This window comes from Phascolarctos cinereus, unplaced genomic scaffold (genome assembly GCF_003287225.1).
Source record: "Phascolarctos cinereus isolate Bilbo 61053 unplaced genomic scaffold, phaCin_HiC Scaffold_726;HRSCAF=1367, whole genome shotgun sequence".
NCBI lineage: Eukaryota > Metazoa > Chordata > Mammalia > Diprotodontia > Phascolarctidae > Phascolarctos > Phascolarctos cinereus.
In genome coordinates, this window is record NW_027556098.1 from 378,361,046 (window position 1) to 378,432,157 (window position 71,112).

Consider the following 71,112-nt stretch of genomic DNA (forward strand, 5'->3'; position numbering starts at 1 on the left):
CATTTTGTGGTTCTCAAATCCTTTGGGGATTCAAAATGATGGTCCATGGGGGTAGCACTAAAAATTCTTTAATGGTGCCTTAAGCAGTAAATAATTGCAGAGTATTACGAGTAGTATATTAAATTACCCTAAGGGTTCACAATATATGTTTTTTTTGTTGTTGAAAGGGGTTTAAGAAAAAAATAGTTGGGAACTGCTGATCTACCCTTTATTTTCCAAATGAAGAAACTGAGGCCCAGAGACCTCAAGGGGATTGCCCAACATCACACAGCAAGTTTAGAGCAGAACAAGGACTGGAATACTGTCTCCCGGACTCCAACTTAAGTGCCTTTTTCCACTGCACTGAAAGCAAAGGAAGGACGTAATTAGGTCACCAGAGGAATGATTCAGAGAAGGGAGAGATCGATGTAGGCCAGAACAATCAGAGAAGGTTTTATGGGAGGGCCAAAGGGTAATTGTCATCCCGTTATGGTATTTATTAAGTTCTCTCACCCCAGCTCCATACTGGAAGCAGCACCTTGGGTCTTTCTCAAAAAAGCTTCTGTCCCTCCCATCCATGACCTCACTACCTTATGAAGGAGTACGATTTCCATTTGATAGAGGGAGAAATAGGAGGCTCAGAGGAGGGGAGTCATCTGGTCAAGGTCACACAGTGAGGTGAAGCCTCACTCAGATCCTATGGCTTCCTCTTCCTCTCATTAGCCAGATAGCCACAGACCTGTTGGTTCCCTTATCCCTCTTCTACTATGCAACTCTGGGCCTTTCCCAGAGCAGAGAACACCCCTTAGAACACAAAAGGTCAGAGCTGGAAGAGGCCACAGAACAGAGAATATCAGAGCAGAGAATGCTCCTTAGAACGAACAATAAATATCAGACCTAGAAGGGCCATTTAGAAACCTTAGGGCTTACCAATCGTTAATCAATATGCATTTATTAAGCACCTCTGTCTAGCCAGGCACTACTAGCCTACCCCCTAATTTACAGATGAGGAAACCAAGGCCAGAACTCTGATCTCCGGACTTCCTCCTCGGGGCCCTTTGAGCCTGTCACTCGGGTCCCTCCGCTGTTCAATCACAGGATCACAGAATGAGGGTTGGAAAATCTTTGAAACTATCTAGGAGAGGGATTCCTAATTTGTAGTCTATGCATTTCCTCGGGAATAAATTGGGAAGGGGGGTGTCATGAATTTATTTTTTAAAAAATATTTTGATAGCTGTGTTTTCAATATTAATGATTTCCCTTGTAACCTCTGTATTTTATCATCTAGATTTGAAAACCTTATTCCGAGAAGGGAACCATAGGCTTCTCCCCAGACCAGGTCCATGACACAAAAAAGCATTAGAGCCCCTGATATAGTCCAACTCCCCATTTCACAAAGAAGGAAAATAAAGCCCTGGGAAGGGAAATGACTTGCCTGAGGCCCCAGAGGGAATAAGTGAGAAAGCTGGGATTTGAACCGAGGCCCTTGTAATTGAAACCGAGTGTCCCCTTCCATTACAGCGTGAGAAAATGGGGAAAGTCGGACTGCAGACCCTAGAAAAGGAGGGCTTAGCGCGGTCCCTGCTTGGATCCAAGTGCCCCGTACCCAGAGCACCCAGAAGAGTAGGCAGTTCGCCCCGTGCTCCCCCTGGCCCAGGCGGGGACTGGCTCCGGGACTCGCAGGGCCCAGAGTCGTGTATTGGAGTAGCTGTCTCACAGCCCCCTGGGGCCTCGGGCTGGGGCTTCGCTGTCCCAGAGCTGGCCTGGGGAGCAGGAAAGGGAAGCAGCGGCGAAGGGCGCCGCGGACCGTCCGGGTCTGGCTTCCAGGCCCGGGCCGCGCTGACCCCCGGGCCCACAGGGAGGCCGGGCGCAGAGGGAGCAGGGAGCGTGCCCAGCCCCGGGCCGGCCCGCCCCCCGGGGGGGTGTCCCGGGCCGCTGGGCCCGCCCAGGTAACCCCATCCTCGGCCCGCCTCCGGCCCGCCCCCCCGCCCGCCTCTCCGCTCCCTCCTGCGCCGCATCTCAGGACTCTGGGGCTGCGCTGACAGTCGGCTCGGCGCGGAGCCGGGCAGCGGGCGCAGCAGCCTCCGGGCAGCCCGCAGCGCAGCGCAGCGGCGCAGAGACCAGGGAGCGCCCCCGCCGGCCCCCGCCCGCCTGCTCGCCGGCCCCGGCCCGGCCCGGCCGGCCCCGCCCCGCCCGCCGCACCGCCCCCTGCCCTGCCCTGCCCTGCCCTCCTCTCCCCGCCCGGCGCGGGCCCCGGCCCGGCCCCGGCTCTGGCTCCCGGACTCGGACTCGGAGCCCGCGGGCTGCCCACCTGCAGCCCCGACGGGAGGGTCCCAGCGCGGCAGCTGCCCGGGCCGGGGGCCGGCGGCACGATGAGTCCGCGCTCCTGCCTGCGCTCCCTGCGCCTGCTGGTCTTCGCCGTCTTCTCGGCCGCCGCCAGCAACTGGCTGTAAGTGGGGCTGGGGGAGAGCAGGGCTCGGGAGGGCAGAGCAGGGCAGGGAGGGCAGGGCAGGGACCGGCGGGCGCGGGGTGGTGCCAGGCGGCTAAGGGCACTGGGCACGGGGGACTAGGGACCTGGGGGGCCAGGGACCTGGGCTGCCCGCACTGCGCCGAGCAGGTGTTCTTCGGACCGCCTCCCGTTTGCCCCCTGCCATGGAATAAGAGCCCCCAGAGTGCACCTCTGTCCTTCGGGGCCGCTGTCGGCCTGGGCAGCCCCGAGCCAGTGAGGAGACGGAGCCAGAGCCGGAGCCGGGGGAGCGCGGGTAGAGTGAGTGGGAGATGGCAGCTGGGGCTGGGAGAAGGGGTTCCTGTCCGGGGCAGATGGGCGCAGCTCTCCTGACTGCCCCCGCCTCCTACTCCGCGGGCGCTACTGCCTCCCTCGCCCCGGGTCCCCTGCCCTTCCCCTCTCCGGCTGGGGCTCGGCTGGCTCGGCTCTGACAGGTCTGTTGTGAAAGTCAATTACTGAGAAAGGCTCAGGGATTTAATAGCAGGTTAATCCCAAGAAGAGTCCCCGGGAGCTGCCTGTGCTCGGGTTGAGGTGCCGCCGCCGGCAGCCCGCGGGAGAGCTGGCGTGTAGGGACCTGTTTGTGCCCGGAGGGGCCGGAGGGGGGGGGGCGCGCGGTGAGAGGAGCCGGGCCGGGGCCGGTGTGGTTTCTTAATGGCGGGTGAGATGTTGCTGACCTGGGTTTGGTCCTGAATCCCTTTCCCCAAGGAAGAACACGGCCTGGGCTGAATGAAAGAAGAATCTCTCCACCCAATACCCGCCCCCTCCCACCCCCGCCCCAGCTCCCAAGCTTGTAGCTGGGACAGTGGCCTTCAGGGGTCCCTGAGCGAACTTAGCTCTCCCTACCCAGGCTCTATGTGTAGGGGTGCTATGATCCCCGGAGGGTCACGGAAGCCTGGAATGGGAGGGGGTGTTGGAGCCGGTCTGGGGAAAGAGGCCAGTGCAAGGAGAGGAGGGGGTGAGTCCTTCCTCCTCTCCCTCCACCCTGGCATCTGCCCCCCTCCCATTTCCCCCAGATGCAGCAGCACCTGCGAGCATAATCCAGTCCTGTTTTATTTCGCTGCCCAGGGAGCCTAGACCCCAATATTGATCCGAGGACTAAAGGGGGGATATAACCAACAGTGTAGCCTGGGGTTTCCATGGAGACCGAGGAGAGAGGAAAAAAATTTTCTCTCTGCATGAAGACTGGAGAACAAACGTCTCCCATGAGTTTGCCTTAAGTGTCCACTGGCTGTTGCTATGAGGTCATTGTGGCCTGCCGGGCCTGCTGGGAAGGAGCTGTGTTCAGTTGGGGTCAGAGCCACCGGGGAGTTTGGGGACTGAGGTGATGTGGAACTTTCCCAGCTGCTCAGGAGACCCACTTGGGGCAGAGCCTGGGGGAGGCTGCAAGTGGCTGGTAGACAGTTTTGTTTTTCTTGGATTCCTAATTTGATTAACACTTCGGGAGCTGCCCTGTACTGCTTACACAAACCCAGGCCAGCGCCATACACCCCCCCCCCCAGCTGGGTGGGAACTGGATAGCAAACCTCTGAAGCTGGAGGAGGAGACCCCCAGGATTGAGCCTTGGGTGGGGACTGCCAGGGACAGTGCCTGAAGAGCCCTAGGCCTGTCACCTTGTAAGCAAAGTTCTGGCCTCCCCGGTAGAGAGTTGGGGTCCCAGGGGTCAGAAGCCTAAGCTCTGTCTGAGTCAGGGCTGTTTGTTTGTGTTGGGCATCTCGTCAGGGAGCCGAGTGCTACATGCAGCCCCGCCAGCTGGGGTGGGGGCTCTCCTACCACCCGGATAGTGGAGAGTGAAGTACATGGCATTTCTACAAGGCTTTACAATTCAGGAGGCACTTATCCACAGATGATACGATCTCCAAGGTCCTTTCCAGTTTTCAGTCCTGTGATCCCTCTAACCCTGGTGGCCAGACAACTATAAATCCTTATCTTCCTATTTTACAAATGAGAAAACTAAGGCTTAGAGGAAGGAAAGTGACTTATCCCAGGTGACATAGTCAAGTGACAGTCAGGAACCAACCCAAAGTTTTTCTGAAGCTGAGGCAGGGTTCTTTCCACTGCCACTGAATATTGATTTCCATTCTGGCTGGGAATGGTGATCCTTTGGGGATACTGAGGGTACTACGATACCACACATACACACATATCACAAACATGCACCAGCCCTGCCCCACCCCCAAGCAGGAGAAGCCCCTTCCCACTTCCCAGCCACATCACAACTGCTCAGTGGGTGCCCATGCAGTTCAGGGGGGAACTTCAACAGTCCAATTTTTATATTATGGGAGCAGGGAGCAGCCGAAGAGGCAGAGGTTGGCAAACCTGTCCTCTGGAGCCAACAGGTGGGTCAGGTCGTGGGGCAGCAGATCCTGGGGATAGCCTCACCGGCGCCCCTTCAACCACCAAAGGCCAACGGAAGGTTTCTGAGGCTACACTGCCCCGAGCATTGGCATCTCAGCTCCTGGCCAGGTTCCAAGATGAGGCCAATCAACAGGCATTCCACATGTTTCAGAGAATCCAGGGGGACTAGATCCTCCAAGTTGGAAAGGACCTCAAAGGGCATCTAGTCCAATCCCAAACAGATAAATGCTTATTAAACTGAATTGCTGATCATCTCCCATGTGTCCAGAGCTAGGCTAAAAACACACAGCACAGCCCCACCCCCAGTAGGAAATAGAAAAAAAAATAGCAATAACAGTTCACATTTCTATAACATCCAAGTTCACAAAGCACTTTTATAAACAGAATGTCCTAAATGCAGTTTTAAGGTATTAGAACTTTTGACTGCACTAAGACTTTGGGGGACACCTTGTACATTATCCGATTTCAACTTCCAAAAAGTTGCTGGGGTAGGTACTATGGGTATTATTAGCCCCTCTTTTATAGTGACCATTAAGCAGTTTGCCCAGCATGGTACACTGAAAAAAAGCACATTACTGGGGAGGTAGAGAACCCAGGTTCAAATCCCCACTGTGATACGGACTACCTGTGTGACCTTGAGCAAGTCACTTGACCTCCTCTGGCCTGAGTTTCCTCATCAATCAATAAGCATTTATTTAAGAACCTGCTAGGTGCCAGGTGCTGGGGATGAAAAAATAAAACAATCCCCGCTGTCCAAGAGCTGAGGCTAATGTTGAAAACAAAGGGATTGTGCTAGCTGGGCTCTGAGGTCCTTTCCACTGTAGACCTCTGATCCCTAGATGCAATCTTGGGATCCATCTCACAGGGCTACTAACGTTGAAGCCAGGCGCCGGAGCTAATTTATCCTATTTATTCCCTAATGTATCCTCTTGGTGATGCTGCCCCTCGCCTCCTGCATTAGACAGCTCTCTGCTTGAGAGGCCTGACCACTTTAAGAAGCTTGTCATCCACTTGGAAGGCAAGACTGACTTATGAAATAGCTAGCGGATGATAAGGCAGTGCAGCACATTAGAAAGGAGGCTAGATTTGTCATCAGGGACCTGAGTTCAAATTCAGATTCTGTTACTTAATGTCTGTGTCAGGCAGTCAGTTGATAAATATTTGTGAAGCACCTACTATGTGCCAGTCTAAGTGCTGGGGATACAAAGAGAGGCAAAAGCCAGTCCTTGCCCTCAAGGAGCTCACAGAATGATGGAGGAGACGATGTGGGAACAAGATAAATTGAACATAACATCTGAGGATAGGTGCTAGTATTAAGGTACCCCCATATTAAGAAGCTGGGAGGCAGAAGAACTGTGTGAGAATGGGGTTCTGGGCATGGGGGACAGCCAGTGAAATCTCCTTGAGAGAACAGGGCTCATCCTGACTATAGATACACAGGGAGTGTGCGGTTCCACTTTCCAGACATGGTGACCTGTTTTAGTCTAGCTTGAGCCACAGAGATGGGATCTCAGCACCCTTCTGGAAAGCTCAAGCCATCGGCGAGGGGACTCTATCAGTCCTTGAGGGAATGAGGGTCTCCTCCCAGCTCGGCCACTCACTAGCTATTGGACCTCTGACAAATGGTTTGCCATAGCTAATGACCATGCACCTGGACTGTTCTGAGGATCAACTAAGCCAGTGGCTACAAAGTGCTTTGAAAAACTGAAACCACTATACAACTGGGGGGTGGGGGGAGGGAGCGGGAATGAGGAGGGAAGGAATTATTGTGTTCCTGAGAAAGAGAAAGGAACAGTTGAGTAGAAAGGAGGAAGGCACAGTGGAGTCAGGAAGACCTGAGTTCATATCTAGCCTCAGAGATTTACTAGCAATATGACCCTGGGCAAGTCACTTAACCCCTGCCTGCCTCAGTTTCCTCAACTGTAAAATGGGGATAATAATAGCACACCTACCTACTTTCCAGGCTTGTTGTAAGAATCGAATGAGGTAATACTTGTAAAGCACTAAGCATAGTGCCTGGCACATGGTAGCCCCTTAATAGATGCTAATTCCCTTCCCTACCCACGGACAGATCCTCAGGATGGGCCAAGGCAAGGCACTATTCCTGACCTTGAAGGGCACTTATTCAAAGGACTGAAGCACTTTTCAAATGGCTTCATCCTTCCTAAAGGGGCAGCAGAGAGAGCCCTGGAATCAGATTCCAGAAGCCTTAGGTTCATAGGACCCTTGATCGAGAGCTGGAAGAGACCTAGTCCAACCGCCTTATTTTACAGATGAAGAAGCTGAGGCTTATGGAGTGACCTGCCCAGGGTCACATAGGCAGAAAGTAGCAGAATAGATTCACAATCAGATCCCCCAACCACCCAACCCAGTTTTCTTTCCACTGTTGCCTTGAGTTTCAACCCTACCACTTAATAGCTGTGTGGCCTCAGACAAATGAATTCACCTCTCTGAGCCGCACTTTTAGGCTTAAAATGAACTGGAGAAGGAAACAGCAAACCACTCCAGTATCTTTTTCAAGAAAACCTCAAAGGGAGTGACACAACTAAAAAATGACTGAACAACAATAAAATACCCCATGGTAGGAGGGGTTGGGAGAGCAGGGAAGGGCAAAAATAGCAGCCTCCCTACATGGATGTCCTGAAGATCATCATACTAGAGCACTATGGACTGGGAGTCGATGTGCAGATGCGGCTCCCTGTCATCACAGAACGTCAGTGCTCCCAGAGAGTGGCTGAGTGGCCGCACTCAGCAGTGATTGCCTTGAGACCTTTCTTTTTTGTCTTTGCAAGAGCAGTTTGTAGCACATAGTAGGTGCTCATTGAGTGAATGAATGAATGGAGAACATGTACTCACGGAGGAATAGGCATGAACTAGCCTGGGAGTCAAAAGCCCTGGGTTCTCATATTGCATCTGCTACTTGCTATCTGAATAGCCCTGGACAAGTCATTGCTTCTTCGCAAGTCCATTGCCTCCTCCTTCATGAAAGTTTCTGAGAGGCAGGTTTGGGCTTAATGTCAGGAAAGCCTTACTAGAACTTTCAGCTGTCCAGGAATGGAATGGACCACCTCAGGAGAGGGTGAGCTCCCTATCCCTGGAGATATTCAAGCAAAGATTGAAGGATCACTTGTTGGGGATTTTGTGGAAGGGATTCCCATTCAGGTCTGGATCAGACCCAAGGGATGGTCGCTTAGATCCCTTCCAATTCTGAGGTTCAGGGGTGGGGAGGCAGGAGCTCTTTTCTCTATAGTCTTATAATCTTATACTCTGGCTGGTAAGAGTCTTGGACCAAAGGAAGGTGAGGAAGAGAATAGGGGTGTCCTGGCTTTCTCCCTGGCCCAGCTTTGTAAGCACTTGCTCTGTCCAGACAGGATCATGGGATAGGCACCTAGGATTTGGGAAGTTCCCCCTTTTGCCTGTTTCTCTATATTCTGCATTATTATGATAACTCAATCATTATCATAATAACTGACATTTACATAGCACTTTAAGGTATGCAAATTACTTTACCCACATCATCTCATCGAAGTCTCGAGATGACTTTCTAAGGTAGGTGCTCTTATCGCCATTTTACAGGTAAGGAAATGGAGGCTCAGATTTGCCCAAGGTCACATAGCTAATAGTGCTAGTGGCAAGTCTTCCTGAGCACCAATTCCAGCAGGGGGTACTCTATGCTAGGACACACTGCCTCTCCTCTAAAGAGCTAGATCTGGAAGGGAACTTAGGGGTCTTCCAGTTCATCCTCTTCATTCTAAAGAAGACCACCCTGGAGCCCAGAGATGGGGAAGGGACGTGGGATGAGGCCGGGCAGAAGAGAGCAGGTGGCAGACTGGGGATTCGAAGCCTGTCCTCTCTTTTCTCACCACACCTCACAGACAAGTAATCTTCCTCCAGGCTGGAGAGAGCAGGGGAGACCCCACCTGGCCTCCAGAAGACACCCCAGGGTGACAGCTTGGCACTAACAACAGTGCTGCCTGGGCCTTGGCAGGTGTGCCCAGGCGTGTCTCAGGGCACACAGTGTTCAATGCCCAGCCCTCTGGGAGGGGGGTGGTTATCCCCATTCTGACTGATTCCCCAGATGTGTGTGTATGTGTGTGTGTGTGTGTGTGTGTGTGTATGTCCCAAGACCAAGTTCAAGTATGTCTGCTCCCTGGGGCATGTCAGAAGGGCACAGGCTTCAACTGGGTGTAATTCCCCAAACATGGGTGTGGTGTGCTGTGCCGTGCCACTGTGAACTCTGACGAGCCAAGCCTGCAGCTCCATTCCATGTGCAGGGTGGATCTAGAGGGCATGCATCAGTCTGAGGACAGGTGTGCACTGCAGAGCTCGCTCACTCACAAGGGAGGGTGTGCCCCACTGCCTCTGTGAAGCCACCCCCTGGGAGGGGTCTCCCCACTTCTCCCAAGTCCTGTCTCAGCTTCTTTGTGCTATACCCTGCTCTCACAGAATCACAGATTTCAAGTTGGGAGGAATCTGAGAAACCAGGTCATTTTGTAGATGTAGAAAATGAGATCAGGATTTGAACCCACATCCTCTGAATTCAAGTCCATCTTATTTTCCATTTTGCTACAGAGCTTTGCATTGAAGTTACATGCATACAATATTGGACCTTAAACTCCTTGAGCAGAGTGTATTCAGTAAAAATTGGATGAAAAACTGAATGAATGAATGAATGAATGAATGAATGAATGAATGAATGATATTTGACTCTAGGAACAGGGAGCTTCGAGTTAAATTTTAGAGCTAACATCTATGTTGTTGCATCTCATAAAATCATAACATTTAGAGCTAGAAGGACACTGGAGGTCAACCCCAAAGCAGATAGAGAAAGTAAAGGCCAGAAGGATTAAGTGATTGAACCTTCAGCAGCTCCCTATTGCCTCTAAGATAAGTTACAAACTCCTCACCTTGGCACCCAAAGCCATTCCCAGTCTGGCACTATGCTGCTGTTCAAGATTTACTTTCCATTGGGGCAGCTAGATGGCACAGTGGATAGAGCACCGGCCCTGGATTCAGGAAGACCTGAAATCAAATCCGGCCCCAGATACATAACACTCACTAGCTGTGTGACCTTGGGCAAGTCACTTAACCCCATTGCCTAGCCAAAAAAAATGATTTACTTTCCATTGCTTGCCTTCATGCACTCCAGGGCCCGGTCAGACTGGGCTGCTTACTGGTCCCTGAACTCAAGGTTCCACCTCCCATCTCCAAGCCTCTGCATAGCTGTGCTCCACACTTGGAATGCACTTCCTCCAGCACCTCCTTTTCTCAGAATCCCTAGTATTTACTTAGCTGAACTATATCTTCCTCCCACCCCTACCTACCTACACACATGCACGCATGCATGCACACACGCAGAATATAAACTCCAAAGATAAAGACTCTGCTTCCATTTGCCTTTGTATGCCTACTAGTGGCACTTAGTATCACGTAGCACAGAGGGAACACAATCGAGTGGGTATCAGATCTGGCTGGCAAACTCAGCTCCCCCGACTCTACAATCCAGGCTGCACGAGCTGGTACCCTCTCTGAGGACCCGGGTCTGGGCTCGGGTTGGGTTCGGTCCTTGTCCCTTCTCCTAGGTTTGGGCTCAGGTCTCTGTAGCCCAGAATCTGGGCTGGTGTAGTCATGTGCACAGCTATGTGTCTAGAAGGTGCGTGCATGCATGCATGGTGAACCTGGCTCTCACCCCAGGCTGTAGCCCTCAGAGCCAGGCCAGATGCCCTCTCTCCCTCTGCTTCTCAGAGGCCTAAAGATCAGGGCATTCCAGAAGGGTTTGCTCAGGCACCCCCATGACCCAGCTGCTGTCTGCTCCTTTTTGATTTTTCTCTGGGGCTCCTGGATTAGCAGCTGAGTGGCTCAGCCAGCGTCTGACAAGAAGGGGCTCCCCAAACCTGTCAAAACTCGCCCAACTCCCGGCCCTCCGGCTCTGTTTGGAAAGTGTCATGCTCACACCAAACTCTCCTCTCAGACTCCTCAGACAAGGCCCTGAAGCAATCCACACAGCCAGTTTGGCTTAAGGGAGACTGTGGGGAGTGGGAGACTAGGGCCGATACCCACCACTCCTCCTTAAGCTTAGCTCTAAAAGGAGCCGTACTGCCTAGGTACTATGTTCTAGGACTATGAAAGACTACTGCCACAAGGGAAGTCGAGTCCCAGCACAGCTACTGACCTTGGACAAGTCACTGCCCCTTCTTCAGACCTTAATCCCACCTTTGTCATATAATGGCAATGAATTAGACCATCTCTAGGCTTCCTCCCAGCTCTGACAGTCCACGTCCTAAGAGCCCTCCCAGTTCTGACATCCTGTGTCCTAAGGGCTCTCCCAGCTCTGACATTCTATGTTCTAAGGCCCCTCCCAGCTCTGACAGTCCATGTCCTAAGAGCCCTCCCAGTTCTGACATCCTGTGTTCTAAGGGCCCTCCCAGCTCTGACATCCTGTATTCTAAGGGCCCTCCCAGCTGTGACATCCTGTATTCTAAGGGCCCTCCCAGCTCTGACATCCTGTGTTCTAAGAGTCCTCCCAGCTCTGACATCCTGTGTTCTAAGGGCCCTCCCAGCTCTGACATGCTGTGTTCTAAGGGCCCTCCCAGCTGTGACATGCTGTATTCTAAGGGCCCTCCCAGCTGTGACATGCTGTATTCTAAGGTCCCTCCCATCCCTGACATCCTGTGTTCTAAGGGCCCTCCCATCCCTGACATCCTGTGTTCTAAGGGCCCTCCCAGCTCTCACATTCTGTGTCCCAAGGGCCCTCCTGGCTCAGACATTCTAAGCTCTCACATCCTAAGGTCCTTTCCGCATCTGCATCTTATGACCCTCCATTTCAGATACTGAAACCAAAAGGCTGTTTGTGAAATCCACTCCCTCAACAGACTCCAAAGCTTTCAACCCAGCTGGAAAGTGACCCTGTGACCCGGCTGGGTCTGTCTCCAGATTTCCCCATGGGGACTGCCAGGTTTTATCTCTGCGTCCCAAATCTCATCCTCTGTGACTTAGCCAAGCGCAGAAGGAGGCTGCTCCCTGCAGTGACCCCCAGCAGCCGCATTCCCTGAGCCTCTCTCCCTCCCACCCCCCACCCCACCTTCCTTCCAGGCACACTTTACACCAAGCCATTGCAAAAGAAAGTCCAAGCCAGGCGAGAACTCTGGGTCTGAGGGAACCGGGCTGAGCAGAGGCCAGGAGAGAGAGGAAAGGAAGGATGTCCTTCCCAGAAGGGAGAGAACCTATTCTGAGAAAAGCATTCCATCTGCAGAGAGAGCAGGAACCCGCTACTGAGAAAGAAAGGGGAGATCTGATTCCTGGGGGTCCCCTGGTGGTTTGGGTTGCTGCTGCTCTGAGATTACTCCCTTGGGCAGTTCAGTAAGAGTAGAAAGAGCACCAGACTTTGGGTCAGGAAAGAGCTGGGTGTGAATCCTGGCTCTAATACTTACTAAACTATATAACCTTAGAAGGGCAACTAGGGGGCACCATAGTGCACAGAGTGCTAGCCTGGAGTCAGGAAGAGTCGGGTTCCTGAGTTCAAACCTTGGCCTCAGACACTTCCTAGCTGTGTGACCCTGGGCAAGTCACATCACCCTGTTTGCCTCAGTTTCCTCATCTGTAAAATGAGCTGGAGAAGGAAATGGCAAACTACTCCAGTATCTTTGCCAAGAAAACCCTAAATGGGGTCACAAAGAGTCTGAAACAACTGAGCAACAATAAAAACTGGGTTGGGGAGGTGGGGAAGGGAAGAGGAGGAATTACTTGGCTTCTCCCTTTGAATCCCTGCTCCTTTCCGGTCTCATTGAAAGCCTTGCCTGGAGCAGCAGAGACTTTTTATTCCTAGCACATCTATCTCAAATGAGTTAATATTCGTAAAGCACATAGCGATGTGCCTAGCATACAGCAGGTACTTAATAATGTTTGTCCCCCTCCCATTTCCCCATATTACCTCCTCCAGCATCCCTTGGTTCCCCATAATAATAATAGTTCCCATTTCTAAAGCCCTTTAAGATCTAGGAAACATTTTACTCCTAACAGCCCTATAATGCATGTACTGTAACTATTCCCATATCAGGTGATCCAAACATAAAATGTAATTTTTTTAAATAGACAAAAACAAAAAGGAGATACTTTTCAGATCAACAGTTAAGGGGAAAATTCTAAACCAAGCATGGAAGAGAAATGAACATTCAAAAAAAACCAGACAATTTCAATTACATAAAATGTCAATGAATTTTACAGAAACAAAATCTAGAATAAGAAGAAAAATTATCAAGAAGGCAAAAAACATTATATCATCATATATCTCAGATAAAAGTCTGATGCCCAAGATATAGAGGGAATTGGCATAAATATATGAATGTAATATCAAAGAGCCATCCCCAACGGATATGTAGTAAAAGACATAAACAAAGTTTTCCAAAGGAGTGTCAACAATCATATAGAAAAATTCTCCAACTCCCAACTAAAGAGAGGTTTCACCCTACACCCATCATGTTAGCATAGGTGAAAAAATCAAGATTGAAACAGTCAGCAATGGAGAGGCTGACAACGACCCTAATATATGGTTAGTTAGGTTCTGAATTCTTCCAACCATTCTGTAAAACATTTTGGAATTGTCAGGGCAGGGGCAAGGCCACCAAACTGCTTCCATCCTTGACTTAGTGTTCGTACTACTGAACACGTACTCCAAGGAGATCAATTATCATATGCAATTATCATCACTCCCTTCTTGACCAAGAAGGAAACTGAGACTCAGAAAAAATGAAATGTCTTGCCCACCGGTGGGCAGTCAGGAAGTACAGTATCTGAGTCAGGACTCAGCCTGAAAGTGTCTGACTCTATATCTGTCATTCTTTACACTGTATTTCTGCCTCTCCATGATATGGGGCTGGGGAGAATCTGAATTATGAGGAACTAGGATTCTGGGGTGCAGTCCTTCATTCTGTGAACACACTGGGTATTTCTAAGGGAAGGCAACAGGATGGATTGTCTGTAGGGGGTGGGGGGGGTGGCTATGGCAAAGATGTATCTGAGAGATTTTCTTTTGACCAAGAGGAGACGGTCCAACCTTTCAAATCAGCTGCCCTGGAGCCCTCTGTACACCAATATGATTGTTCACTTTTCCTACAGATGAGCTGAAGATCGCCCTCTTGGTCCCCTCCTGTCCCAAGGACAGGATCCTTAGGAATTCACTGGGAAATCCTGGTGGGGTGAGGGGAGGTGGGAGCGTTGAGGAATCCAGCCTGGACTAGATAGGAATCTCCCCTAAAATGGAGCAAGTTGTTGGGTAAACTATGCACACCCAGTACCCTGATCCTGAGATAACCATTACCAAAACACCTGGTCCCCCCTCCTTCCCTCCAGGCCCGGGCTCCCGTGGTGCAGGCAGCGCCCCCAGCATGGGCCCAGGAGCGTCCAGCACCCGAGGAAGGGACGCTGCCAGTACTGGGGATTCCCCAACAGCCTTGGGCATTGCTGCAGCCAGCCCCCCCCCCCCAGGGCCTTGCCAGTTCCCCTGAGAGCAAGAATCCAGAGAAATGCCCTTTCACCAATATTCGGATGCAGGGGAGGGGCAGAAAAGAGCCCCGGGAACTTGGTTGGGGAGGTAGGGCCCACAGGAAGTAGCTAGCATTTATATGCCTTAACATTTGCAAAACACTTTCCATACATTATCTTGTTTGGTGGGTGGGAAAAGCAGTGGTGGTTGGGGCAAAATACCTCCTAGTTCCTGGGACACTTCCTAGCTCCGAATGCCTGACCCCTACCCCGCTTTTTCTCTCTGAGGGTCAAGCTCCCTCCTTTTCATGTTAGACCCCAGCTGCCTTACCCTGGGAGGTAGGTGCTGTCATTATATTATCTCTGTTTTATAGATGAGAAAACCAAGGCTATGAAAGGTTAAGTGAGTTACCCAGGGTCACAGAGTTATTAGAGGGTCTCAGGCAAGATTTGAATACAAGTCTTCCTGACTCCAGGTCCAATGCTCTATCTGCTGTTTGACCTAACTACCTAGAAACAGAAACCGGAGAAGCTGAAATTCTCAGATAGGGCTGGGGAGCAGGGCCATCAGGATAGGAAATGGGGAGGACTAGATTCCCCAAAGATAAGGGAGCAGGGGCTGGGCCCTGAAGGCTGGAAGATGTGAGGAGCCGGGCCACCCAGACAGAAAGTGGGGGGATGGACTCTCAGAAATAAGATGGGGGAGGGGAGGACTGGGCCCTCAGAACAGGAAACTGGGGGACTGAGCCATTAGGCAGAAAAGGGTGAATGGACTCCCAGAGATAAGATGTGAGGGAGCTGGGCCAGGAGGGCAGACAGAGGCCGCTGGTGTTCAGAGACACAGCCAGAAGACTCGGTGTCCTATCCCTGCTCTGACCCTTACTAGTGGTGTGACCTTGGACAAGTCACCCCTCCCTGAGCCTCATCTTCTCCCTCAGTGAAATGGGTCTTATAATAATTATACACCCACTACCCAGAGGTGTTATAGGGAAAAGTGCTCGGCTGTAGGAAGAGAGGTGGACCTTTACAGATGGGAAGTGGGAAAATAGGCCCTCGGAGACAGGAAGTGGGGGGAGGGTGCCTGAACACTCAGGATGGGAAGCAGAGAATAAGGCTTTCGAGACAGGTCACTAGACTTAGAGTCTGTAAAACCTGGGTTCAAATCCTGCCTCAGATACCCCTAAGCCATTTCTTCACCTTTCTAGGTCTCAATTTCCTCATCTATAAAATGAGAAGGTTGGACCATGACCCCCAAGGTCCCTCCTATCCCTGAATCTCTGATCCTCAGGAGAAATAAGAAGGGGGGGGCAGCTAGGTAGAGCAGTAGATAGAGCTCTGACCTTGGAGTCAGGAGGACCTGAGTTCAAATCCAGCCTCAGACACTTGACACTTGACACTTACTAGCTGTATACCCTGAGCAAGTCACTTAACCCCCATTCCCTCAAAAACAAATGTTTCAGAAATAAGAAAGAGTAGGAGATGGGGTTCTAAGCCTTCTGGACAGGAACTGCATGGCCAGACACTCAGAGAAAGGAAACTGGCACCTTAGCACGAAGAGTACAGGGCTTGACTCTCAAACAGGAATGGGGTGGAGGCAGAGCTTTCTGAGCCAGGATGTGGAGGGAAGTGGGTTTCCCAGGGATGGGGATGGTATGTTACCCCAACAACCACTCAACTTTCCCATGAATCAGGCTCTAGGGACACAAATGCCCTCATGGTGACTAAGGCGGCCACAGCTAGGTCAGCACTTGGCTCTCTCCAGCCAGAATAGCCCAATGGGGCATTCCATCCCCTTCCCACCCACCCCGTCTGCAGGTCTGGCGATCAACAAGGAAGTACCAAGGGGAAAAGGATGAGAAAGAAGCAACACCTACCTGCGTGGTGCCAAACCCTTCCATTTCCCCTGGCCCAAACCAGTGCCCAGCCCTGTCAACTCTGCTACAAAACCTTGGCCCTCACCACAAACCCTGAGTCTAGGGACTGTCCCACCATCCCCTCCAGTTTTCACCTGGGGTTAAAAAAAAAACAGCCCACAGATGACTAAAGAGGCCCCAAGGCCTCTTCTCAATGAAACCGTTAAGCTCCTGGTCCACAAAAAGATGACTGTTGTGCAAGAGGATGTAATGAGACGAGACCTGAACTGGGAACTCAGGGACCTGGGTTCAAGTCCTGGCTCTGACAAGACTGGAGGCAAAATGTTGATGGCCATGAGCACAGAAGTAATAACTGAAACTGTGGGACAGGTCCAGTTCATCAAAGGAAAGACTGTAATTGAATTAGATTCAATAAGCATATATTGAGTTCCTGTTACACACAGGGCACTGTGCTAGATACTAGAGATAAAAAGGCAAAAAACAAATAGTCTTTGCCCTCAAGAAGCTTACATTCTAGTGAGGAAAAGCAACACATCAGAGAATAAGTGAAAACAAAATATATACCAAGGACTCTGGAAAGGGAAGGGCCCTAGCGACAGGGATGGGGTGTTCGAAAGACCCTCTTATCCTTTGAATTGAGTGTTGAAAGAAGCTAGGAAATCTAAGGGAAAGGAGCGAAGGAGGCCATTCTGGACATGGGGAACAGTGCTGAGGTAGGAGATGCCTCATACAAGGAACAACGGCAGCTTGGTCTGGCCAGAACACAGAGTGTGTGAAGCTTGTTCAGAGCCTGGTGCCAGACTGTGAAGGCCTCTGAAGGACAAACCAAGGACACTGTCTTATTCCGGAGGCAATGGAGAGCTACTGAAAGTTCTTGAGCAGGGGAGTAACAAGGTCGGACGGTGTGCTTTCGAAAGATCAGTTTAACAGCTGTTTGGTGATTGTATATTGAGAAGGGGAGGCTGGAGGTAGGAAAACCAACTAAGAAGGACTGCTTCTGTAATCCAAGCAAGAGATGATGAAAGAAGGCGATGGATTGAAGAGGTGGTGTGCAAGCAGAACCAGTAATAATGGTCAGTAGGAGTTGAGGGAGAATGAAGAGTCAAGGTGTACCCAACCTAGGTGACCGGAAGGAGGGTGGTTCCCTCGACAGAAACAGGGAAGTTGGCAGGAAATATGGGCTTAAGGGAAAAGAGAACGAGCTCTGTTTTGGATGAGTTCGACATGCTTTTGGGACGTCCAAGTGGAAGCAGTTTGAGATGAGAGGCTAAGGCTGGGAGTCACGCTGGTCATGATGGAGACGTCAGTGGGACTCATGGGAGCTGATGAGCTCACCAAGAAAGAGAAGAGGGCCCAGGATAGAGAGCCTTTGGGCGTAGGGGACACGGAGGAGAACTGCCAAGCAACAACCCAAGAGGTAGGAAGAGAGCCTTGTCATTAAAACCAAGGGCAGGAAAGGCTGTCCAGCAAGATGGCGGCCAGGGCAGGGGAAGGCAGGAGAGGGCGGTCACACGGGGTCAGATGCTTCAGAGAGGTCAAGAAGGATGAGCGCTGACCAAAGGCCATTAGCCTCCACAATGAAGACATAACTGGTGGCCTTGGAAGGATCGGTTTCAATGGAGTGGTGGGGGATCCATAATGGCAAGAATAGGGCAGGAGGTAAGAAATAGAAGCAAGGAACGTAGACGGAATTCTTCTCGGAGTTTGGCTGTGAAAAGAAGAGGTATGAGATGAAAGCTCGAAGGGATGGTAAAGGCAGGGGAAGGGGGGTTTTAAGGATCGGGAGACCTGGGCGTATTTATAGGCAGAGGGGAAGAAGAGAATGGCTAAAGAGGGACTGGGAATGAGAGGAAGAAAGGGGATGGCCCGAGGGGACCCGAGAGAGAGAAGAGCAGAAAGATGGGCTGCTGTCCCGGCTACAATGAGAAGCCAAGTTTCCAGGAGGGAGGCACTAGTTCCCTTCCGCTCTCCCCTGGTCTGGCCCTGTCTGGATTGTTTTGTTTGGTTATAAACATCATCTTTTAGGAATGATTGAGAAAAGTTGGACAGTATCCAGAAGGATGACCCAAAGGAGAACACAGAGAGCGTGTCACATGAGAATCAGTTGAAAGAACTGGGGATTTTTAACTTGAAGAAGTTTTGGGGGAACATGATTGATATTTTCCAGTACCTGAGGGACCACCATATGGAATAATCGTAGCTACCATGTATATAGCACTTTACATACATCCCCTCATTTGATCCTCACAACCCTGTGAGGTAAGGACTATTATTATTTCCATTTTAGAGATAAGGAAACTGAGGCACAGAGGCTATCAATGACAGGGCCAGCTCCAATTTGCTGTAGCAGGATCAGAGATTTTGGAGCCGCAATGGACCTTTGAGGCCATCTAGTATGACTCCCCTCTTTACAGACGAGGAAACTGAGGCTCAGAGAAACTCCAAGACCAACCCCCGCCTTTCTCCTTGGCTACAGAAATAGGAGTAGTGGGTGGAAACTGTAAGAAGTAGATTCTTGCTTGAAATGAGACCCAGCCCAACAGAGCTATCCCCCCAAAGAAAGGGGCTGGTGGGTTCTCTCTCACTCAAGGTCTCCAAGCAGACTCGCTGACCACTCGTCCAGGATTTTGAGGAGGGGGCTCTCAGACCAGCTTGATGGCTCTGAGATACTTGGGGTTGATTTCTGTGCTCTTAGACTCACTGGCCTCAGGCAGCAGAAGGGACCTCTGAGGTCATCCTGTCCAACCCATCCTTCTAGGCAGCCAGGTGGCACAGGGGATCAAGTGCTGGACCTTGGAATTGGGAAGACCCGAGTTCAAATCCAGCACCAGACAACTTTCTAGCAAAGTGACCCTGTGCGCGTTAATTAATGTCTGCTGCCTCAATTGCCTCATCTGTAAAATGGGGATGATAATGGCACCTATCTCCCAAAACTGTTGTGAGGATCAAACTTTAAAGTGTCATATCAACATTAGCTGTAATTATTACTAATACTCGAATTTCCCATCTCACAGGGTGTTGTAAGGAAATCTCCATGTAAGCTGTAAAGCATGGTAGAAATAACTCAATTCTAAAAATCTGGGATTCTGTCAGTACTTCCCCCCACCAACAAAGATCACAGATCATAACCCCACTTCAACCCCCCCATGCCTCAGTATCACAGATCACAACCTTCCCCCTTGACTGTGTGCCTCATGGTATTGAGGGATTTGGGAGTCAGAAGACAGGGGTTCAAACCCCTACTCCGGCTTAGACAAGTCCCTTAACTCCCCTGAGCCTCAGTTTCCCTCTCTGTGAAATGGGAATTACAACATTCACATGAACCATCTCCCACGGTTGTTGCCAGGGAAAGTGTTTTGTAAAGTCTAAAGTGTTATGAAAAGGGGAGCTGTGATTGTTCTCCTATGTGAGTCATTTTTACCAAAATAAACTAATCCCTAATGGCCAGCCTTCTGGTGATGGGTCTCCACCCTTGCCTGGCTGGTCCTTCCTCACCAGGTGTAATCAAAGACTTTCCAGACAGGGGTAGGACCTGTCGGGACTCGCGCTCCATCGACATTGTCTTTGAAAACCCACAATCAGAGGTGGGAAGGCCCTTTGAGATCACCTAGACCAGGGGTGGGGAACATGGGGCCATTTTACAACTGAGGACACTGAGGCCCAGAGAGGATCGCTTTGTCCAAAGTCACACCATCGTAAGGGCCAGAACAGGGATGTGAACTTATTTCATATTGCCTTTAGATCTACAAAGGAATGTTGTCTTCTGTGATCTGTGGTGAGATTCAAACTCAGGGCTTCTAACTCTAAAACCAGGGTGCTTTCCATGGTGAAGCATTAGAAGTGGCTAATATGGCTCTCATAATATTAGCCTATAGTCACAAAATTTCAGAGTTGGAAAGGACCTCACCGACCAGCCTACCCAACCCAGGATTTTTCAGAAAAAAAAAAATTCTTCTCTCCAGCACCCCCAAGGAGTGGTCAGCAAGGCTCCACTTAGAGACACACACAAGGGAAAGCCACCCTGTCCCAAGGCAGCCTCTTCTATTCTTACATAGTCCTCATTGTTAGAAAGTTTTTCCCAACACTGAGCCTACATTGGCAGGAAGTTGGGGGGGAGGGGCGAGCAGACCTGTGATTTTTATTAGCATATGGAATTCCCAGAGAGGGAATTTCTCCTACCAGGGCACATTGGCACCTGCTCTACACCACAGACTTCAGGGAACTTGACTGGCCCAGGGTCATATAGTGAGAGGCAGGATTTGAACTCAGGTCTTCCATTTCCTTCTCCAGCTCATTTTATAGATAAGGAAACCAAGGTAAACAGAGTGAAGTGATTTGCCCAGAGTCTCACAGCTTGTAAGTGTCTGAAGCAAGATTTGAACTCAGGAGGATGAGTCTTCCTGATTCCAGGCCTGGCACTCTATCCACTGTGCCACCTAGCTGCTATTATATTGTACTGTATTATATCGTTTCATTTCATATCATATATATCATATCATGTCATGTCATGTTATATTACATCAGATGTGAGGTTCATTGATCCTCACAACCCTGGGAGGTAAATGCTATTATGATCCCCATTGGACAGATAAGAAAACTGAGGCAGACAGCAGTTAAGGGCACTTACACAGCCGGTACTTCCATGGTAGAGGAATTCAGATACATTTCTTCACTTGATGCTCAGAGCAACCCAGTGGGGTAAGTGCTATCGGCCCCATTTTACAGGTGAGACATCTAAGGCTTAGAAAGGGTCAGTCACATAAGAGTCAAAAGCAGGATTTGAACCCAATTCTTCTCATTCATAATTGACTGACTAGGGGGGCAGCTAGGTGGCACAGTGGGATAGAGCACCGGCCCTGGATTCAGGAGGACCTGAGTTCAAATCCGGCCTCAGACACATAACACTTACTAGCTGTGTGACCCTGGGCAAGTCACTTAACCCCATTGCCTAGCCAAAAAAAAAAAAACATAATTGACTGACTAACTGGCCTGGCCTCCCCAGACACCACACAAGGTTCAGGTCCCAGTCACCCCACCCAGCTAGTTTACCTGACATGAACCTGAGAATCGCCAAAGGAGGAAACAGAGGACTCTTCCTGGTGCTGGGGCAGGCGCTCTGGGTGGGGAGCCTGGAGTCCTCAGATCTAGTCCAGGCTCCCCGACGAGGACCCTCCGTGGGCCTGGGCAGCTCACCTCCCCTCTCTCTCACTTCCATCACCTCTCAGGTGTGGACAGTCAGAGGTGCCCACCTTGGGACAGACAGGAGGGGCAGCTTTAAGCTCTCAAGAGAAGGGGCCTGAGAGGCCCCAGGGAAAGGGGGAAGCAAGTCCTCGATTTCAGAGGCGGAATGAGACAGCCAGCTTGGGACATGGCCAAGACGGGAATTTGTTCGGCCTGACTATGCATATTTGCTACAAGGGTTTTGTTTTTTCTTAAAAAAAAAAATAGGGGGTGGGGAAGGAAAAGACAATAAATGCTTGTTAACTAAAAAAAAAAAGTCATTTTTTTATAAGTCCTGGGTTTGAAGTCAGGAAATCTGAAGGTCAGTAGCAGAGTGACTTTGGGCAAGTCCTGAGATCCCAGTTCTTAAAGCCGGGATGGGACCTTAGGCTTCAAACAGTCCGCCCTCTCATTTTACAGAAAAGTAAACTGAGGAGAGAGAGGCAGAGTTCACACCAACACCAAGTAGAGGGCCACGCGATCCCTTTTCTCTTCTCTGGCCTCAGTTTTCTCATCTCTAAAATGACCCATCCTCGGCGTACGGCACTCAGGACGGCCTTGAGAAAACCACTTTGTAAGCCTGAAGCTGATACATGCTTGAGAGTCATTGTTCTGGTTACCCTCAAGTGCCTGGCTCGACAGGAGTCCAGTCCAGGCCCCTGCGTTCTCCACCACGGAGTGAATACATGCCTCACTTGTTTGGGTCCCTGGTTTGGCCTCCTCTACCTCTGGGGTGGGTGATAATGGTGAGGGCCATGAAGTTCTTAAATGTGACCCCGGGGTGAGGGGCAAGGCTAGAGGAAGGAGTGGACAGCCAGGCTGCAATGGGACCCAGGCCCGGGCCACTCAGCTGCCTCAGCCTCCCAAGCCCTGCAACTATTTCCTATCCCCTTCCAGGCGCCTGGCTTTCTCCAGAAGCTGAGCCAGTGGGGAGGAGCTGGTGAGAGGTCCGATTTTTACTCTAGGAATTTGTACATTTTTAAAAAAAAAAAAGGAAGAAAGAAACCTGGAAGAGCTTGGGGCCGGCCCAGCTAATTTTAGTTTTAATGAAAACAGCAGGTGGCCAAAGGGATCGGATCTTCCTGGCAGGCCTGAGGCCTTCAAGCCTTCCAGGCCGGTGGCCAGGGGAAGCCGGGCACAGAGGGGAGCTTCTTGGAGCACCCTGCTACCCCCACTTCAGGGCGACCCTTTTAGAAATAAAGGAACCACCCCCAGCTGCAGGGAGGCAGGCAGGCAGAATCTTCAGGGCCACAAGGGTAGCCTGACCAATGCCGAGGGGACGGCTCAGAGCCTTGGCGGCTGGAGGCAGGTGGTAAATCAATAACCTGGTATTTAGGGCCAGGAAGAAGACTAAATGTGGGTGTTAAGGATGGAACCAGAGAAGTGGCTTGAAGAAAGGCAGCAGCCGGGGCCCTCCTGCAGGGCCTGGGATGGACATGGTGAGCTGAGGGGGCGCAGGGACCCACTCACCATCCCTTCTTCTCCAAATGTCTCTGGGAATGGCCTGTGCTGTTCATATTCGAGTTCAGTCTTCTCCTCCAGGAGGAGTAAATGGTCCTCCTGTCTCTGGGGGGAGAGGTCAGGTCATTATATAAGCCAAAGGGGCTCCCTCCTGTCACTATGGGACCCACCGGGTTACCTAGACTGAGGTAGCTTAACACAGTGCCAGGCACCAAAGAGGAGCCTTAAAAATACTTGTCTTGATTTGCTAACTAGTCTTCAGTCAGGCCCTCCTCCAATGGGTATCCCTAAGTATCAATCAGCTAATGGCAGAGGTTCCCTATCCTAAGACCTACAGCTGGAAGGTCCTTTAGAACACAGAATGTCAGAGCCAGGAGGAACTTCAGAACATAAAATGTTAGAGATGGGAGGAACTTTAGAATATGGAACATCAAAGCTGAAAAGTACCTTTACACACAGAATGCCTCAGATGTCGGGGGGGGGAAGGGAATTGCTTAGAATATTGAATGGGAGGTGGGGGGGATGGCTTAGAATCAAATGTTAAAACTGGAAGGGACTTTGGGACATAAACTGTTGGAACAGAATGTCAAGACTAGAAGGGAGCTTAAAAACCATCTTGTCTAACCTCCATCCCATTTTTCAGGTAGGAAAACTGAGGTACAGAGAGTCTCTGCTCAATTAATAGTGGAAAGCAGGGGCCTAGTAAAGTCTCTCATCCATACTCCTCTCCTCTCAAGGGCATCTGACCATATGGTTGGGGTCAGTGGGAAGAAGAGCAGCCCATGCTGGGGTCAGAGGTGGGGGAAGAAAAATGCTACTCCTAACTTGGAAATGACATGGGAGCCCTCACTGGGGTAGCCAGTGATAGGCCAGCAGCCAAAATGACTGGGGTCTGGTCTATATCTCTTCCAGGGGTAGCAGGCTGTGGAACAGTGGAAAGGTTTCTCACTTTGGACTCAGCCCTTCTTGCGTCACCTTGGGCAAGTCTCACAAACTATGGGATTGAACGTCCAGGTCTGGGCTCCTCTGAATGGACTCCACGAGCTGGGCTGAGAGCCCTTTCCCTCTCAGGAGCCTCCCTTTCCTCACTAAAGCTGCGTGTGGGTAGGAAAGCGGAGAACCCAAAGCATCTTCCAAAGCCAGAATCTAGAGCAGCAAAGGGATGTCTTCCAGAGAGTCATGGGCAAGGTCTGACCTGGACTGATTCAGGAAGGAATGATCCAGCCTCCATACTGATTCCGGAGGAAGGTTCTCCTCCCTTCCGGGCAGTGAGTTCAGCTGACCCGTCTTAAGAGGCAGGTTCTAATCAGCAAAAATGGCTCTCCTAACGAGGATGGACAAGGGTGAGCAAGCCCATCCACCCGGAGCTGAAGCTCATGGTGAACTTTAGAGAATATTAGTCACCGTTTCTAAAGTCCTTTGTGGTTTAGGGAGAAGACTTGGGTTCAAATCCTAAGTAGCCTGTACGATCCTGAGCAGGTCTCTCTTGGCCTTCAAAGTCCCTTCCAGTGTGGAGTTCCTCGGTATCAACAAATCAGCAAAATGGCGTCTCTAGTGATCCCTGCCTCAATAACCACCAAATAGGGTTGTGAGAATCTGATGAAGTAGAATGCAGATGGAAGACAAAGTTTAACTTAAGGGGGCTTGCTAAAAATTGGATCTGTCCAAAAGTAGAAAGGATTGACTTTGTGAGGTAGTGAGTTCCCTGTCCCCAGAGGTCTTCCAGCAGAGCCCGGATGATCACTTGGTGGGGATGTACTGAGAACTCTTCCTCCATTTCTGGTTGGATCAGATAACCTCTGAGGGGCCTTTCAGCTGACATTCCTTTGCTCCAGCAACTTGAGAAGCAGGGCACCATGTTTTATTACCTCTCTTTGTATCTTCCAGCACTTAGCATAGAGACTGGCACACAGTGGGTGCCTAATAAGTGCTTGTTGACTGACTGGCTGACTTCAGGAAGTTAAAAACATTAAGGGATAACGACCATGAGGGCGAGGATGACTTGGGAGAGCTGAAAGTCTCTGAATCGGTCCAGCTGAGCCGCAGACTCACTACTCAAGGAAACGGGCCATAGATACCAGAAAGATGTCTCTGGTGATTTCTCAGACCTTCCTCTTGCTATCCGCTCCCAACCCTCCAATGTGCACGCAGAAACCCCACTTTACTGAGGACCCTCGGACGCTGGACAGGCCAACCTAGAAGATGAAAGGGTCGTTGGATTAAGGATGAAAGCCAGGCCAGAGACAGCGGGACCTGAGAGCGCTTGGGCTCAGGCCATGGACGATCCAGTGACTGGGACACTAGCTGGACAGTGGGAAGTAGTGCTGGATTTTGGAGTCCAAAGACCTGGATTCAAAACCCGGCTCTATTATTTACTATCTATATGACATCAGTGTCTCTGGCCTTGAGATTCCTCTGCTATGAAATCTAAGGGCACTAGCTGATCTCAGTGGTCTTATCCAGCTGTGAATCTATGATCCTAATCAGGGGACTGAGGGGGGACAGCTGCCCAGTCCCTGAGATCCTGTAGAAATCTTCATCATCCCAGATCTTTGTTGCCTCCTACAGGCAGCCCTCCCTGATAAACACCTCCCTCCCCACCCCTAAGTTAGAAGGGAGCCCTCCCTATTTGAATCTTTCAGGACTTCTGATTTGGCCTGTTCTGTGAAGTTAATGACATTCTGACATGATATAATCACCATCATTATACTTGTAATACCAATAACAAAGCACCTAATGTTTTTATTTATTGTGTGCCAGGCATTGTGCTAAGCGCTTCACAAATATGATCTCATTTGGTCTTCACAGCAACGCTGAGAGGCAGGTGGTGTTATTATCCCTATTTTACAGATGGGAAAACTGAGGCAAACAGAAGTTAAGTGACTTACCCAAGGTCACATGACTAGTTAGTATCTGAGGTCAGATGTGAACTCCGATCTTCCTGATTCCAAGCCCACCACTCTATCTACTGCTCCTTACAGCTCCCTCCAATTTTTTTCACGTGGAAAACTCCTAGTAAGGAAACTCCTTCCATGGACGGAGAACAGCAACTTGTCCATAACTTACAGTCTTTGACAGCTGCCTGAGAGACACTGAGAATTTGCATGACTCACCCAGGGTCGCACAGTTATCATGTATTAAAGGCAGGATTTGAACCCAGATCTTCCAGACTCTAGGGCTGACCCTCTCTCCACCGTACCACAAGTTCTCACTTTCTGACTTCTGGAAGAGAGATACGTGTCCATGCCTCAGTCCCTCCCACACTCACCCCCAGATTACGGGGAGGAATTGCACATTATCTCATCTCTGTATTCCCAGTGCAAACAAGCACCAGGCCTGCCTCGCCACAGGGGAGGCGCTTCATTATCATTTTTGAATTGGGGCCGAACATCTGCAGGGAGAGGAGGGGGAAGGCCAAGCCCTGGGCCTCAGGAATCCCTCCCCTGCCAGCCCTGACTGCAGCCCCAGCATGGAGGGCCAGTGAGGAGAATTCTGGACATGGAGGCAGGAGACCTAGGCTCAGACCCCACCTCTGAGACCTGTGTCCTCAGTGACCTTGGAAAAGTCACTTCTCTCTTTGCCTCACTTTCCTCGGCCGTTAAATGAAAAGGTTGGACAGTTTATCTGTAAGGTCTCTTCTTCCAGCTCTGACATTTCATGTTCTATGTTCTAAAGGGCCCTCCCAGCTCTGACATCCTGTGTTCTAAGGGCTTCCCAGCTCTGACACTGTGTTCTAAGGCCCCTCCCAGCTCTGACATTCTGTGTTCTAAGGCCCCTCCCAGCTCTGACACCCTGTGTTCTAAGGGCTCTCCCAGCTCTGACACTCTGTGTTCTAAGGGCCCTCCCAGCCCAGACATTCTGTGTTCTAAGACCCTTCCAGCTCTGACATTCTCTGTTCTAAGATCTCTTCCCAGCTCTGACATTCTGTGTTCTAAGGGCCTCCCAGCTCTGACACCCTGTGTTCTAAGGGCTCTCCCAGCTCTGACACCCTGTGTTCTAAGGGCTCTCCCAGCTCTGACATTCTGTGTTCTAAGGCCCCTCCCAGCTCTGACATTCCATGTTCTATGGTTCCTCCCAGATCTAAATCCAATAATCTATTTAACTCTCTGAATCTGTTTTCTCAAGTGAAAAATGGGAATGATACCTCAATGGGTTTTGTGAGTGGGGCCTGCTCCGTCACTGTAAAGTGTGTGAGTTGGGCGGTTGCTATTCCCTGGTACCTAGTGGAGGAGGAGGCATCATGGCAGTGATGAGCTGGTCTGTGGGCCACTGGCCAGCTGCCGGTGGCGTTTCGCATGGGGAGGCCTGTGTAGCAGGGACCAGAAGATCTTGCTACCATGGCCTGTCTCCACGTTTATCAGCCGCCTGGCCATCTACATCAGCCTCTTCATTCTGAGTCTGAATCTCCCTCTGGGAATATCAGCACTTAGGAGGCTGAGGGCAGGAACTCTGTCAGCTATAAAGAGCTCGCAGAACATGAGCAGTCGTGTTATTATAACGCAGGGGGTGCAGGGGGGGCCGTGCCCGGGGAGTGGCGCTTGCCCTCCGGGGGAGATTTCCAGTCTTTTCCTGGAACATGCCCGGCTAGGGCACGACGCCGGTCACAGCCCAGGACTTCCTCAGACCCCTCCAGGGACTGGCGGCCAGCAGCCCGAGGCTCTGGGGCTGGGCCCCCAGTGACGACCTTGGTGCTACCTCGGCCCAGCAGGCCAGGAAGCCTTCTCTCCGGGGCATCCCGGGGGTGGGGGGAGGGAACGGGAAGAGGCAGCCTCTCTGTGAGTCCAGGAGGGCTTAGTCTGGAAAATCTGACTCCCTCGCCTGACTTGCCTGCTCCTGCTCCCTCACACAAACGTGCAAACTCTTAGGCATCCCTAGCAAAACAGAGCAAGCATTAGACCAGAGCCCAGAAGGCCTGGGTTCGAGACCTGACTCAGCCACCAGCTGGTTGCACAACTTTGGGCAATTTATTTCCCCTCCTTGGACCTCAGCTTCCTGGTCCGTAAAATGAGGAGATTGGACTAAAAGACACGCCATCCCCTGAGTCCTATAATTAGTACAGAAGTAAGAGCACTATGTCTTCAGGAGAAGGAGCAAGGAGGGGTGGCAGACATTTACTGAAGAGCCTACCATGTGCCAGGCACTTTGCAAACCAGCTTCATAAATACTATATCTCATTTGAAACTTATAACAACCCTGGGAGGTAGGTGCTCTTATGTCCCCTCTATAATTGAGGAAACTGAGGAAGACAGGTCGCGTGATCGAGACAGGATTTGAAACGAGATCTTCCCAACTATCCACTGTGCTGCCTGGCACGTAATAGGCGTTTAATAGATGTGTATTGAATTGTAGAACTGATTTGGGGTAGAACATCTGAGTTCAAATCCCGACTCTGTCAATTAGCATTTGTCTTTGTATCCCCAGAGCCTGGCACAGTGCCTTCAGCATCAGAAACACGTAATAAATGCCTGTCGACTGACTATGCGACATTGGGTCTCCATGTCCTCATCATTAAAATGAGGGGGTCAGACTTGTTGACCTCTGAGGTCATCTACAACTGTGCTCTGCTCCTATTACTAGAAGAGCTCCCAAGTCCTTTGTATTTCTCAGTGATGAAGACGCAGGGTCCCTGAGGAAGAAGCAACAGTCCCGGGGAGAGCCAGAGTGCTGAGAGTCCGGGATTCTGCCTCTACCCCAGGAGCTTAGGGACAAAGGGACCCATTTCATGTCTTCTCACCCCTTAAGTGAGGAAGGAGGGAAGGGAGGGAGGAAGGGAGAGAGGGAAGGAGGAAGGAAGGAAGGAAAAAAGGAAGAGAGGAAGGAAGGAAGAGGAGGAGGGAAGGAAAGTAGGAAGGAAGTAAAGAAAGAAGGAAGGAAGAGAGGAAGGGAAAGGAGGAAGAAAGGGAGGGAGGGAGGGAGGAAGGAAGGAAGGAAAAAAGGAAGAGGGAAGGGAGGGAGGAAGAGAGGGAGGGAAGGGAGGAAGGAAGAGAGGGAGGAAGGAAGGGAGGGAGAGAGGGAAGGAGGAAGGAAGGAAGGAAAAAAGGAAGAAGAAGGAAGGAAGAGGAGGAGGGAAGGGAGGGAGGAAGGAAAAGAAAGAAGGAAGAGAGGAAGGGAAAGCAGGAAGAAAGGGAGGGAGGGAGGGAGGAAGGAAGGCAGGAAGAGGGAGGGAAGGGAGGAAGGAAGGGAGAGAGGGAAGGAGGAAGGAAGGAAAAAAGGAAGAGAGGAAGGAAGGAAGAGGAGGAGGGAAGGGAGGTAGGAAGGAAGTAAAGAAAGAGGAAGGAAGGAAGGAAGGAAGGAAGGAAGGAAGGAAGAAAGGAAGGAAGGAAGGAAGGAAGAGAGGAAGGGAAAGGAGGAAGAAAGGGAGGGAGGGAGGAAGGAAGGGAGGAAGAGGAGGAGGGAAGGGAGGAAGGAAGGGAGAGAGGGAAGGGAGGTGGGAAGGGAGGTAGGAAGGAAGTAAAGAAAGAAAGAAGGAAGGAAGGAAGAGAGGAAGGGAAAGGAGGAAGAAAGGGAGGGAGGAAGGAAGGAAGGAAGGCAGGAAGGAAAAAAGGAAGAGAGGAAAGAAGGAAGAGGAGGGAAGGGAGGGAGGGAGGAAGGAAGGAAGGGGGAGAGAGAGAAAGAAGGAGGAAAGAAGGGAGGGAAGAGAAGAAGGAAGAAGGAAAGAAGAAAGGAAGGAAGGGAGGGAGGCAAGCACTTACTAAGAGCCCAGTATGCACCAGACAACTTGTTAAACATTTAACAAAACTAATCTCATTCGATAAAAGCCTAAAGACACCTAGTGCAAGATATATGTGTGTGTATGTTTATGTGTATGTATGTTTTTTATATATATTTATGAAAATATATATGAAAAATATCTTGTTTTGAACCAATGTATTTTGTATGTAGAGTCATAAATTCAGAGCTGGAGTGGGCCTCAGAGGCTCTCTCGTCCAACCTCCTCCTTTCACAGATAGGAAACTGAGGCCTACAGATATGAGTGATTTGCCCAAGACCACAAAGGCACTCGGTGGAAGAGGCAGGATTTGAACTCAGAGCCTCCAAGTACAGACCCATGTTGTCTCCACCACACCAGCCCGCCTCCCTGTTTATACAGTGCCCACCTTAAGGGAGCGTAAGCCACTTCAAGGCAGGGACTCTTTTTTCCTCATCTCTATATCCCCAGCACCTAGCGTGGCACATAATCAATCAATCAGATAGTTAATTAACTAATTAATGCTAGTTGCTTGATTGAGGGTGCAAGACCTACAGTACTGAGAGAAAGAGGCACAGATTCCATTTCTATCAGAGGCCAGAGTTCTGGAGAGGAGAGGGACCATGGCTTTGGAGCTGGAATGCGTGACCTCAAAGGTTGTCTATTCCAAGTCCCCCATTTTTCAAAGGGGAAAACTGAGGCCCAGAGAGGAGAAGTACCTTGCCCAAGGTCACACAGCTAGTAAGAGTCAGAGAGAAGACAAAGCTGACTCTGATTCTGAGTAGGGAAGAGGAGATGAAGGATGGTCCCCAATCATGACCCCCAACACTGTGGGATCCTGGGGACACAGCAGCCTTCTCCTCAATCCCTTAGGGTCTGGACAGCTGCATCACAGCCTCTGTCCAGCAGACCCAGAGCAAAGGGGCCTACAGAACCAAACTCCTGACCCCTTCAATGGGGGTCCCCTCCAGCTGCCTGGGTACATTGGAGAAACCACAGATTCACACCACAAGCTTGGCTGTTGGTGCCCCCTACAGGCCTTTGGTGCTATACACAGCAGAAAGGGGCCAGGGTCAGCAGCTGAGGGTGAGGGGACAAAGGGCCAGGGTTAAGAGGACATAGGTTAGCCTTCATCTTATAAGACTCCCCAGAATCTTTCCCCGAGGGAGCCATCCTCTCATCAAGCAAGCCAGCCCCTGAGGAGAGAGGGAAGAGACAGGAATAAGGATGGATGCGTAAGTGGATGGGTAGAGAGATAGGAGGGAAGATGGGTGGATGGATGGATGGAGAGATAGGAGGGAGGATGGATGGATGGATAGATGGATGGATGGGTGGATGGATGGATGGATGGATGGGTGGGTGGATGGATGGATGGATGGATGGGTGGGTGGATGGATGGGTGGATGGATGGATGGATGGATGGATGGGTGGGTGGATGGATGGATGGATGGATGGGTGGCTAGATGAATGGAGAGATAGGAGGGAGTATAGATGGATGGATGGTTGTGTGGGTGGATGGATAGATGGATGAAGAGATAGGAGAGGGGATGGATGGATGGATGAATGGGTAGATAGATAGATGGAGAGATAGGAGGGAGGATGGATGGATGGATGGATAGATGGATGGATGGATGGATGAGTAGATGGGTTGATGGAGAGATGGGATTGAAAATGGATGGACGTGTGGGTGTGGGATGGATGGATGGATGGATGGATGGATAGATGGATGGATGGATGGATGGATGGGTGGATGGATGGGTGGCTAGATGAATGGAGAGATAGGAGGGAGTATAGATGGATGGATGGTTATGTGGGTGGATGGATAGATGGATGAAGAGATAGGAGAGGGGATGGATGGATGGATGAATGGGTAGATCGATAGATGGAGAGATAGGAGGGAGGATGGATGGTTAGGTGGATGGATGGACAGGTAGAGAGATAGGAGGGAAGATGGATGGATGGATGGTTGCGTGGGTGGATGGATGGATGGATGGAGAGATAGGAGGGAAGATGGATGGATGGATGGATAGATGGATGGATGGATGAGTAGATGGGTTGATGGAGAGATGGGATTGAAAATGGATGGATGTGTGGGTGGGGGATGGATGGATGAATGGATAGACGGATGGGTGCATGGATGAAACGAGCAGAAGAGAAACAAATCTCCTCTTCGTCCAAGCCCCTCAATCTCTTTTCCTCCCTCTCTGTCTCTGTCTCTCTCAAGCTATCTTTATTTCTGTGACACACCCTTCTCACCTCCAGCTCCGACCAATCATTCTGTCATCTTTTAAATTCTGAGCTGTCTAAAACTAGAAGGAGCCCTTCTGGAGGTAAGTTGCCTAAAACTCAAGGTCTTTGAACAGAGGCTAGATAACTACTAGTCAAGAAAGTTGTACAGGGGGGTTCTTTTTCGAGGGAATGGTTTGGACAAGATGTCCCCCACCCCAGATCTCTTTCATCTCTGAGGTTCTGCTGTTCCAGGGGCTTTGTGGCATTGGCTTCTCCAAAGGGGTCCTTCCTGCCTGGGGTAATGGTAATGGCTTTCTATGGTCTACATCCTAAGGGAGATGGCAGCATTGCAAGGCCTGGGGCACTACGTAGACCCAAAGAGAGAGGCCTGTGGGTAGGAGGATGAGGAGCCACAGCTCAGGAAGGTTTATTTTATTCTCATTCCAAAACCTTCTCATTCTTGTACCTTGTGGTGGGGCTGAGACCCATATGGTCCACGTCTCTCTCTTCAAAGGATGGGGTTAGAGAAAGTTACGGGAAGGCCTTGAGAGCAGGACTACAGGAATACACAGTCAACCAAGTGATGGTTCCCAGGTAATTGTTGAGGATGAATGTTCCTGGTAGAATAAAAAGCCTTGGAGTCAGACAACTGGGGTTCAAGGTTGACTCTGGCATCTGGGATCAGAGGCTATTAGTGCCAGAAGGAGGCTCTTCAGATCATCTAATCCAACAAGACCCCTCATTTTATAGAGGAGGAAACAGAGGTTCAGAGTGGTTTGCCATGAGTCACACAAGAAGTTGGTGATGGGACCAGAACTTGAACCCAGACCTTATTAATTCCTAGTACACTGTTCTTAACTATGTCTTACTCCTTTTCCTTTTGTAACCCTTCAGCAACCCCAGGACTCTTTGGCCTCTTTTTGTATTCCCAGCACTTAGCCCAGTGCCTGGCACACAGGAGGCACTTCATAAATGTTTACTGAATTGAATTGAATTGTTGCGAGGGCTGAATGACCCTCAGAAACCTTAAAGCACTATAGAGGTGTAAGCTGTTTTTATTACAGCCTCTTTACTCCAGGGCACCACAGACTCCAGCACGGTGGGAGCATTGGGTAATTCAGTGAGGTGGGCCAAGCGTGGACTTGAGAGGGAGGTGGCCATGAGGAGGAGCTGACTGGGTGTCAAGGGAGCCTTGCGGTGAGGGGTGACAGCTGGCAGGAGCCCCGTGCTGGCTGCTGACTTTGGCTAACTCCGAGGGACCTCGGATTTTTCCTAGTAGTGCTTGGCCAGGGTGTTTCCTGGGCAGGAAGACAGGGCACATTCACATGGCAGAGAGCACTGCCACCTTCCCCACCCCCATGGCTCCCTGAGAGTCCAGCAGAGACGGGAGGAAAAAGCAGCTGCCAAGCCAGGAGAGAGCTTGGCACACAGGCCTGGTCCCCAAGGCAGGACAGGACAGCTCCTGAGCTTCTAGCAATGCCCAGAATCCCTGAGAGAGGAGCTCTGGCCCTTCATGGGCGCAGAGGGATCGGAGCTGTAAGGGATCTGAAAGCAAGCTACGGCCGAAAGAGGGGACTCGGTTTGTCCAGGGTCACCGAGGCAATAAACAGCAGAGCTGGGATTCAAACCCAGGTCCTCGCCCTCCAGAGCTGGAGGAAATCCCAGCAGGCAGAGCAAGGAAGAGGAGGTGGAGGTTCCAGGAAAATGGACTTCAACCCAGCAGAAGTAACTTCTTACATGAAAACTCTGAGCAGAAGGGGCCATCTCCAGAGGACTAGAATGCTTCCCGGGCTCTAAAGAGGGGTTTCAGAAGATCACGGCTTCAGAGAAACCTTGGGGATGAGTCCAAACTCCTCATGCAGATGACTAAGGAGAGGCAGGGAAGTGGCACAGTAGATACACCACCAAGCCTGGAGTCAGGAAGATCTGAGTTCAAATCCAGCCTCAGACACTTACTAGCTGGATGACCCTGGGGAAGTCATTTAACCTCTGACAGCCTCAGTTTCCTCATCTGTAAAATGGGGACAATAATAACACCTACCTCCCAGGGTTGTTGTGAGGATCAAATGCGATAATACTTGTAAAGTGCTTAGCACATAGTAGGTGCTGTGTAAATGTCAGCTGTTATTACCAATAGGCAGCTAGGTGGTGTGGGGGACAGACTGCTGGCCTGGAGTCAGGAAGACTCATCTTTGTGAATTCAAATCTGGCCTCAGACACTTCCCAGCTGTGTGACCCTGGGCAAGTCACTTCACCCTGTTTGCCTCAGTTTCCTCATCTGTAAAAGGGGTTGGAGAAGGAAAAAGCAAAGTGTCTTTGCCAAGAAAACCCCCAGTGGGATCACAGAGAGGTGGACACAACTGAAATGACTGAACAGCAAAATTATCACAGCTAACAATAAGCTATACAGCATTGTAAGGTTTGCAAAGTGCTTTGTAAATATTAACTCATTCGATCCTCACGAGAAACCCGGGAGGTCGGTGCTATTATTATCCCCATCTTACAAATGAGGAAACTGAGGTGCCAGAGGTGAAGCGATTTGCCCAGGGTCACAGAGCTAAGTTGGTGTCTGGGGCAGAATCTGAATTCAGCTCTTCCTGATTCGAAGTCCAACACTCTAACTGATACACCACCTAGCTGCCTCTAGATCAGGGGTGGGGAACCTGCAGCCTGGAGGCCACATGCGGTCCTCTAGGTCCTCAAGTGCGGCCCTTTGACCGAACCCAAACTTCACAGAACAAACCCCTTAATAAAAGGATTTGTTCTGTAGAACTTGGACTCAGTCAAAAGGCCGCCCCTGAGGACCTAGAGGGCCACATGTGGCCTTGAGACCGCCGGCTCCCCACCCCTGATCTAAATGAAGAAACAGGGGTCATACAGCTAACAACAATCTGGGCAGAATTTGAACCCAGATCTTCCTGACTAAAACTTGAATGCCTTGTCCATGGCACCATGCTGCCTCTCAGGCTTTGACCAGATGCCCTCTGAAGTCCATTCTAGTATAGGTTCTATTATAATGTAATTCAGGGAAGAAAAGCTTCCTGACTCGAAACTATCAAAAATGGATGACCTTGAGGGGTAGTGAGTTCCCCGTCGCTGGTTATCTTCAGGTGGGGGCTGTGCCATAGCAGAGATCCCTGTTCAGGGAGAGGTGGGAGGCACTGGCCGCGAGATCACTTCCAGCTCTGGGCTTCTGGGATTGGGCAGAGAGCAGGTGTGCGGGGCTGCAGTCTCACTGCCTGCCGTCCCCTCTGGTCCTCCCCCAGGTACCTGGCCAAGCTGTCCTCGGTGGGCAGCATCTCCGATGAGGAGACCTGCGAGAAGCTGAAGGGGCTGATCCAGAGGCAGGTGCAGATGTGCAAGAGGAACCTGGAGGTGATGGACTCGGTGCGGCGCGGGGCGCAGCTGGCCATCGAGGAGTGTCAGTACCAGTTCCGGAACCGACGGTGGAACTGCTCGACTCTGGACAGCCTGCCAGTCTTCGGCAAGGTGGTGACGCAAGGTGAGGGGACGGGGAGGGGGCAGCCGCCATCCTCCCACACACATCAACATTTCTTAGCTTTGCACTGATGTTCCCAGGGAATGCCACATAGTAGGTGCTTAATAAGCACCTACTACTAAGGTTGACTGATTAGGCATTCAGTTCTCTGAGCCTCAGTTTCTTCATCTGTAAAATAGGGGTAATGATAATTTCCCCTGTCCTCCTCACAAGGGATCATAAGCTCAAATCCTGGATTTAGAGTTAGAGGGGGCTTTAATGGCCATCCAATACAAACCCCCTGTTATACAGATGAGGAACTAAGGCCTTGTCCGGCATCACACAATAATAAGAAGTGTCTGTGGTGGGATTTGAACTCAGACCTTCCTAATTCTAAGTCTAGCGTGCCATCTGCTGCACCCAGGTGTTACGAGCAAAGCATTTAGCAAGCCTGAAAACTCAAAAGGCTTCAATAAATCTGGAACGTCCTCCACCTGGAAGTTCTCCCCAGATGATGCTTAGCACAGTGACTGGCACATAACAGATGCCTGATAAATGTTTATTAACTGACTGACTGACTGATGCAGATCACAACCCATCCATTTATGCCCACCCTGTGTGATTTTTATTCATGTTCTCCCATGATTTGACCATAGGGGGAACTGCACAATGAAATGGAACATAAAAGCTAACTATCAGTTATGCTTCATAGAGAGGGAGGGGAGGAAGGAAGGGAGGAAGGAAGGGAGGAAGGAAGGGAGGAAGAAAGGGAGGAAGGAAGGAAGGAAGGAAGGAAGGAAGGAAGGAAGGAAGGAAGGAAGGAAGGAAGGAAGGAAGGAAGGAAGGAAGGAAGAAGGAAGGAAGGAAGGAAGAAGGAAGGAAGGAGGGAGGAGGAGGGAAGGAGGGAGGGAGAGGGAAGGAGGGAGGGAGGGGAAGGAGGGAGGAGAGAGGGAGGGAGGAGGGAAGGAGGAGGGAAGGAAGGAGGAGGGAAGGAGGGAGGGAGGAGGAGGGAAGGAGGGAGGGAAGGAGGGAGGGAAGGAAGGAGGGAAGGAGGAAGGAGGGAGGAAGGAGGAGGGAAGGAGGAGGGAAGAGAAGGAAGGAAGGAGGGAAGGAAGGAGGGAGGGAAGAGGAGGAGGAGGGAAGGAAGGAAGGAAGGAAGGAAGAGGGAAGGAAGAGGAAGGAAGGAAGGAAGGAAGAAGGAAGGAAGGAGGGGGGAGAGAGGAAGGAGGGAAGGAGAGGAAGGAGGGAAGGAGAGGAAGGAGGGAAGGAGGGAAGGAGGGAAGGAGGGAAGGAGGGAAGGAAGGAAGGAAGGAGGAAGGAAAAGGAGGGAAGGAGGGAAGGAAGGAAGGAGGAAGGAGGGAAGGAGGGAAGGAGGGAAGGAGGGAAGGAAGGAGGAAGGAAGGAGGGAAGGAAGGAGGAAGGAAGGAGGAAGGAAGGAAGGAAGGAAGAAGGAAGGAAGGAAGGAAGGAAGGAAGGAAGGAAGGAAGGAAGGAAGGAAGGAAGGAAGGAGAGGAAGGAGGGAAGGAGAGGAAGGAGGGAAGGAGGGAAGGAGGAAGGAGGGAGGGAGGGAGGAAGGGAGGGAGGGAGAGAGGAAAGAAGGAAAGAGGGAAGGAAGGAAAAAAGGAAGGATTGTTAAGCACCTATTATGTGCCAGGCACTGTGCTAAGCACTTTACAGATATTATTCCCTTGTAAAATGAGCTGGAGGAGGAAATGACAAACCTCTCCAGTGTCTTTGCCAAGAAAACCCCAAATGGGGTCACGGAGAGTTGGACAGGACTGAACAGCAAGCCAAGCCCTAACTCCAGAGCCAATGCCCTTTGTGCTCCGCCATGTTGCCTCCTACCACATGGAGACAACTGTGCATCCTACCTACAGACAGGGCCTCCCTCAAGCTCTCTGATGTACACTCGTGCCCCATCCCCGCACACCCACCCAAGCCCCATCAGTAAGGGGTGTGGGCCAGTGCACCGACCAGCTATGGACGGGGCTGAATAGGAGAGTCAGGCAACCTGGGTTCTAGTCCCTAAAATAGATATTCCAAAGTCGAATACCTGCAATGTTGCCGACGTGATAGTTCCCGGTGCGGACAGTCCTTCTGCCAACGGATCAGCAAGCAGACATTCGTTCTTCCTACCTTTCCAGTCTTCTCTCCGTTTTCTTACTTTTGCCTGGCCTTCTTGTTCCTGGCACACAACTCCCCGCCCTGCCCCTGCCTCCCTGTCCCCACTCCCCACAGGCTGTCCCCCAGGCCTGGAAGGCCTCCTGACTCCCCTGGCTTCCTTCCAGTCTCGGCTAAATTCTCTCTTTCTGGAAAAAGCCTCTCCAAACCCCCCTTGCTCCCCTCACTTGCTCTTAATATCTCCCATCTACCCTCTGCAGATCTTATACAGATAGAGTCATTGGCCTATTATCTCCTCAATTAAATTGTGAGTTCCTTAAAGCTGGAAGCTGGTTTTACCCTTCTAAACATTCCAGCAATTAGCGTAGGATTGGCACACAGGACGTGCTTCATAGATGCTTTCTGACTGAGTGACAGAATTAAAAGTTAAGGGTGATAAGAATTAAGAAAATGCTCAACATGCAGAAAATGGAAAATCTCCAAAAATCCAGAGAAGCAATACGCAAGAGGCAACTTCAGCAGGAAACAGGACAGTTCACAACAGAGGGCAACTAAGAGGAGAGGGTGGAAAATCACTGAAACATCCAAAGAATTAAGGGATGGGCCCGGAGGGCAAATCATGACACAGCAATCTCAGAAATATTGACAGCCCAGAAGATTCAGCAAAACGAAATGAAACAACAGAGGGGAGACATTAGTGTAATTAATGTGTCACTGGTCTTTGTACCTCAGTTTCTTAATTTGTGAAATGAGGGAGTTGGGTAGATGGTCTCTAAAGTTCCTCCCAGCTCTGACACCCTGTGTTCTAAGGGCCCTCCCAGCTCTGACATCCTGTGTTCTAAGGGCCCTTCCAGCTCTGACATGCTATGTTCTAAAGTCCCTCCCAGCTCTGACATCCTGTGTTCTAAGGGCCCTCCCAGCTCTGACATTCTGTGTTCTAAGGGCCGTCTCAACTCTGACATTCTGTGTTCCAAATTCCTTTCTGGTTCTGATGGGAGCTTTGTTCTAAGCTTCCAACTATCCCTGACATTCTATATTCTATGGTTCCTTGAAACACTGATGTTCTCTGCTTTATATCTTTTTCAGTTCATACATTCTATGTTCAAATTAAAGTCCCTCCCAGATCCAAATCCTACTGGATACTGAAAATTTTCTTTCTTATAATCACCTCCCCGCAGACATCTTCCATGCCTTTGAGGAAGTTTACAGAAACAATGAGGAAACAAGTTTTCCTCCCTTAAGTAAGCTCGTAATTCAGATGCCCATAACCACAGTAACAATATTACCTCCTTTTTCATGGGGGCATCCTCCGCGTGCCCCAGGCTCACTAGGTAGGTGGTATCCTCCACCCCTCTCTCGCACTCATCCGCATACCCAATCTACTACCGAGTCTTGTTTTTTTCTCCCTTCACACCGCCTCCAGTATGCGTCCCCTCCTCTCTATTCATGTGGTCACTCCCCTCATTCAGGCCCCTCTTGCTTGGACTGCTGCTGGTTTCGCTGCCTCAACCAAGTCTCTCCCAGCTCAGGTAACCCAAAGTTACCAAATCTGACCATGTCACTCCCTCCACAATTAGCTCCAGGAGCCACTATTTCCTCCAGGATCAAGTACAGAAATCTCTTGTTCACTCAGTTCTTTACAACCCATTTCCTTCCTACCTTCCCAGTCCTTGCCCCCCTCCATACACTCTACAGTCCAGCTCTGCCGGCCTCCCTGCGGTTCCCAGTACAGGACACTCCATCTCTGTACCTGTGACTCTGTCTCCACGGCTGCCTCCCATGGCTGGAATAGCCTGCCCTTTCACCTCTACCACTTAAAGGTTCCCTGAGCCCTTCAAGACTCCGATCAAATCCCACCTTCCCCAGGAGTCCTTTCCTGGGCCCCTCAGCTATTAATACCTTCCCCTTTCAGATTGCTTTTCATCCACTCTATTCTCTCTCTCTCATATGTGTGTGTGTGTATACATACACACATATATGTACATACACATATATAATACATATCTAAAACACACATGCACATATAGACACACATGTGTGTAACATGTCTGTATGTATGTATTTCTCTATGTGTGTGTACATATAGATAGATAGATATCGATATATACTAGTTATTTACCTCCTATCTCCCTATTAGAATTCACATTCCTTGAAAGCAAGGACTCCTGTCTTTTTTTTTTCTTTTGTATCCTCTTACGTACAGTGCCTGGCATAAAGAAAGAATTTAAATGGTTGTCAGCAGTTCAATGAGATTATTATCCCTATTTTTCAGATGGGCAAAACTGAGTCCCACAGAGTTTAAGTGACTTTCCCAAATCCACACAAATCTAGCCCATCTGACTCTAAATCCTGTGCCCTTTCCTCTACAAATTAGGACTTAATAAATAAACTCAATAGGATTCAATAAACTCAGTAAAACTCAATAAATCTTTGCTAAGGACAACTAGGAGGTTCAGTGGATAGATCGCCAGGCCCTAAGTCAGGAGGCCCTGAGTTCAAATCCAGCCTCTAACAGTTGCTAGCTGTGTCACCCTGGGCAAGTCACGTCACCCTACGTGCCTCAGTTTCCTCATCTGTAAAATGAGCTAGAGAAGGCAATGGCAAACCACCCTGGTATCTCTGCTAAGATTGAAATGACTGAGCAACAACAAAATAATGTTTGCTGAATACCTCTGCAGTGCCCAAATTCACCTCATTCAAAACCTTATGGCTAACCTCAGTTCTCCCCTCTCCCTTATCTCTCATTTCCAGTTAGCTGCTGAGTCCTTTCACCCACATCTCCTATAAGATCTCTTTCATCTGTCACCTCATCTCTTTGTCTTTAGGCACCAAACTGGGAGGGATACAAAGACTGAAAAACAAGAGCCCCTGCCCTCAAGGAGCTTACAATCAGACCGAAGAGTAGAGGATGGTATATAGCATAGCAAAGAGGCAAGGCACCATTGGCGTGGGAATACTGCAGATTCCTGTACTGGCCGGGTTGTGTGCTGGGTAATTAAGGCATTGCTTGATCCAGAAGTGCAAAGAGTGCCATAAAGGGCTAAGAGGAAGGACAGAGCAAAGGAGTGAGGGAATGGGCCTCACTCAGATGTTAATCCCATGATCCCGTGAGGACAGCCCAGGCACTGGTCGGGAAATGGGACAGAATCAGGGAAAGCTTCCTGGATGAGGCAGCCTTTGAGCTGGGAGGTTTGCTAGGAAAAAGGAAGGCCGAGGGATAGCAGAGCCCTCACTGACTGCCACTCTGAAGCCTGCTCAGGCTCACTGTCATACTACCACCTCTCTCCGCCCAGCCTCCTACAGACTGGCTCCGAAGCCTTGAGGAAGCTGTCTCGCCTACTTGGGCCTTGGTTTCCTGCTCTGTAAAATGAGAGGGTTACATGAGGATCGGAGATTTCGAAGGGAAGTTGGAGATTAGCTCATTTGCGCTCCTCATTTTTTACAGATGAGTAAATGACTGGCCCAAAGTCACCCTGCCAGTCAGTGCTAGAGATCGGATTTGAATGTGGGTTCCTTGACGCTCTCAATTCCACCACAAGGTTCCCACCCCAGAGCTGCAACGCCAGGCCCTCGTTTTTCCCCAAGTGAGGCTTGGTGCTCACAAACCCCAATCTCTATTCCCCCCACCCCCATACTGTACTGACCTTCAGGGTTCCAGTCATTCTGGTTCAAAAGAACCTGAGTCATGAAATCTCCCTCCATCTCCCAGTAGAGCATCTGCCCCCGGAATTGAGGCATTCTCTCTGTCGGGGGCTTCCCTCCTAGCCTCCACTCATCCCCAGCACTCCAGTACACTCTGGATCACCTAGCCTACCACCACCCCCAACCAGGCTAAATGGTCCCTCATCCTCTTTGGATTTTACACCCTACAAATATCTCCAGATTACCTCAAGGTCCCCAAAACCCTTCCCACACCCACACCCACACCAAGCTATCTCCTAGCCAAGTCAAACAACTTTGTCTCCTCTGATCCCTCTCCTGAAAGCTAGTCCCATCCCCCCAACACATGTATACACACACACACACACACACACACACACACACACACACACACACACCCTAATTTCTTCTAAATCTTCTTACAAAAAGTCTATAATTTTGGTGCCCAGATTAAATGTTTATTATCAGATACCCAGTCCTCAGGTTCATGGGGGAGGGAAGGAAGGAGGGAAAAAGGAGGGGAAGATAGATACTCTGTCCTCCCAGTGACTCTGGTGGAAATTATCCATCACCGGCTCCCCCTTCATAATTCCTGAACTGGAATTCCACTGGCTAACCTCCACTTTCCTTCCCCACCCAGACCATCAGAACCAAAAGAGACCTTAAGACAGTGAATATCAGAGTTCAAAGGGTCCTTAGGGCAGGAGAATGTAAGATGGTGGAAGACACCTTAGGCCATAGGATGTCAAAGCTAAAAAGGACCCTTGATGATAAGATACCCGAAATAGAAGGAACCCTGGAGCATGGAATGCCTGAGTTTGAAGGGATGTTAAAACATGGAATGTCAGAGCTGGGAGGGACCTTAGAATATCTTCACAAGTGTTTAGGATACTCCCTGCCCTGAAGAAACTCACAATCTGCCCAATTCTCTGGGCCTCAATTTTCTCATAATGATATTTCTATCATTATGTCTGGCCTCAGGCAATTACTAGCTGTGTGACCTTGGGCAACTCACTTAACTGTTGTCTGCCTCAGTTTCCCCATCTGTAAAATGGGGATAATGATCATACCTACCTCCCAGGGTGGTTGTGAGGATCAAATGAGATATCTGTAAAGTGCTTAGCACACAGTGGGTGCTGTATAAATGCTTGTTATTATCATCGTCAACATTATTTAAGGTAGTGATGAAAGGAACACTTTGTAAGCTAACTATTCTACATTATGAAAAAAGAGAATGATGTTTATCAGGATGAGTGAAGGTGAGAAAGTGTAAGACATCACCCAGGACCGGAGAAGTGTCCGTTATGACTAGAGTACAGGGAAGTGTGGGAAATGGATTAGACCGTAGCTGGAATTCTACCATAGCATTAGTTTGGATACCATGCTAAGAAGTTCAGACCGCAGAAACCCAGCCTACTGGGAAGGTCTGACTTGATGTCTGGAGGACTGGTCTCTCTCAAATTCCGCCTCGTGAAATTTCAGGCCAGGACAGAAAAATAAAGCTTTTCAGAACCCACAGAGAACAAGTGGGACAGGCAACATGGAAACAGCACTGACCCTCAAGTCAGAGAACTTGGGTTCAAATCCCGCCTTTAACACTATCTACCTGTGTGAATCGCTCTGGGCCTCAGTTTCCTCATCTGTAAAATGGGGAGTTAGATTAGATGACCTTAGGCAGAGTGGCTGCCTGTGCTAAGTACATTTTTCAGGCACGTTCCAATCTCCACATCTCCTCTGTGCCATACTTTTACCGACCTGTCCTCTCCACCCCTCAAGCCCATCCCACTCTGGGCAGCAGGTGTACCCTAAAGTCCGGCTCCACTGGCCTCGTTGTTCTTTACATAGGCCTTTGGCCTGGCTGACCCCCACGCCTGGAATATTCCTTCTCACCTCCATCACTTAGAATACCTGGAGTCCTTCCAGGTTCATCTCAAGCTCCACCTCTCCCAGGAGGCCCTTCCCAGTCATCTGCCCAGCTGTTGCAGCCTTCCCCCCCCCCAACATCACCTTCCATCTACTCTGCATTGACTTTGTCTGTACCCCATGTTGTCTCCCAATTAGACTTGAGGGCAGGGACTATTTTTGCCTTCCTTTGGTTTTGGGGTTTTGTTTTGGTTTTTTTGAGGCAGTTAGGGTTAAGTGACTTGCCTAGGGTCACGCAGGTCTTTCTGATGCCAGGGTCAGTGCCACCTAGCTGCCCCCTTTGCCTTCCTTTGCCTTAGCACAGTGCCTGGCACATGGTGAACACTCTATAAATGTTGTCGGCTGATATAACAGTAGCCACGGGTTATGAGTGGGAGCAGCTTAGCGTTCCCTGAACGCATCTTCTGCCAAGTCCCTACCCAAAGGAGGCCGTGTAGATTAGTGGAGAAAGCCCTGAATTCGGACCCAGAGGCTCAATCTTTGGACTCAGATCCCTGGTCTTTTTACTTACCATTTATATGTAACCTTGGTCACTTCCCTTCCATAGGAAACAGTTTCTTCATGTATAAAATGTTGTAATTCCCCCAGCTGTAGTCACTATGATTCCATCCCTGCTGATAACGCCCTGGACAGGATCCTGCAAAGGTGACCTGCAGGCTTCACCCCAGTCCTCATGGGGTCAGTGAAGCCTGCATTCTGTCTTAGCTGGAAAGGGCAAAAGCCTTTATTAAGCACCTACTATGTGGCAGTAAGCACTTTTGACAGATATCCTCACAACCACCTTAGGAGGTAGGTGCTGTTATTATCTCTATTTTACAGCTGAGAAAACTGAGTCAAATAGGGTTAAGTGACTTGCCTAGGGTCACACAGCTAGCAAGTGTCTAGGTCACATTTGAACTCAGATCATCCTGACTCCAGGCCTGATGCTCTATTTACTGTACCACCTAGCTGCCTACTATACTGAGCGGTACAAAGACCATCAGATTTGGAATCACTGCCTTGGAATCATGGCTTTAGAACTTTAAGGAAGGAGAGGAGGGTAACCTAAGAGATCACCTTTGTCCAACCCTCCTTTTTACAGATGAAGAAGCTGAGGTCCAGAAAGGTTAATGTTAGACTTTGGAGAAAACCTAAGGACACAAAAATGTTAGAGATAGAAGGAGCCTCAGACTATGAAATAGCAGAACAGGAAGGGACTTTGGGAGCTGGGAGAGCCCCTAGGACACAAGATGTCAGAGCTGAGAGGGCCCTTAGAACATAGGATGTCAGAGCTGGGAGGGTCCCTAGAACACAGGATGTCAGAGCTGAGAGGGCCCTTAGAACATAGGATGTCAGAGCTGGGAGGGTCCCTAGAACACAGGATGTCAGAGCTGGGAGGGCCCTTAGAACACAGGATGTCAGAGCTGGGAGGGCCCTTAGAACACAGGATGTCAGAGCTGGGAGGGCCCTTAGAACACAGGATGTCAGAGCTGGGAGGGCCCTTAGAACACAAAATGTCAGAGGTCATAAATAATCTAGTCCAATCCCCTCATTTTACTAAGAAGGAAAGACACTAAGACCGGGGCGGGGGGAGGCGGTGCGGGGTGTCAGGGATCTGCCCAGATCACCCAGATCACTCAATGAGTACCAGAGCTTCCGCTGAACGGGTGCTGATCCCACGCCCACATTCCTCTCCCATGTGCTCCTTTCTCCTTGCCTTCCCATGAAGAAATAAACCAAAGGAAGTGGGTTTAAAGCAGAGTGTGAGAGATTGAGGATAGATACCAGGAAGTACTTCCTGACCTCAAGCTTAAGAAGCAGTGAAAGCTCCTACCCTAGAAATGTTTGTCCTGCCACGGTGCAGGCTTCTGGTCCCAGCATGTAAATGACAGCTCTAACTGCCGGGCCCTTACTTTGGGCACTGCCTTGTCCTTATTTATTTCTTCAATCAAAGCAAGGAGGCTGTGGCACCATAGTAACTGCTCATGGAGTTTGTTGTACGTGGGGGGGGGGGCTCACACTGTACTTGTGGATGTGCAGGCAGACAGGTAGGACAGTAGTGTTCCCCTGCCCCTGTAAGACACAGGAGCCGGAAGGAGGCAGCTGTTGTCCTGGAGGGCAGAGAGCTGAGTCTCTGTGGGCTGGCCAGCAGAAGAGGCAGCTCAGACAAGTCTCCAGTCCCCTCTCTCGCGTCTGACTCCGGCCCTGCCCTTCACGATGGGCAGCAGCCTAGGAGGGTGGTCAAGCCCAGGGAGGATGTTTCCTGGCAGCCCCCACCACCACCACTAAAACAGAAGACCCGGCAACTCAACCTCTGTTGGCCAGTAGGAATGGGTGCAGGGGTGAGGGAAGAAAGAGAGAAACAGCAAGAAAGAAACCAGATGGAAGGAGAGTGTGGGGAGCAGAGGGAAGGGGGACAGATTTCAGAGGTGCTGGGAGAAACTGGATTTGGAACCAGGCAGATTTTAGCCAGCTCAAAGCCTGGCCTGGTTACTTACTAGCTATGTGACTTTAGGAGAGTCACTTAAACATCTCTGAGGCTCATTGTCCTCCTCAGCAAAATGACTGGAATAAATGCTTTCTGAGCTTTGTAGTCTACCATCCTCTGACCTCTAAGCAGCGCAGGATTCCGCTGAGCCGGGCCTATGCCAGGTGGGGGCCTACCCGCCCTTCCTCATCACCTCCCTTTGCCTCCAAATCAACCCCATCTCCCAACTTCACTTTTCTTTCCCCATCTTCGGGGCACAAGATTTGTGCTGGTTCAGGCCTGGAAATGCCAGAAATACCAGAAACTGAAGTCGTCTCTTCTACGGCAGCCACAGCACAAACCAACCAACACGATCCTGCTATTAGCCTCCATTAACTTGGAGAGAATTCAGTCCCCACAATGGCTGAAGCCCGCAGGCTCCCAGCCCCCAAAGCAGCTCCCACTGCCAGTCCAGAGCCGGGGCTCCCCACCCCGTCCCAGGCCCTGACCCCCAGAGTGTCCAGGATAAGGGAAGGTAGAGAGGTTGTCCTGTGGGGTGGGGGGCAGGATCCTGGAGCCTGAGCTCCAAGGTGGGAAGCATCATGTCTCCAAGCAGGCTGGGCTGGAAGCTGCATCCTGCCCCCAGGGCCCTGACCCTCCCTCCCTCTGGCCAGCAGGCCAGCCTATCCACAAAGGAGGGCACAGAAGAGCCTACTGTTCCCTCCTGACCACGGCGACTACTCTCTGGGACAGCTGGGAAAGCAGGGCCGGGTGTCCCAGGAGATAATTGCCAACCACCAGGCCAATGGGCTGCCCCCAGCCGCTCCCACACACACAGACACCCCCAGTGAGAGACAGAAGGACAGTCACCACCACACAGAGCCCTACACACGGCCCAAGAAAAGGATAAGGTCACACAGCCATGCCAGAGCCGCACAGTGTGCATACACACATAGGTATATCAAGTGATTTCTATAACTTTAAAAGATTTACCATGTGCTTCCCTCAAAATAACTCTATGAGGTAGATGGTGCAAGTAGTATTGTCCTCTTTTTACAAGATAAAGAAACTAAGGCACAGAAGACTTGCCCAGCAAGGGAGTGGTAGGATTAAAATTTAGTTCTCTTAATGCCCGGCCTGGTGTTTGTTTGTTTGTTTTTCAGTACAGATATAATACACACATTCACTCAAGAAAGAAACCCTCCTGTCACTGATACCCACAGTAAGACAGTCCTCAGGGACGTGGTTCCTGGGAGGGCAGAGACACACCCAGTTACAGGTCCACTCAAGGTTAAGGGAAGTCACAGAACTTACAAACACATCCCCTTCATCATACAAACAGAAACCACATAGGCTCTAGCCCTCACTGAGCCCAGCTTGCAGCAATAGGCATTTTTTTGTTCTTCTGGTTTGAATATTCCTTGTCTTAACATCACTCCAGCTCAGATGGTCTATAAGTCATAAAGTCACAGAAATAAAACTAGCCTGTGGTAAGTAGCATGGGAGGGATAGGTTAGCCCAGCCACTGTGTCCTATTTCCCTTTTTCCTGGCCACCTATAATGGTTTCTAAAATCTCTTCCAACTCTGAAATTCTACAATTCTGGGTAAATCAGTTAATCTCTCTGTAGAATCTCTGTCCCTAAAATCTCCCCTTGCCTTATCGAGATATGGAGATGCTCTTGGGCTCTCAGCACCTATGGGGGTAAACTGTATCAGGTCGCATAAAGGCAGGAAGGCTTTGAGTCTGGACCAATGATGAAATAAGTGCCTGTCAGCCAAGGACCAACCTACCTAAGTGTTGTGAGCCAGGGAGTGGAGGGGGAGAGAAGGGTAAGTTCACAGAATCATGGAACTTTAGAGTTGGAAAGGACTTGAGTAATCATCTAATCCAACCCACACCTGGGGGGGAGGGATCCCTCTAATACATACCTAACCTGGCCCTTTACAACAAACTCAACAAATAATCATCTAAGTTTGCATGGTATAAATTTGGGATCATTCACCAACCTTGTCACCTTCTTCTAAATGCTCTCCAGTTTTTCAATGTCCTTTTTCTTCCTTTCCTTTTTAAAAATATTTATTTATTTATTTGTTTGTTTTTGGTAAAACTACTAACAATTTCTTTTTTGGCTAGGCAGTTAGGGTTAACTGACTTGTCCAGGGTCACACAGCTACTGTCGTGTGTCTTCGACGTCCTTTCTTCCTAAAATGTGGTGCTCACCTTTTCCCTTGGGTGCTGAAGTAAGGAGGTCTATGGATACAGAGAGTTGCACATGGTATCAGATGAGGTCATTGCGTCCACTGGTTTTCCTTAGCTTTTTCTTTGTTACAAAAGAAGGTTCATTTGTGGGGTGAAGATGAAGATAGATAAGGCTTGGATATAAAAGCAAAACTCAGCCGCAGGTAGGTGGTGAAGTGGATAGAGCACTGGCCCTGAAGTCAGGAGGACCTGAGTTCAAATCTGGCCTCAGACCAAACACTTCTCACTTACTAGCCGTGTGACCCTGGGCAAGTCACTTAACCCCAACTGCCTAAAAATTAAAAAAAAAAGAAAGAAAGAAAGAAAGAAAGAAAGAAAGAAAGAAAGAAAGAAAAAGAAAGAAAGAAAGAAAGAAAGAAAGAAAGAAAGAAAGAAAGAAAGAATAAGAAAAGCAAAGTCAATCATAAAACTTATTTTAAAATGTGGAACCCAGAGATAAACACAATACTCCAGAGGAACTCTGACCAGGCCAAGAGACAATGAGACTTGCTCCCTCCTTCTTCCTCAAAGTTATATCTCTCAAGGCAGCCCAGAACTGGATTAGCTTTCAGGGCTACCATATCACATTATCGGTTCACTTTGAAGGGGTCCACTAAAAGCCCCCAGATCTTTTTCAGACAAGTTTCTGTCTCATCATGGGCTCCCCCTATTGTGAAGCCTAATTTTTTTAAACCCTAGAGTAAGAAGTTATTTATCTTTTTTTTCTTATCACCTTAGGGTTCTAAACTTGATAAATTTCAGGGAGTCTAAGAACTTAGATGGGGAAAAAATGACATTTTTTATCTTAACTAACCTTTGGTTTCTTTTATAATCCTCAATCCTCTGTACTTGATTGTATGCATTTAAAAGGGCTTCACCCATAGGCTTCATCAGACTCCCCAGGATGCAGACAAGATTATAAAACAATATTAGCCTCACTTTAATGTTCTAGGTTAAGATATTTTTGGATCCTGACTCTCTCAGCCAGTGTGTTATCTCTCCCTCCCGGCTTTGAGTCACAGACAGGTTTGAAAAGGAGCCATCTATGCCTTTAGCTAGGTCATTGATAAAAATGTTAAAAACAACCAACCAGGGGCAGCTAAGTGTCACCGGCCCTGAAGTCAGGAGGACCTGAGTTCAAATCCTACCTCAAACCAACCATATGTCGCTTACTAGCTGTGTGACCCTGGGCAAGTCACTTAACCCCAATTGCCTTAAAAAAAATTAAAACAAACAAAAAGCACAAGGTGAAGCACAGATTCCTGGGGCACTCCACTGCAGACCTCCTTCCAGGCTGATTTCATGACATTAATTCTTTGGGTTTGGGAATCTCACCAATCTGGAATCCATCTGTGTTCTTCTCTAGCCCACATTTCTCCAGCTTCTCTAAGACAATAACAGTAGAGACTCAAGCAACCCACCATCTACACTAGACACCCCTCCACCTCGTCCCTGTCCTCTCACCCGCACCCCCCCCCAAGTACTTCCGGGCATCCCATTTTAGGGAGGGCACCAACAAGTGGAGGAGGATTCCAGAGGTGGGCAACCAGGATGGGGAAAGGTCCCTGAGACCGCACTGTGTGAGGACTGGTTAGGGGAACTGAGGGTGTTAACATGGAGAAAGCCTGGGGCGGGGGACGAGGGCCAAAGGCAAGGGCGGAAGATCCGAACTAGGCAACTAGCAGAAGGTTCAAAAACGCCAATTTTGGCTCAGTGTCAGGAAAAACTTTCTCACAAGGAGAGCCGTCCTGCAGTGAAGTGGGCTGCCTTGGGAGGCGGTCTGTTCCCTGTCACTGCAGGGCTTCTGGCCAAGGCGGAGCAACTACTTGACCGGTGTGTTGTGAAGGGCCTTGAATTGGACAAGATGGCCACTGGATCCTTTCCAACTCCGAAATTCTTAGATTCTGTCAAAGCAGCCTTTTTGTATCTCTTTCCATGGGCCCTGGGTCAAAAAAGCAAACACCTTTCTCCCCCAGGACACAGAAAGTCAGGAGATACCTAGGATGGGAGGAGGAGCTTGGGGACCTTTCAGGAGGCACACAATGGGGCAGACAGAACAATAGGAAGGCTTTTGGCCCCGGGTCCCTAAAGGAGGAACGAAGCAGGAGGGAATGGGGGAAGGAGAAGGAAAGGGAGGCCAGCCAGCCCCCAAGTGAGGAAGCAAGAGGCAAACTGCCTTCTACCTCGGCCCGTGACCAGGTCCACTCTCCTGAGGACTGACTCACGCACCTTCCTCCTTTGTCTTTCCCTCTCCATCACCAATCAGACTGGAGACACATTAATAGAAAGAGGGCTAAAGTTGAGTGGGAAGAGCCCTGGGTTAGAATCCTGGCCTTGGCCTTCTTTCACTGGCTGGTTGACTCTGGGCACATCTCTTCAACTAATGGAGCGTAGGTGTTCTAATCAGTAAAACAGATTACAATCCTGTCACTACCTGTCTGGTGGCTATTGTAGTCCAGTAGTGTCTGACTCTTCATGACCCCGTTTGGGGTTTTCTTGGCAGAGATACTGGAGCGGTTTGCCATTTTCTTTGCTAGCTCATTTAGCAGAGGAGGAAACTGAGGCAAACAGGATTAAGTGACTTGGCCAGGGTCACACAGCTAGTAAGTGTCTGAGGCTAGATTTGAACTCAGAAAGACACGTCTTCCCAGTTCTAAGCCCAGTGATCTATCCACCACCCCATCTGTCCGGTCTCGGGGATTGTAAATTTTCAAATGCTATGTAAATGTGAGCTACAAGTATTTTTTGTTATCAAAACAGGCCAACCTGATTCAGAGGATGCTAGAACTGACAGGGAAGTTGACTCTTTTTTCCAAGCCGCTCATTTTACAAAGGAGGAAATCGAGATGCAAGGGTCTTAGAGGAGACTTACCCAAGGTCATACAATGCTGTTGCAAGAACTCGTTTTCCAATGTGTTTGAATACTGATGGAGCATATATCATATAATGTGCTCCAAGAGAGGCAGTGTAGTATAAAGGTTAGGGCTACAGATCTAACCTTTGAATCCTGGTCCCAATACTTACTAACTGTAAGTTTGGACAAACTGTTTAATATCTCTCAACCCCTCTCATCTGTAACATGGGTATAATATTTGCACTGGTATTTTGAGGAAAGTGCTTTTACAGTTGAAAAGCACTATAGAAATATGAGTTATTATTATAGCAACCTCTTTCAGGGAGCCAAGTGTCTTATAACAAGGGACCCTCTGGAGACAGTGCCTTAACCCAAAGACGTAGCCCCATCAGAACTTTTAGGCATTGTAGGAAGCTGGTAGAAGGGGGATATTTTTAAGTAGGTGACTTTTGGGATCCCTCATGTCACTGTGTAGGTGACCACCAGTCCTTCCTACATATAGGTCCAGTCCTGTTTCCCTCCTGACCTTCCTTCCCTGGGTGATATCAGCATAGTGGACTCTGGGAGATCCTGAACAAAGTGGGAAGGTGGAATGCGTAGGGAGAAAGGGATGAATCCACCTTCCCCTTTTATGCCCTAACAGGGACCCGAGAAGCAGCCTTCGTCTACGCCATCTCCTCTGCAGGGGTAGCCTTTGCTGTTACTCGGGCCTGCAGCAGTGGGGAGCTGGATAAGTGTGGCTGTGACCGGACTGTGCATGGGGTCAGCCCGGAGGGTGAGTGCCAGGAGGCAGGGAGAAGGAAAACCTGGGTTTGGGGGGGGGGGGTAAGGGAGGGGTTCTATCACCCAGCAAACCACCAGGAGGGTCCTTCCTAGAATGGCCTTCTTGGGGAGGTGAGCACAAAGGACCCCCCCACACACAAGGCAAAGCCTCACCCTTGCCCACTCCCCCCACTTTAGGCTTCCAATGGTCAGGCTGTTCAGACAACATTGCCTATGGAGTGGCCTTCTCCCAGTCCTTTGTGGATGTCCGAGAGAGAAGCAAAGGGGCTTCCTCCAGCCGGGCTCTCATGAACTTGCACAACAACGAGGCTGGAAGAAAGGTAAGTGCTCCCCAGTCCCTGCCCCCTCCCCATGCTCTGAGGCTCCAGGTAGAGGAAGGATGCTCCTGTTCCTTTGGGGACCTGGACTGGTGCCATCCCTGACCTGTCGGAGTGGCCCATGATATCTGATTGTCCCTCCATTCTACTCTCCACATGCTCCCACCATATCCCTCATTCATCTTTGCCTGCCCCAACTTTCTTTTTCATCACCTTCCCAAGCCAGCTGTGCCAATCTGGGCCCCACATGTACCCCTCCCCTTCTTCCCTCGGACCCTCAGACATCCTCTCTAGCCCCACCCCTCAGATATCCCTGTCTACATTTCCTTCCACCACAGGCATCCCCCAAACCCTCAATCAGAAGACATTCCCCACCATGTCTTCCTCCCCAGACATATTCCCATTCCTCAAATACTACCCTCCAATACCTCTAGGCCTCAGTTTCTTTATCTGTAAAATAAGAAGGTTGGACCAGCTAAAAATGAGGGGCTTGCACCAAACAGCCCGCTCTAAATCCAATAATGAGAGACTTCTCTATTCTACTCTCACATCTGTGCGCCGCCTTGTCCTCCCTCCCCTCGGACACCTAACTCCCCCACCTCTCTCTCCCATCTTCACCTGGATGACCCACCCTTTCCTCTCCACCCCTAGGCCATCCTGAACCACATGCGGGTGGAATGCAAATGCCATGGCGTGTCGGGCTCCTGCGAGGTGAAGACCTGCTGGAAGGCCATGCCGCCCTTCCGCAAGGTAGGCCACGTCCTCAAGGAGAAGTTTGACGGGGCCACGGAGGTGGAGCAGCGGCGGGTGGGCTCCTCCAAGGCCCTCGTGCCCAGGAACTCCCAATTCAAGCCGCACACGGACGAGGACCTGGTGTACCTGGAGCCGAGCCCGGACTTCTGCGAGCATGACGCCCGCAGCGGCGTGCTGGGCACCTGGGGCCGCCAGTGCAACAAGACCTCCAAGGCCATTGACGGCTGCGAGCTGCTGTGCTGCGGCCGCGGCTTCCACACCTCCGAGGTCGAGGTGGTCGAGCGCTGCAGCTGCAAATTCCACTGGTGTTGCTTCGTCAAGTGTCGGCACTGCCACCGGCTGGTGGAGACGCACACGTGCCGGTGATGGGCTCCCCGGCCCCACCAGGGACGGAGACTTTGGAACAGAGAGATGCTGAATGGAGGGGGGAAATAATTTAAAGGCCACGACTCCCCCCTCAAAAAAAAGAAGCTGGTTGTACTTTTTTTTAATGTCTTCATAGTATTTATTACAGAGGTCAGAGGCCCAGGCCCCGGGGCATGCCCTGATCCCCACCTCTCACCAGCTGATCAGAAGGACACCAACCCCCCCATTAAGCCTCCTCAAGCTAGTGTTTTCTGTGCCTATTGCAGAGGCAGACTTTTCAGCCTTTCAGGGAGAAACACATACGAATAACCACGATGGCCAGGCACGTCCACACTCCCTGATGTGTCTGTGGGGAAGGGAAGCAAGGTGAAGGAAGGCCCCCTAACCCCTCGGGCTTCTTTGAGGGGCCACGAGCAGCAAGCTGCAAGCAGCTCAGAGACCACTCTCGGAAAGTGGTCGTGCTCATCCCTTCCTCCTGTCTCAGGAGCCTCTGGAGGGGCCACAGTGTCCCTGCTGGCGACAACGGCCCAGAGAGAGGAGCCTCCCGGCTGAACTGATGGAGCATCGCATAGCTGGTACCATCCCAAAATCACACTATGTCAGGGTTGGAAGACAGCCTGGGGATCAGTGAGTCTGATGGCCTCCTCTGACAGAGGAGGGAACTGAAATCCAGGAAATACCTTGTCTGAGACCATGCAGCAAGTGACTGAGCCAGGGCTAGAACCCAGGTCTCCTCATTTGAAGTCCAAGGATTTCACTGCCCCAACCCGTGTGGAACTACTGACCTAGTGGCCCAGATGAGAAGGGGTGTCCGCCCGGAAGACAGAGCTGGCAGCAGCCCCCGGCCCATCCTGCACCTTCTTCCCTCCAGACCTTCCCCGTAAGCAGAAGTTAAAAGAGGTGAGAGGGATCTCAGAATCCTGGTCCTATGCCTTCAGTTTAAAGAGGAGGAAACTGAAGCCTGGAAAGGTCAAGCTACTTTCCTAAGTTCATACAGGCAGTTATCATAACTCATATCTTGGAGAACTTGGATCGTTTCCAAGATGCTTTTCCAGTGGATGGGAAGCATAGAGAGTTCTCATTATCTCCACTCAAAAGACAAGGAAAGGGAGGCCCAGGAAGGGCCTCTTGCCAAAGGTCACACACTGAGTCAGTGTTAGGGACAGAACCAGGGACAGGTCTCCTGACGTCTAGACCTTCAGTCATTTCAGTCATGCCAGACTCTTCATGAGCCCACTGGGGTTTCCTTGGCTGAGATACTGGGGTGGTTTATCATTTCCTTCTCCAGTTCATTTTATAGATGAGGAAACTGAGGCAAACAGGCTTCAGTGACTTGCCCAGGGCCACCTGAGGCTGGATTTGAACTCAGGCCTTCCTGACTTCAGGCTCAGTACTCTATCCACTCTGCCACCTAGCTGCCCTGGTTTATAGTCTTAAACTTCCATTATACCCCAAGGCTTGGGCATGGATATTTTCATTCTTGGGCCAGCTCTAGGGAGCATAGGTCGTAGGGGGAGAGGAGAACAGGGAGCCAAAGAACACGCTGAAGACTGGAGCACCCTCCACCCCCAGGTTGAGGGAGAAAGGTTTGCATGAAAGATTGAAAGTTGTTCCCAAGGGATATATTTGCAGCCCGGCCACCAATGCCCGCAGCCTGCTTAGGAGACAGCAAGCCCCATTCTCTCTGCCTCCCCTATCTCTATGGGGGGTGGGAGGGCTGCATGTCTTTCAGGCCTCCAGAGAGGTGACCCTCTCTAGCAGGTCAGCATCTGTCCCTCTGCCAAGTGTCCTGTCTGGCCCCTCTCCCCCGCTCCATGTCCCTTTCTTGGGGTGGGGCAGGACAGCCACGAAAGGAGTGAGTCAGCAAAGACCATCCTTCACAGAGGACTGACTCCCTTCTAGGCAAAGGGAAAAAAGCCATGGGATTGGTACTAAATCCCATCTGAGCCAGGACTGAAGAGGCCCTGGGGCTAGGGAATATGGGGGGATGGTGAAGAGAGGAACATTTTACAGAGAACCAGGGCACATTTGAGATGTGACAACTCAGCCGGACTGTTATCTTTCCCTCAACATCCCCAGCCCTCAGGCCTCCACCTACAAAGAGCAGGGGGGTTCTCTGAAGAGCGTCCACTTGAAGGGGAACACCAACAACAGACCCCAGCCCATCCCCGTTGAAGGGGCTGCCTGTGATGAATGACACCCTGGGAACCGCACCTTAAAGAGAACAAACAAAAACCAAATCACTTTCCAACCTGGGTCCCTCTCTTCACCTCTTTTTCCAGGACCTAGGCCCCCCAGCTCAGCCCCACTCCTGGCCAAAGGGGACCTTAAATATGAATTGTCAGAGTCGGGAGAGGCCTCACAATGTAGAATGCCTGAGCAGGAAGGTCTTGTGCCCTCCGCATTTTACAGAGGAAGAAGCTGAGGCCCAGAGAGAAGTGACTTACCGGAGGTCACACAGCCTGGCCTTCTCAGTCCCAGGCAGGGCGCCTTCCACCGAAGCCTCTCATTCTAGTTCAGGGGCTCTGAATTGTGCGTTCTCAACCCCAGGCTGAGGCATGTAGGCAGAGTCTTCCCAGGGCCTTGCGGTTTCCCTCCCCACGATCCCCAGCTTGCTCAGGGAGGGTCAGCAACCTCAGGCCCTGGGCCAAGTTTTCTGCTCATTGTCCATCTAGGAAAGAAGCCAAAGCTGAAGGAGATGCTGCAGATAGACGCTCTTGGTGCATGGCCCTGGCTTGGCCGTGGATGAAAGATGGACTGCTTAAATGTCACTGCAACACCCCGACCCTCCTCGGCTCTGTCTGGCTCTGCTCAATTGTCTCCTTCAGCCCCAGAAGGGGATTGGGGGAAGGGAGGGAATTACTTATTTATGGAGCAGTCTGAGGCAGCCAGCAGTGAGCCCCTGTGGAAGGAGTGTTTGGGACCTCCCTTCCTTCAGACAAAGGGGTCTGTCCGATGGGCACCACACCCTCAACACCAACGAACTCACCGAGGTCTACTCCGTGGATCAAAGTCTCCCCTGCCACGGAGAGGCCATCTGGTCCCCATGATGCCCGGACTCCCCTCAGAGCTAGGCCGATCCCGAGGTGCCTACAACCCCATTCCCAGGCAACACGAGTACCTGGGGAGAGGACTGAAGTGGAACCCTAAATGTCTGCTTCCCACGGCCCATGGAGACCTCAGGAATGTGCCCAGTTTAGGGCAGATCTCACGTCCCTTCCCCACGCACAACCTCATTCCCCCCAGCACCATCCCACCAATCAATGATTCCCTTATGTACCAGCCCACTTCCGCTGGGTGTCCTAGCCCACCCTCTACTCTCCACAGAGTTCAGAGATGAGGCACCCACACTGTCTGAGGACCTGGGCTGGCCTCTGCCCTTCCTTGGATCCTGAAGAGACGGCAGCCGTGTCCAGTCCTGCCTGCCCATGCCTGGGAGCTTTTCTCCCAAAGTGTGGCCTGGGTGGGGCTAGTTCGTGCCCTGCAGTCCCAGACCAAGGTCATCACCCTCTCTCCCCAGCTCTGTTTCTGCAAACTGGTCCTCACAAATCAAGACACGGTCAGATTTTCCAACGACTTCTCAATGTCCGGTGGGTGCCCACTCCACCAATTTCCTGCACAGATGGGGACAAAGTGAAAGGGCCACGCCAGAGAACAGGACACATCTATTCTCTGGCCTCGGTCCATCCAAGTAACTCCTTGCTGTGTTCAAGGAATTGGCACAGTTTGTCTGACACCAACCCCTGCCCATGCCTTGTGGAAAGGGGAGGGAGGAAGAGAATGCTCCATTTCCTGGAAGAGGTACCATAAGATCTGGCTGCTGCTACCCTCCTCCTGCCATCCCCTCCTTCTAAGGATCCCAATGCCTTGTTTTTATACTTAATTGCCAGGCTAACCTGGCAATTTGGGGGCGGGGGGGGGACAGTCGGACTCACATTGTAGTGGTGTTCACTATAAAAATGGTTATTTCTTTAACTAGGATGTGTGGCTGTGACTTTGTCGGGGTCTGGGAATGTGGCAGAACAGAAAGCAGGCATCAGACCTGACCCTGAAGAATCCTGTCAGGTCTAGACCTGGGCTGTAGATCAGAAACCCGGGCCTGGGCTTGATCAGCAATGTTTAAAGAATCCACCTTGATATAGCCTGAGGGGCCCCTCCCCAACCAGCTTCATTCAGCTGCTGATGCCTGAACTTCTACCCTTAGAGAGTCATTCTTTGTACACAGAGCAGGGGGAAGGGGGGAAGAGCTGCTCATTTAGTGAAGAGAGGTAGTCCGTTTTGTAGAATGAAATTCTCTCCCCCGCCTCCAGAGTGGAGAGGCACCCATGGAGTGAGTGCCTGGCCCAAATCAGTGCTTAGGGCTTGATTCATGTGACATTTAAGAGCAAAGGGCTTGGAATCACCAGACTTGGATTCGAATTCCACACAGGAGGCAAGGTGATGCAGTGGGGAGAGCATCACTTACCCTAAGTGATATCTGAACAGAGAGCTTAGCCCCATGTCAGGCACATAGTAGGTGCTTTAAAAATGCTTCTTGACTCTAGAGGCAGTGTCTCCTTTGAGGCAGGAATGATGGTAGCCCCTTACCACTCGAGGGGCTTCACATGCAGGGCCCCTGAGAGGAAGGCAGAGCAGAGCGGATCAGACCCCTTTTACAGCTCTAGTGGGGCAGGACTTCGGGGTCACCTCGTTCGACCCTTACATCACAGGAATCCCCTCAGGTGGTCCTCCGACCTTGGCTTGAAGACCTCTGGGGAAGGAGGACTCATCTGTACAGGAAGCCCATTCCACCCTGGGAGTGTGCCAAGCTTCCTAATGGAAGCCCTTCCTGAAGTCACCTACACCTGCTCTGCTGCTTCTCCCCCACCCCCTCCCTCCTCTGCTCCTGGCTCTGCCCTCGGGGGCCAGACCCAACGAGTGTAACCCCTCCTCCATCGGACGGCCCTTCCAGAACCTGAACGCTGCTATCATTTCCCCCAAATTCTTCTGTTCTCCAGGATAAATATCCCCAGTTCCTTCAAATGAGCATCCCGTGAACTAGGCTCAAGGCTCCTCACCATTTGGGTTCCCCTCCTCTGGACCCAGTCTAGATTTTTACTGTGCTTCCTCAAAGACCTGACCAGAGGGGAGGGCAGCAGAACAATCCCCTCCCTAGCCCTGCATACAACTCATTCCTTAATGGGACCTACAATCACATAGCTAGCTAGAGGCCAAGGCAGACACCTAAAACTCAGGACTCCTGACTCCTGGAGTAAAAGATTATTTCCAGTTTCCATTCATGCATAAGAGTGTGCTTCCCTTCACACTCTACAGGTCCGAGACTTCCCCTGAACTCCATCCCACTCTCCATATTTCTGCAGAATGCTCCGTACCCACATCCCCCACAGCAACATGGAAGCTCCTTAAAGGAAGAGACTATTTTTCATCACTGTCTTTTCTCTCCCATGCTTAGCACAATGTAGTGCTGAATAAATAATTATAACTAGCATTTATATAGTACAGTAAAATTTGCAAAGAGCTTTACAAATATTTGTCATTTGGTCGTCGCCATAACCCTGGGAGATAGGTACAATTACGATCCCCATCTCACAGAAGAGGAAATTGAGGCACGCTTAGAAGTGAAGTGACTTGCCCAGAGCCACACAGCTACTAAGTGTCCAAGGCTCAAATTTAAATTCAGATCTTCCAAGTTCAGTGCTCTATCCACTGCGCTGTCTAGCTGGTTCAATATTTAATTCAAAGGTCTGTGGAATGAATGATTAGATGAAAGATGAACGGTCACATTCCTTCCAGGAAAGTGTAAAACTGGGCCTGCATTCTTCTCCAAAGGACGAAGGATCTTTCATAACTGGCTCATCATAAGTACTGTATATAAAAAGGAGAATTCCACATTAAGCCATGGTCCATTTCAATTTGGCCAACAAGCAGTTATCAGGCTGTTACTACCTACCAGGGACTATGCAAGCTAAACGCTGCAGGGTCAAAGAAAGGCAAAACGCATTCCTGGCCATCAAAGAAAGAAACTTCCCATGGGTGAGACAAGATGTAAATAATGAGGTCACACAAGATGTGTGCAGGGTAGATGAAAAGCCATCTGACAAGGGAAGACACGCATGAATGGAGGGACCAAGAAAGGTCTCCTGCAGAAGGTGAGATTTAAGCCGAGTTGTGAAAGGAGACAGGGAAGCTAAGCTGTGGAGGTGAAGGGACAGAGCATTCCAGGTATGGAGGTGGAAATGGACTTCTGTGTTTGAGCAAATGGGAGTAGGCTAATGTGACTGGATCGTACAGTGTGTGGAGAGGAGTGACGTGTAAAAAGTCTGGAAGGGAGGAAGTGGCCGAATTATAAAGAGTTTTCATTTACAAACAGATGATTTTCTATTTGATCCTGGAGGAAATAGGGAACCATAGGAGTTTATTAAAGGGGTGGGGTGTATGGTGTGTGTGTGAGAAAGAGAGAGAGAGAGAGGTGGAGAGAGAGAAATGGAAAGAGAGAGAAGGAGAGGGGGAGAGAGAGAGAGAAGGAGAGAGAGGCATAGAGAGAGAAAGGGAGGATCACTTTAAGCAGCCCAGTGGAGGATGGATTGGAGTAGAAAGAGACTTCAGACAGGGAAACCAGTTAGAAGGTACTGCAGTAGTCCAGGCACGAGATGAGAGTCTGAAGTAGGGCAGTGGCTGTATGAATGGACAGGAGAAATAAATGAGCGATGTTATGAAGATAGAAAGACAAGAGTTGGCACCGGACTGGACTGGCCATGGGGTGAGCGTGAGTTAGGAATGGATTTTGAGCTTAGGTGACTAAGTGGAGGGTGGTGCCTTCCACAATAATAGGGAATTTTGGAGGGGTGGAAGGTTTAGGGGAAAGGTCATGGATTCCGTTTTGGGCATGTGTTTGACATGTCTACCAGACATCCAATTCAAGTCATCCAATAGGCAGTTGGGAATGAGTGACTGACTGCAGCTCAGCAGAGAGAGGAAGACTACATCTATAGGTCTGGGAATTACAGGCAGAGAGACCATAATTGAACCTTTGGGAGCTGATAGGATCACTGAGTGAAAAGAGAAGGGAATCCAAGGCAAAGCATGGAGAATATTTGAGGACACACTAAATGGGGATGACATGAAAGAAACAGCACAGGAGACTGAAAAGGAGCCGCCAGAACAGTGAGAGAGATAGCAGAGCTCTGATTCACTGATTCTGGGTGCTGATTCACTGGGCTAGGCGGCCCTGCAGATAAACGACAAAGACATGACAAATAGCACTTCCTCTCAAGAAGCTCACACAGCTAGGTATCATGCCAGAACTGGGGGAGTCCAGGAAAGCTTTATGGAGGGAAGAGTCCTGGACCAGGCCTCAGAGAAGGGAGAGAGAGCGAGATGAAGACAGGATGCATGGTCAGCTCCTTCCTGAGGGAGCAGCTGGATTTTTGTGAGGGATGGCACTGGTGCCCAGGACAGTATTAGTGAGAGGAGCACCCGGGGGAAGTGCTGTGGGTATTCACAGAAATGACCTGGCATTTTTGTCTTGAGATTTGGAATTAAAACATCTAGGGGGCGCCATAGTGCACAGAGCCCTGGGCTAGGAACTGGAAGACTCCTCTTCCTGAGTTCAAATCTGTCCTCAGACACTTACTAGCTGTGTGACCTTGAGCAAGTCACTTCACCCTGTTTGCCTCAGTTTCCTCATCTGTAAAACGAGCTGGAGAAGGAAACACAAACCACTCCAGTGTCTTTGCCAAGAAAACCCCAAGCAGGGTCACACAGAGTCACACACAACTGAACAACAAAAAGTCCTTTTAGGGTCACACAGCAAGTAAGTATCTGAGACTGGATTTGAACTCAGGCCTTCCTGACTCCAGGCCCAGCACTCTGTCCACTATACCACCAGCTGCCTCTTAGGGGCACCCCCAAACTTATACACACTGCCATTCATATTCTCCAAAGGCTTTCATATCATCTTGAGCCTCCAAATAGTCCTTTGAGGTGGTTAGAGTAGGCCCTCTGATGCCCATTTCACAGATGCCTCCAGTCACACAACATCAACATCACCAGTGGGGCCAAGATGAAAATCCAAGTCTCTTCCATTTACACTCCAATGTCTCCTCTTCTGCGAAGGCCAAGAAACGAAGAATGGGCCATGGGAGAGAAAATGGAAGGATGGTGAAGGGGAGACTGAGGAGACAAAAAGAAAGAGAGTGGGGGGATGGACAGGCATAGACCGGACAGGAGAAGGAGGGGGCAGTGAGGGATAGCTGGGAGGCTAAGGGAACGTGGAGAGACTGAAGAACATGGGCCATAGGTTCAGAACTGGAAGTGATCTTAACGTAAGTGAATTTAAATTTAGAGCTAGAAGATACCATCAAATTCACCTCCCTCATTTTACAGATGAGGGAACTGAGGCTGGGAAAAGGTTATATGACTCATCCAGGATCCCACCACTAGAAGTGTCTTGAGCCAAGATTTGAACTCACACCCAGCTGCCTCTGACAAATATGAAGGGCAGAGAAAGAGAAAAATAGATTCCAGAGACAGGGTGGGGGGCAGGCAGGGACTGAAAAACAGAGTAAAGATTGAAGGCCTGAGAGGGAAAGACTGGTGAGTCCCCCAGCGGCACATGTGACTTCAGTCACAGCATCCGGGAGAAAGTCTAGGAGATAAAGGGATACAAGTGAGCAACTGGGCAGGGAATCTTCGGGATAAAGAAAATGGGCAAGTCTGAAGAATGGGCAAGTTAAAGAAGGGACAGAGATGGAGGGGGAACTAGAGTGACTGACCAGTGACATTAGTGGGGAGGAGGGGAAGGTGCAAAGGAAAGGGGCTACAGGTGAAGGGGCCCAGCCTCCTAGTAAAAGGAGAAAGTGCTTCACTCCAGGGAGGAGTAAGGTGAGGAGTGTTATGGGGGAGGGGGCTGAGGAGCCAGAGAACAGAGATGACATCATGAGCCGCTCACCCTCGACCCCAGGCCTCCTTGCCAGCCCCATAACCCCCAACCTGCTAGGGGAGGCGCCGACAGGGGAGAAAGATGGGACTCTTCACAGACTGCAGGCAGGCTCTGACCCTGGGCCAGGGTACCAAGGTCCGAATGGCACCGTGCCCACCAGGGACGAGGAGGGAGCAAAGGCCCCCTCCTGCCCCGAACCTAGGCCCACGGCAGCTTCTTGGGCCCCACTTCGGAGGCAATTAGCAGCCCAGCTGAGCTAATCCCCCTGCCAGCCCTTCCAACAAAAACAGGCCAGCCGGCTTGGGCCCGGCCCCTGGGTGTACACTTGCCTCCCTGTTTGCTGAGGGGGGCCAGGCAACACAGGCCAAGAACAACAGCAATAACCCTGAGCCTTCTTCAGGTTAAGAGGCAGGCCTGAGGCTCAGCTTCGCGGCTCAGGCCTGGAGAAAGGCAGCCTCTGTTCCTAGACCCAGGGCTGGCTTGGGGGGAAGGAGGGGAGTGTTGTACAGCGGGAGCTGGGAGAGAGACTGGGACACAAGGAGCCGTGTATTCAGGGGCTAAAGAGAGCTGGGGGCAGAGATGGGGCAGAGGACGGAAGAGAGAGCCCCTCCTCCCTATTTAAACAGCACCTGCAAGGTCAGAATGCACCCCCCATCACTTCCTCCTCCCCTTGACCATTCCCCAACCAGGCCAAGATGCCTACCCCATCCCAGCTAAGGAATCACATGCAGCCTGGCATAGTTGCCAAAGTGCCGCCCCCAAGTCAGGAAACCGAGAGTCGAAGGCCGGCTCAGGAGTCACAGAATTCTGGGCCCTGATTTCATTTTTCTTGGATCTGTTTGGTTTTTTCTTTCTTCATTTGTAAACTCAATTTAGTAAGTATTATTAAATGACTACTCTGTGCCAGGCACTGTGCTACTTGCCTGTGATCCAAAGAGGAGAATTCTCCCTACCCTCAAGTCGTTTATATTCTACTGGGGATAAATAAAGATAAATAAATACAGAATAGATACAAAGAAAATCAAAGAGTGTGGAAACTACTGGGGTGGTCCTGGTGAGGCCTCAGGCCTGCAGCGGAGTTTGAGCCAAGCAATGGCAGACGGAGGGATTCCAAGGGGCTGAGGGGATGGCAGGACATTCCAGACACAGCTTAGACAAAGGCCTGGAGGTGACAGTCTGAATGTCTTGTACTAGGAACAGAAGTGGGGACAAAGAGTAATAATCATATTGGCACAACCTATCTCTCAGGACTGTCTGGGGAAAGGTCTTTGGGTTTTTTCCACTGTAAAGCCCCCTAGAAATGGGAGCTGCCATTCACACCAGAGAATTCACACTCAGAAGCCCAGGACTGGGTAAGGGTGAGACCCTGAGCTATCATCTGGCCCAGCCCATCCCTGTTTCTGCGACATCCCTGACCGGCGGCCATCAGGCCTCTCCACCCAGCGATGGAGAACTCTTTCCAAAGGTGGCCCCTTTAACTTTAGAACAATTCTCAGGGTTACAAAAGAGCTTTCGTCCACAGAGCAGAAATCTATCTTCCTGCGACGTTTCCCTCTTGGTCCCGGTTCTGTCCTCCAAAGCCAAGTCCCTTCGAATGTATGATGACAGAGACTGTCTGTCCCCATCCCTGACCCCACCCCAAGTCTGTTCTTCTCTGGGGTGTCCATTCCCAGCTCCTCCAGAAAAAGAACGCATCGAGGGTGTGGCTAAGCCCACCTTCATCGGCTCCCCAATGCTTCCTCATCAATATCTGACCCTACTTCTGTTCCTAGCATAAGGCATTCAGACTCTCATCTCCGGGCCTTCGTTCAAACCGCCTGTAATGTCCAGCCATCCCCACCCCTTGGAATCCCTCTCTCGCCCAGCGCTGCACTGCTGACCTGAGGCCTCACCAAGATCACCCGCTGTTCCCATGCCACCCACCCATTACCTTGATTTCCTTTGCATTCATTTGTCTTTATGCTTGTCCCCGGTAGAATATAAACTCCGTGAGGGGAGGGAGAGTTCTCCTTTCTGTCTTTGTATCCCAGGCATGCCTGCACAGGAACCAGCACAGAGTATTGAGTTCTGCTTGGCTTTCAAAGCCCTCCGTCCCTTGGCCCCTTCCTACCTTTCCATCACTCTCCTTCCCCACACTCTTCATTCAGTGACACTGGACACCGGTCCCTGAACTAGACCATAGGTGGGGAAACTGTGGCCTCAAGGCCACGTGTGGCCTTCTAGGTCCTCAAGTGCAGCCCTTTGATGGAATCCAAACTCCACAGAACAAATCCCCTTCATAAAAGGATTTGTTCTGCAAAACTTGGACTCAGTCAAAAGGCCACACCCGAGGACCTAGAGGGCCACACGTAGCCTCGAGGCTACAGGTTCCACCCCTGATCTAGACTCTCCATTGCCCAATCGTGGCCATTTTTCACCAGCTGCCTCCCCTGCCTGGAACTCTCCCTCTTCATCTCCACCTCCTGGCTTCCTCCGCTTCCTTCAAGTCCCAACTAAATTGCCATCTTCTGTGAGAAGTCTTTCTCAATTCCCCCTTAAATAACTTCCTTCTATGTATCTTGTCCAACGTTGACATGCTGTCTCCCCCATGACACTATAGGCTCCTTGAGAACAGGGACCTCTGTCCTTTTTTTCAGCCCTGGTGCTCAGTAAAAGTACTGGGCATATAGCCGATGCTTAATTAATGCTAGTTAACTAACTATGGTTATAAAAATAGATCCAGGGTACATGCAAAGTAATCTCAGAGGGAAGGCACAGCAGTCAGGGGGGACTTAAAATTAAAGGCACAAGCATCGTTATGAGTTCAGGGTTGTGAGCGGAAAGGAAGCCTTGTTAGCAGTAACATGGGGAAAATGAAAGGTAAGACATTTTAAAGAGGTCCGAGAAAGGCCAGATGGGGATCACCCATTCAGGGTTCAGGAGGCTGCAGAAAAAGCCATCTCCCAAGGCTGCTGTGAGGAAGAAGGCCTGGCCCGGATTCTCTGTGGCCCCAGAAGGCAGAACGAGGGACACTAGAGGGAAGCTGCCACGAGGTGCATTTCATCTTGGCATCCGGAAAAACTTCCTAACAATGGGAGCGCTCCCAGCGAGGCCTGGGCCAACTCCAGGGCTGGTAGGCTCACCCTCACAATACATCTTTCAAGGAAAGGCTGGACGGATGACTACTTGTTGGGACTCTTTCAGGTATGAGTTGGACTAGATGGCCGTCTGACGTCTCTTCCAACTCTGAGATGCTATAATGTGGAACTACAGGGTGGAACCTGGGGCCCAGACAGAAAAGACCTCACTTTGGCAGTGATGAGAGGATGAGAAGGAGGGGGGAAGGAGAGGGAGGGATGCAGATCAATGGAAAGTATGAGCATTCTGACTGAGATCACAAAATTCCAGAGCTGTGGGAGGAACTTAGTGGCCATCTGATTCAACTCATACCTGAGATAGCCAGTCTTCACATATTTGTGTGTGTGTGTGTGTGTGTGTGTGTGTGTGTGTGTGTGTAGGAGGGGAGACAGGGAGGGGAGAGGGGGAGGGGCTCCACCACCTCCCTAGGACCAATTCACTTTTGAACCCCCTTCATTGCTAGGGTTTATTTTTTTTTTTTTTTGACATGCACATTTCCCACCCTTGACTTCTAGTTCTGCCTTCTGAGGTTAGGCAGAATAAGTCGAATACTCTCTTCCTCATGGCAGCCCTTTGAATACTTGGAGACCGCCATCATATTCCTCCAGAGACTTTTCCTCTCCTGACTAAACATCTCCTGTTCCTTTAACAGATTCTCACGTGGCACCATCTCAAGGCCCAGCACCATACCAGATGCCTCCCTCTGGAAGCTCAACAATGACAAGGTGGCACCCAGAAATGAAGGGAATGCTTCAGATGGGATCCAAACACCCCCACCACCCCAGGCCTGGACACCACGCTTCTATTAACATGGCCTGATCAAGAAGGAAATGTTGCTATAAGAAATGATGAGCAGGCTGACTTCAGAAAAACCTGGGAAGACTTGTATGGTCTGATGCTGAGTGAAGTGAGCAGAGCCAGAAGAACGCTGTACACGGTAACCGCCATGTTGTGCGATGACTAATATGGATAGACTCAGCTCTTCTCAGCAATGCAAGGATCTAAAACAACTCTAAAGGTCTCATGATGGAAAACGCTGTCCACATCCAAAGAAAGAACTATGGACTTTGAATGCAGATCAAAGCATACTATTTGCTATTTTTTTCCTCCTCTGTTGAGTTTCGTTTCCTCTTTCTGGTGGTTCCTCCTATTGGTTCTAATTCTTCCTTACAACATCACTAATGTGAAAATATGTTTAATAGGAAAGTGTACGTATAACCAATATCAGATTGCATCATCTTGGGGAGGAAGGCAGGGAGAGAGGGGGAGAAAAATTTAAAACTCAAAAGCATATGGAAGTGAATGTTCATAAATCAAAATAAATTAATTTTTAAAAAAGTAGAAATCTAAAAAAAAAAAAAGAAGGAAATTGTTTTTAACTAAGTGTAAGTAAGGAAGCCACTGTTGTTACGCACACAGATCTTGGGTCCTCTGACCACCCTGTACTGCAGTAGTATGCCACTAACTGACAGACTGAGTTTTGGACATGCTGTACTCCCCATGTTCAGACTTCTTTGACATTCAAGGCCCTCCATGTGCTGGCGCTGCCTTCTCTTTCCAGCCTAATCTAATTTCTCCTTTCCATACACCAAACACTCTACCGTATGAGTCTATTACTCCCCTCCTGCTCGTGCCCTGCCCTATCCCTATAATGTCCTCACTCCCTTCACCTGTTGAATTCTGACTCATACTTTAAAGCTCAACCTCCTCTATGATGCCTTCCTTAAGCCCCTCCCCATCTCATTTCCTGCTGTCTTTTATATCTTTCTCACTCAACGTTGCGTATCACAGTTTCTGGGTCTGGATATTGGACAGCCCTGGCAGCCTCTGTGGCAAGGGCCCCTCCCCCAAAATGCTCAGATCAACAGGGGCCTGTGCACCCACCTAGTCTGTAGCCCTCACTCTGGAGAAAAGCGTAGCGTAGGAAGTAGAGCAGCAGACTTGGGGTCAGAGAAGACGTGGGCTCACCTCTGGCCGTCGACACCAGCTGCATGGCTACGGGCAGAACGCTCAATCTCCGAGCCCCGCCTTCCTCCTTAGTAAAATGGGAATAATGACATCGGAAGCAGCTCCCTCCCAGGGTTGTCATGAGGCGCCAATCAGGTTATGGATGGAAAGCGTATGGCCGACGTTTTGGTGAAGTATGAACGAATTATTATTATAAAGAAAACTAGGGGCAGAGGGAGGAAAAGACTTGCCCTACGATCAGAGAGCCTAAGCCAGGAGGGCTTCCTGGGCAATTACTGGGACAATTTTGTTGTCATTGTTGTATCCTTTCAGTCGCGTCTGACTCTGTGTGACCCTGCTTGGGGTTTTCTTGGCAGAGACTCTGCAGTGGTTTGTCGTTTCCTTCTCCAGCTTGTTTTACAGATGAGGAAACTGAGGCAAACAGGGTGAAGTGACTTGCCCAGGGTCACACAGCTAGTAAGTGTCTGAGGACAGATTTGAACTCAGGAAGAGGAGTCTTCCAGTTCCTAGCCCAGGGCTCTGTGCACTATGGCGCCCCCTAGATGTTTTAATTCCAAATCTCAAGACAAAAATGCCAGGTCATTTCTGTGAATACCCACAGCACTTCCCCCGGGTGCTCCTCTCACTAATACTGTCCTGGGCACCAGTGCCATCCCTCACAAAAATCCAGCTGCTCCCTCAGGAAGGAGCTGACCATGCATCCTGTCTTCATCTCGCTCTCTCTCCCTTCTCTGAGGCCTGGTCCAGGACTCTTCCCTCCATAAAGCTTTCCTGGACTCCCCCAGTTCTGGCATGATACCTAGCTGTGTGAGCTTCTTGAGAGGAAGTGCTATTTGTCATGTCTTTGTCGTTTATCTGCAGGGCCGCCTAGCCCAGTGAATCAGCACCCAGAATCAGTGAATCAGAGCTCTGCTATCTCTCTCACTGTTCTGGCGGCTCCTTTTCAGTCTCCTGTGCTGTTTCTTTCATGTCATCCCCATTTAGTGTGTCCTCAAATATTCTCCAATGCTTTGCCTTGGATTCCCTTCTCTTTTCACTCAGTGATCCTATCAGCTCCCAAAGGTTCAATTATGGTCTCTCTGCCTGTAATTCCCAGACCTATAGATGTAGTCTTCCTCTCTCTGCTGAGCTGCAGTCAGTCACTCATTCCCAACTGCCTATTGGATGACTTGAATTGGATGTCTGGTAGACATGTCAAACACATGCCCAAAACGGAATCCATGACCTTTCCCCTAAACCTTCCACCCCTCCAAAATTCCCTATTATTGTGGAAGGCACCACCCTCCACTTAGTCACCTAAGCTCAAAATCCATTCCTATACTGAGGAATCTTTAAGAAAATGAGCCAGGCCTAATACATCCCATATCCTTCCACAGGAACATGTGAGTGTCAGACCAATTGGGGCACAAAGACATAATTTTAGTCTGGTGGTTGGGAATTATGGATCAGGGTCAAAGATCTGTGGGTCAATTTCCCTACCTACAGCAGGCTCACACTCAAGTTAGTGGGAAAGAGTACCTCGTTAGCCACTCAGCACCTTTCTTGCTTTCTGGTTCCCGGAAGGGAGAAGAGGAGTATAGTAAATCTGGGAAGACACGATAGATAACTACATACAATCTTTTTGAGCAATTGACACTATCACATGTCCAGGAGCTAATCTAATCTCAAAATTAAATCAAAAACACCTTCATCCCAGACTGCTATATAGCCAAGGATAAGATGGGGAGGTGTTCCCCTCTCTAAGCATCAATTTCCTCTGCTGTAAAACAACAGATTTGTACTGGAGGGGTGCTAAGATTCCTTAGAGCCCCGCCATCCCATAACTGTGACCATCTCTTACGGGCACTATGGCCACATGGAACACATTAACAGTAATCCAGTGTGATATTATGGAAAGAAGACCTGAGGACTGAGAGCCAAAGAATGTGTGTTCAGGTCTTGGCTTCTGAGCTTCCTGTGTGACCTTGGTCAAGTCACAAAGTCTTTGACAGGATCTCAAAGGTCCCTCCCTTTTCTGACATTCTATGTCCTAAGGTCCCCTGTAGCTCTGACACTGTGATTCTCTAATGGTGTTGAATTTCAGGTCAACAAGTCAGTGAATGGGTTACAGGCAGTCCTATTTTAGGATATTTTAAAAAAAAAAGGAAAGAAAAGGAAAACCCTCAATCCAATTCCGTGTCTTGTTCTCTCACGGTGCATGATGAAGCTGGCAGCAGAAGTTCTGGTTCTAATCACTGGGGCAGAGAACTGATTTTGAAGGAAACCTGAGCTCGAAAATTAGCTCTGTGACCTCAAGCAAGTCACCTCAACCTTCTGGGCCTCAGTTTCCTCATTTGTAAAACGAGAATAACATTCATACTACCTACCTCACAGGGTTGTCGTGGAGATCAAATGAGATGATACAGAAGAGGCCTTTGTAACCCTTAACAAATTATGTCAGCTGTTCTCATAATTACATGTACAGTCCAGGAAATCAGTTTTGCCAGGAGTCTGTGGGATAGGAACTTTCTCCCAGAACTCCAAGGGAAGAAGCATTTGTTCCAGAAGAAAAACAAGAATGACTACAGAAGTGGTGGATGATCCTCTAACGAGTTACTTCTTGGCCTCTGGGCCTTTAGCAGGAGATGGAGCCTTTCTTTCCCATTTAAAAATCAGCCTTCCCTAGGATTTTCGCTGGACGACCAGGGCATAAGGATCTAGCTTCCTTAGGATTCCAAAGAGAAATTTTGGGGGTGGGGAGAGTGCAAAGAAAAGAGCTAAGCAGAGTTAACACTGATAGTCAATTGAATTCAACAAACATTTACCGAGTATCAACCATGTGCTGGGCATCACTCTAGACAGAAATTTATTGGGAGGACAGTGACAAGCCCGAATACATCCTGGAGGTCTGAGGATCTGCAGACCACACCATGGAAGGTGATGTGATGGTGATGCTTAACTGGCAAGGAGGGGGGCGGTGCAGTGGGATGAGGAGCCTAATAATTGTCTTCAAGTATCTGAATGGCTGTCATTTATACAAAGGATTCAACTTGTTCTGCTTGGCCCCAGTGGGCCAAATCGGAACAGTGGATGGAAACTGTAAGGATGCAGATTTCATCTTCTTGTTCAGAAAAAACTTCCTCATGAGACCTGACCAGCATTTGGGCAGGTTTTAGAAGTGATTCCTCTTCTGGCACATGTTGGATTAGGGGATCTCTCCAGTCCCTTCCAATTCTGAAATTTTGTGACTTTGAAAGGATTTTCACATCTACTAGGCAGAGAAAGACCTAAGTAGAAAAGGGTTGAGCTTAGGGAGCTGAACAGAGAGCTGTAATTCCTTCCCACCAGATTCTTTCCTTTCTAATACTCATCCTGGTCCTCTTAATATCTCAGAGATCTCAATGCAATACTCATGCTATCTATCTGTCCTCATTCTTCTAGGGGCAGCCCATCTCCTTTTTCTGTTATACAGGCCCACAAACCACAGGATTTTAGAACTGGAAGGGCCCTTAGACCAGGTGCAACAACCCCTCATTTTTCTGCCCCCTTGATCACCCCTCCTGGGAGCCATGCTCTTCTGGCCCCCTGGTGTCACATCCTCATTGTCCACCACTGATCTTTAACACACTTCCTGCCCTTCAAGTCCTCGGGGTGGGAGGTTCAAAGTATAAGTAAAACATACTTTGGCCGTATCTACAGTAGATGTGAATGTTGTTATCACAGAGATGCCATAAAAGTGAAGCGATTCCTTCACCTCCCCACTCGAATCCCCTCCCTGCATTGTCTATTTCACAAGGACCCAATCCAATCAAGTGACCCGGGTCTCTGACTTGCTGTGATGTGAGGCCATAGACAAATCAGGTCTCTTCTCTGGACCTCAGTCTCCTCCTCTACCTAAAAGGGGAGATTGAACTAGAATCCCTTCCATCTCTCAGCCCTGCAATCCTGTGGCTTCCTGGAAGGGGACCCACATAGGCCTGGAGCAGCACTGCTGGGGTATGCATGAAACCTGTGGGAGAGTCTGTTGGTCTGACTGGAAAAAAGGCTGACTGCAGGATCTGACACAGAAGCCAACTTCTGATGGCCCCAGCAGCAAGGGATTGATATCCACAAGGGTCCTCATGCTCTCTCTTCTCTTCTCTCTCTCTCCCTCGGTCTGTCTCTCTCCCCTTCCGTCTCTCTTTGTCCATCTCTGCCTGTCTCTTTCTTCTTTCTCCCTCTTTCTGTCTGTCTCTTTGCCCGTCTCCCCCCTCTCTCCTTGTGATACTCTTTCCCCACCCCATTTCTGTCTCTTTTCTTCCCTTGTCTGTCTCCTCCCCCCTGACATTCTCTATCTCCCGCCCCCCATCTGCCTCGGTCATTTTCTGTATCTCT

The 71,112-nt window shown here is 50.2% G+C and overlaps 1 protein-coding gene across 1 annotated transcript; it reads left to right on the plus strand.

The window, feature by feature from the left end:
* Positions 1–2,193: 2,193 nt before the first annotated feature.
* WNT4 (Wnt family member 4) lies at positions 2,194–56,708 on the plus strand. Its single transcript, XM_020983027.2, has 5 exons — positions 2,194–2,428; positions 35,059–35,294; positions 51,158–51,289; positions 51,475–51,617; positions 52,266–56,708. Exons 1-5 carry the CDS (start codon positions 2,352–2,354, stop codon positions 52,731–52,733), a joined length of 1,056 nt encoding a protein of 351 aa, XP_020838686.1. The 5' UTR covers positions 2,194–2,351; the 3' UTR covers positions 52,734–56,708.
* The last annotated feature ends 14,404 nt before the right edge of the window (positions 56,709–71,112 follow it).

Coding starts and splice junctions, on each gene's coding strand:
- WNT4 (XM_020983027.2), top strand. CDS start 2,352: ATGAGTCCGCGCTCCTGCCTGCGCTCCCTGCGCCTGCTGGTCTTCGCC. Junction 2,429..35,058: donor GCCGCCGCCAGCAACTGGCT/GTAAGTGGGGCT, acceptor GTCCTCCCCCAG/GTACCTGGCCAAGCTGTCCT. Junction 51,290..51,474: donor GCATGGGGTCAGCCCGGAGG/GTGAGTGCCAGG, acceptor CCCCCACTTTAG/GCTTCCAATGGTCAGGCTGT.